We start from the raw sequence: 72,089 nt of genomic DNA, 5'->3' as shown, positions 1-72,089 counted from the left end.
TGGAGGGGTGTATCAGGGTCCGTGATGCTCCTGAGTCACACAGGAATTTGACTTCCCTTCCCTCCACCAGAAGTGTAACTTCCGGTTTCGTATCTGCTAAGTAGAGCTCTAGGCTCAATAATGCTAAGTCCAAAATTTCACTTTCTTCATCCTCCATATCTACTTGCACTTCCTCTATTTTTTCTATCACATTTACATTTGTTTTCTGCTTATTAACTTTTCCTGATGTTTTCTGACTTTTGCATGATGTATCTTCACTATCATATAGTCAGTCCTCATCTCCCTTATCTTCTGAAATTACCTTTTTGTTCTGCTTACAATCCCTTGCTAGATGTCCCTTTTTCCCCGCATTTGAAGCATTCACCTCTCTTTTTCCTCTCTTCAAAATCTTCTGATCGTTTGTCAGACTGTTTATTTCCCTGGGCATTCTTCTTGCCCTTTTTACCTGACTGTAACACAAATACTTCAGCTCCGTCTTCAGCAGTGAAGACTTGCGCCTTCTTTTTCTTTTTACTATTAAAATGTCTTTCAGCATGTCTAGCGTATTCAGGTAAGGCTTGTAGCCTACCTGTTCGATGGTCTATCATATGCTTCGTAATGAAGCTACTAATAGGTGCAATGCAACCTTTTAGAAATGCATTCTTTAATTGTTGTTCATATCGGGAATCATTCATTTGGTTTTCAGGAACCGTCATACCGTTATGATTATTAAAACATTCCAATAATCTAGCATAGTATCCATCTATTGTCTCATTTTCCTGTTGTATGCATTGATTAATGCAAGTCCAGTCTGCTCTAGGTTTCCATTTCTCAGAGATTCGGTCTGTCAGACCTTTCACTCTGTTGTCTAATTCTGCATCACTATGTGGGAGTGGTTTAAACTCTGCATTATGAGGATTCCAGGTGCCACAAATCATGTGCCAATCTGGACCTATAATTTGTCTCACTACCTTTTCCACTTCTTCCCCATTCAAGTGGTAACTCAACCTCATGCCTTGTAAATCTTCTAAAAATTTCGTAAAATTAACTTTCGGATGGGGGATTCCCTCAGTAGCTTTCCGGATATCCTCCAGTGTCCATGGTCTATATACTAAGAGTGTTGGGTCCTGCCCTTCCTGTCCTGCCTGAGGATTTGGAACCTCTATAAGTGGGAATATTTCTTCCTCACTCTCATCCTGTAGGTTTCTCTCTATTTGATATGATTCTGCATCCCTGTGTATTTTACGTGTCCGGGACCTAGTTTCAATAGGATCTCTAACAAACGGTTGTGGTCTTGCTGAGACTTCAGGATAACGTGGAGGCGGACCAGCCTGTCCACTCGCTTCATATCCTGAAAAGGGTAAAGGAGGGGGCAAGGGAGGAGGAGGAGCTGTTGCTATTACTAGATTATTATCTTCTTTGTCTAAAAATAATGTTTTCGAATTTTTAATCTTCTGTTCTCTACGATTTGCTTCCTCAATCCACCTGTGTGCCTGAGGAATACCTAATTGACGTTGCTTTTTTGCCTGACCTCCCGTATCGGATTTAAGTTGCTTAAGGAGTTTAACTAGTGAAGTTTTATCTAGTTTACCATCAAATTCATATTTGTTAACCCATTTCGCATAATACCTAACGTTATCGGAACTTTGTGATTGCATGTATTTTGCGACATCGGTTAGGGGCGGATCTCGCGATGTTTTAGTGCACTGATTTCCCATGGTAAAAGAAAATGTTACATAACCCTTCTTATCACGTGATATCAGAAGTTCAGTTCCTTTTCACAGTTTATCTAGAATAACTGCCTACCTTATTCTGTTACCCTGATCTATGACCAAATATACAGTACTTCCTTTTGTCCCTGATCTGCATAACAAATCTTGACAACAATATACTGTAACCTAGTCCCTGATCTAAAACAGAAAAAAAGGCAAAATCTTCCTACCTGAGCCTCCGGTATTGAGTCGTCCAGAATCTGCTCTTCGGCCACAGATCAGAAAGTGGCCAGCCTCTTTAAACGACAATTCAGTCAGAGGTCTTTTCACCCAAGAAGAACCTTTTCGGTAACTTCTCCTGTGCAGTATTCGACCACCGGTAGACTCTGATCTGCAGCTGTCCGAGGGATTTCTGGCTAAGAAGGACCAAACTGTTAAATAAAAACAAGAATTCAATACACTGGAGGTTCAGGTTCAAAAGTTTACTACTGTACACCAGGAGGCAAAAAACGTACAAGTACAGAATTTTGTCTAACATGAAACAGGAAGCACACAATTTTATATAGTCTTAACATTCAAGCTGTGCCCACCTTACTGACGTGGTATGTCACAGGGCATCTACATCACTTTAGCTTACAGTCATCTATTCATAAAAACTGCTGATGCTGTATATTTAAAAAAAGTTTTCCTCTGGTAACAATACGGCCTTGCTATCCACCTGGTCAGACATAATGTCTTTCTGTAAAGTTACTTCTTCAAGGTTTCACACCAGTTCGAATACAATAGCAGATTCAATTTTCTAATACACATCTTTGTTCACTGTAACACTTTCCCACCAGCTGCATTCTATCTTAGTAACACATATACAAGGCCAAATCATCCCAGCAGGAAAGAGCAGAAGATTTCATTATTTCACATATTTAATTTCCTGACCCAGCAGAAAATCACTTGTGAAAAGCATAAACATTAAAACTTGCTAAGCTAGCATCTGCCAGGGTCGGAGGTCAGTTTGCTACAAGCCACACTGCAGTTTCAAAACTACTTGCATTTACACTTGAATTTATCCTTTCTGTTATATGATTAATAGAATAAAATGCATTATATACTACTTTGTTTTTAAACTAGTATTTCACATATATTTAAATACACATTTTTCTAACATTAAACCACACTATCCATGGGCAAATCTTAATATACCATACACACATCATTGGTTATTGCTTAAGTAAAATATGTACACTTAATAATAATGTATCAGTAATGAGTAATTAATATTCAATTCTGACTTCTTTTTTAAATGAAAATGTTTGTTTGCCCTTAGCTCAGATTTGTTAAGCACTGCTAAGCCAATCTAAGCAATGCTTAAACATGACCTGTCTGAGCAATACTTAGCAGTGTTCAGCTTTGCTTAGCTGGTTTGAACATTGCTAAGAAGTCCCATTTTAAACAGTATTCAGTTCAGCTAAGCAGATTTGCTCACTGCTAAGCACTGCTCAGCATTTGCCACCTTAAGCACTGCTCAACTCTGCTTAGTGGGTTCATGCACTGCTCAGCTTTGCTCAGCATTTTTGAAAATGATCCAATGATGATAAAGTATAGGAATATGGCCTTATTTAAACCGCACAGGTGGGAATACTGGCAGAAAAGTCATGAGGTTAAAACTACCAACATAAAAACTGCAACAAAACCCAAATAAAAGGTCGTGCTGCTAAATGCTAGGAGTCTAAGCATTAAACTGCACTCATTGCATGCATTTTTAAACATGGAAAATGCTGACATCTCCGCAATCACAGAAACCTGGTTCAAAGCTTTGGAGAGCACTCATCCTATCATACATTCAGACCCCAAACTGTGAGTAGTAAAGCCAAATGAGGTGGAGTTTCAATATATATTAAAGACATACACACCTCCAGGCTGGTCAAACTGTATGACACACAGGAGGCACTCCAGGTGCAATTAACCATTGACAAAACCCCTATACAAATCATAGCTAGCTACTGGCCCCCAAATCTGACCCAAGATGTTCAAACTACCTATCTAGACCTCTTTGAATCAATCAAGATTCAACCCTTTACCCTCATCCTGGGTGACTTTAACTCCCCAAACATAGACTGGAGGAACTACTCATGCCAGAACACAAATGCCCAGAGATTCCTTGATTTTGTCAATGCGAATGCTTTGGTACAGCTAATCGATACCTCCACAAGAAATGATAATATCTTGGACTTGGTATTAAACAACATGAGTAACCACTGAAGCTTCCCTGCAGTATCATCTTCCCTTGTAAGATCAGACTATAAAGCGATCATGTTCAAAGTCACCATCTCCCTCAACCCTCCTCTAGCTAGAGCAAACAAAAAAACTTTTCCAAAGCTGATTACAGCCACCTGAGGGATGGTATAAATGGCTTCACAGCCCCATCCCCCTCTCTAGGAACTGGCACCAGTATCCAAAACTATACCAAATTACTATACGAACATTTATATTTATGCATGGAATCAGGAATACCGGACAGGACTAAATCATCTTCCTCAAGGAAGAGTAAACCTGTCTGGTGAACATCTGCAATAAATAAACTCTATAATAAAAGAATACAATTGCTGTCCAGGAACAAGAAGGAGCAGGTGCCCAATTGGAAGCAATCTCTCCTTAGCCTAAACAAGCAAATTAGAGCACTAGTGAAATCCTCTGAAGCATACTTTGAGTCCAGATTGGTCACATCTACTAGAGACAATCATAAGGCCTTCTTCACATATGTCTGTAATCTCAAAGGTAGCACCCAGGTCTGTTCAGAACTGATGGTCAAGGACACCACATATACAAATTCCATAGATATAGCAAACTTGCTGGCTGACAGATTCAGCAAAAATTTCACCCCTCTGTCTCCCCATCAGTAAATCAGAATATTCCCAGTACCTGCCCTCTTCCCCTTATATCTAGGGATCACGTCATTACTGCTCTCTCAAAGGCAAAATATACAGCTTCCATGGGACCCGATAACATCCCAGGCTACATCCTATATGAACTCAGGCAGGAAGTTGCAGCACCATAAGGCTATTCAACCAAAGCCTGAGTACCAGCTTTGTCCCAGCTGACTGGAGGACAGCCACTGTTATCCCTTTACACAAAGGTGGAGCATCCATTGATCTGGGAAATTATAGACCCATCAGCCTAACTAGCATGACCTGCAAGGGCATGGAACAGATTATTATTGACCTCATTAATAAGGGCATTGACAACCTCCAAACACTCAATCCCACGCAGTTTGGCTTTGTCAAGGGGAGATCATGACTGTTAAATTTTGTCGACTTTTGTGAGACAGTCACCAAAGCCATGGATGAGGAGACGACAGTGCACACCACCTACCTTGACCTGGCCAAAGCCTTTGACACTATTCCCCACTTGGACATAATAGATAAACTCACTCAAGTAAGCATCAATCCATATGTTACCTGATGGGTAGCTAACTGACTCACTGATAGAACCCACCTAATCAAAGTAGGGGAAGCCACTTCAGGAGACCCATATCAAGTGGCATACCCCTAGGGTTTGGTCTTGGGGCCTCTGTTTTTGGGATACACTTTTCTGAGGTACAGACGAAATCCAGTGGGCTATGACTGACCAAGTTTGCAGATGACTGCAAGCTGGGAGTTGTCATCAATTCCCCTAGTGACATGGACATCCTCCAAGAGGGTCTCACCCAAACAAATGCCTGGTGCCAGAAACATGGCCTCAAGCTGAATACAAAAAATGCATCATCATCCTCTTAGAGGAGAGTGATGTCCCCACAAATTATCACATTAATAACAATGTCCTAAGTACGTAGTCAGTTGTGAGGGATTTGGGCACCCAGATTGATAGCAACCTGACTTTTAACCACCATGTTACTTCCATTGTACAGAAAGCTTTCTTCATGACCCACCTCATAAGTAAGGGTATCTCATCCTGGGACAAGGAGGTCATAACATCCCTGTATTCTTCCCTTATAAGACCCATTATGAAGTACAATTCTCCATTTGTCATGTACCTTGCAAAGCATATGCAGCAGTTGGAGAGACAACAGAGGTTCCTCACCAGGAGAATCCAGGATCTCAAAAATCTACCATACACAGATAGGCTAAAATCCCTGTTCTTCCACTCTGTTTCATAAAGACTCCTCAGAGGTGACCTCTGTCTGGCATACAAGGTGATCTTGGACCCCGCCTTGATGGAACTCTGCATATCCGCAACTCAAGCTCCACTCGAGTAACCCTCACACGTAGTCTCAGCCTGGTCTGTGACATCAATAGGACTTGTTGATGGGACAGATTTGGGTCCCAGAGACTTCCCCATCTATGGAATAGACTCCCTCTCCACATCAAGAGAGTACCTCTTTACCCCTTTTTAAGCATGATCTGCATAACTGGATGGGAAATAGAAAATACATCCCTGGGGTTCCACCTGTGTACCTGCTGGATAGGAGCATTGGGTGTTGATTTGTGTATACATGGGCTAAACTCTTGGCTAGGCTTATAATGGCCTCAGGGAAAATAGCCTAGTAAGTTCCTATGATCCTATGAATCTGTTAGTGTTTGATCCCTGTAAGAAGTATGGCAGGTGTAGGAGAGTGAGCAAGCTTTCAGGCACAGCACTGGGGCATCCTTGAGTTCAGGATCATGGCTGGACTCATTGTGAAGAACCATGACAACAGACTGCTGCAGGGCCAATACCATATCTCAGAATACCAGTCTGAGGCCTGGGACGATCTGGCATGTGAGCTCACCAGTGCCACTGGCATCCCCCGAACTGGTGAGCAGGTCCATCATCATTATGATGACCTGAGACAGAGGAAGGGGGCACTCATGGCCCAAATGGATCCAAGATGCTCGGGTCCAGAATGCCCCAGAAGTTTGTAGGTATATCTACTGGTGACATATCAAATTATAGTATGAATATCTGATAGACAAGTATGCATAATGGTGTGTTTTCTCCCCACAGTTGCATAGGAGAGGGCTTGTAACATGGAGGGCCATGCAGGATGACTAGTACGAGACTGTAATAGGTGGAGACTGCAAATATATGATGTGCAAATGTGCATGGGTTGGGTATGCAAGCCAGCAGCCTGCTATGGTCTGTACAGATCACACATTATCACATCCACTAGGGGTTAAATGTGTACACCTGCATGCAAAGTATTAATACACAGTTCACTAACTATCTATCACACATGACACTGTGACACTCCACTTATATTACAAGGTCAGAATGTGTGACCAAGTGAGTTGTAGGCAAAAATCAGTCAAGCAGCAGACCGCAGTGCCCTAGTAGCTCAGTGTGATGAGAAATGCAAATATCTCTTGTTAAATTTTGCACACACAGACCATGGGTTGGATCCAGGGACTGGTATGAAGATGTGTTCATAGTGACACACAAGTAATCCTGCGTATTTGTAGAAACTGTCAGGTAGTGTTAACAGATATTTTCTCCACAGGTCTCACAGATAAAGAAATGATTGTATTAGCTGTATGAAGGGTATACTAATAAACTGTGTATAAATGTTCCAGTGCCGAGCCCCGCGCTTACAATTGACACCAGGATAGCTATATACACTATGCACTCTTCCTGATACATGTCCCTCAAGTGTCACACTGTCACGGCTACTGATCACTGTTGCTAATAACCTTGCACACAGATATAAATCCAGTATAAGTATGCCATTAACACACTCACACAACATCAGTGCAGAGTATACCTTGTTAGTCATATATGTAACATTGACATGTACGAGTCCCCTCTACTCATGTACCTACAGTTTATTTTATTTATTTATTTTACATTTGTTTACCAGAAAAGTCCGACTTGTCACAGGTCCATTTTCAGTGGAGGCCCGGGGAGAAAAGCACTAAACATTAAAACAGTTAAAGGAGATAAAACCGTCTCGTATAAGGAAACATAGTACAATACATGTTAAAAATACATTGAAAATACATTACAATTGAGCATAGGTAGGCCTAGGGAGAAAAGCTCCCAACACTACTACAGTTCCAAGGAGACAGAAATAGTAGCAAAGAAGAAAAACAGAGCCATGCATGTTAAGAATATATTTGAGTATAGATAGCAGAGATTAACAATGTCTAAATTTCTGGTAGTAAGCTAATACCCATGTAAATATTTTTACAAGTGGGCCTTAGGGAGCAACCTTTTGATCCTTAGCAGAATCCTAGCAGCAGTGCTGTGGTACAGCTTGCCCCATAGCATTCCAGGTCAACAGATTAACAGGTATGTTTGTGCTACAGTAGCTATAGGCCTCAGGTAGATGTAAAGTGTGGGCAGATCTGTAGAGTATTGAGCAGTACTGTTGTGAAAAATATAAACCTATACAGTTGGTAATGGACTGTTTTTCTCTCCCCCACCCTCTGTCTTCTTCAGTAATTATTATTCATATACTGCGGGTATGTTGTTCTCAAAACCTAATGTTGGGACATTTGTCCTATTATTTTTCATATATTTAAATTGTTCAATACTAACATATCTTGTTGAAATTCCATTGTTGGTGGCCGGGTCTATATTATGTTATGGAATACTAACAACATCGAATGTTATATGGTCGACACCATATGTTCGAAGTTGCAAGTATTTGAAAACAAAAACGGAAATCTCTGTAGAGAAGATTTCCATTTACTGCACTGTAGTGCGATCTTGGAGATGGTATATTTAAAGAGTGGGGGATGTGGGGGGTGCAGCCCCCCTCGTGGTGGGTGCACGGGGGGCTTGCCCCCTGCTTAAAATGTTCAGGTAAATTTTTCATGTTTTTTAATTTGTTTTATTTAATTTTTGAATACTTGCAAATTTGAACATATGGTGTTGACCATATCATGTTCGATGTAAGTATTCGATAACATAATATAGACCCTTGGTGACCTGTTGCCATAAATGTTACTGGCATGCTGTTACAATAATGACTGTTATTCCATTTATATATGTGTGCTGTTTGCCATGCAATTTCCCCAATTCTATTGTTCTGGGTTAATTGGAACACCTATGCATGCTGTTATAACTAATGTTGAAATGTTTTGTTCATGACTAGCCAATACACCTTGAAAAACCTTAACACCATAGCATGTTTGGATAGGCAGATCCCAGTGGATCTGCCTGTCCCGCCTCATCTGGCCACGGCACCGGGTAAAAAAAAGGAGAAAAAAAACATCACTGGCAGGGCTTGAACCCAGGACCTTGTGCACTAGAGTCACAGCAACACAACACTATACCCAATCAACTCTGGGAAATTACTGATGCATTGGTAAATATATTGTGCACTATGGGGATGTAACTTTAGTGAAAAAATACATCAGTGACAAATTTTGAATACAGACCCACCTGAACTGCAGTGAGAGCAGCATACCAGTAAGCCAACTGACCTGTGGAGTACAACAACTGCTTTTACAAACATATCATGATTGCCAGTCACAAACTACTCCTATATATACTGGCCCAAATCATAGTGTACTTGGGCCTCTGATGCAAATACAGAACCAATACACAGGCAAATAAATGCAGCTGGATGTATGGGAGGCCTACAATATCTGGTAGCACTGAAAACTGCACAGACTGTTGCTGAATATCCACAGTTGTGCCCCCTATTCATGGTAGGGTCCTCAAAAAACCTTCTTTGTGTGCACACATACTGGCAGCCTGGGGTTACAAAAGCATGACAGCTCAGTGTCACACGTCATGCCCATCAGAACACACATTTCCACACTAATCTTGTGCCACACACTGTATGCATGCACATATGAATGACTTAGTAGCTCCATCTGTTACAGTTCTAGCATCTGTCACATCTAGAAACCCCCAGCCCTGGCCCACAACCCGGTGTGTGGCATGACAACTAAATGCATATCAATACAACATAGGAATAATGGAGCCCTGCAATGACCAGCAAAACTAGTTACTCCTACTGCAGTCACTTGCCACCCATAGTAGCACATTAAAGCCCTGCAGGGTGGGACACATTTCACAAATATGAAAATGTGTACTAAATGTTGCCTAACACTCTCTGGATGGCACTATTACATAACATATGTACCACAGACACATGTCTCACTTGGACTATTGTGGGTACCCTCAACCAGGCCATGCTGTGACACAACATCTGACACCACACCCTTACTGACAGTAACAGCTTGCTCTCCCCCAATGTCTTCACAATCCCTAGTCTGACTCCTGGCCAGAATGCAGCAGCTGTGGCCTGCTACACATGCAGCAGTATGTCCATCTACCTGCTATAGACCTAACATTGCTCTCAAAAACCTACAGCGGGGCATTCACACAACAGCCAAACATAAAGGCTTGGGGGGATATTGAGTTTTTAAGGGACATGTCTCAGTCTGCCCCTACAAACATACACAGCTGACAGACCAGCATCAATTGTAGCAGCATGCACAGTCAGATAGAAAAGGATCTATGACATTCACATCTGCCTGTCTCCTTATTCACCCCAACACACATTTACACAATACACTGCTACAGAATCTGAAAGTCTGTTAACAATGGCCAGACATACATACTTCTCAACTGTACAGATTTCCACAGAATATCCAGATGTTTGCCTCATATTTTTGGCCTGTTCCACATAACGTGTGTTTTTCTGCCAAATCACTGAGATGATATGAGGAATGATGTCACTAAATAATGATACACATTTTAGTTGAAAACTTCAAATCCCTCAGAAAATGTATGTCAAAAGAAATCCTGTTACTGTAGCAGATTTCTAAGTTTATAAAATCAATATTTAAAATATGTCCCTAGTTATGGCCCTTTGTCCTCCCATTGTGTTGTGCATTGTCCGCATTTTTGTGCTAAGAGGTTGAAAGGTATGCAGACATAGCATGCAAAACTGTAGACATAACACATCAATCCAAACAGTGGACAGTATTTCCACCTACCCTCTGTGACGCTGTAGCTCCCACACCTTGATAATGTCCTCCTCACAGGCCAGAAAAGAGGCAAAGCCCATATGAAGTCCTTAATTATAGCACTGTGTTGCCATGCCATTGGCTAATGGAAAGACAACACTGCTGTTCTGGATGCAATTAGCAAGTGGGAGACACAGATTGCTGCACAGGCCATCACCTGTTCATGAGCATTACCTACAAAAGGCAAGCTGCTGCCTATGCTAAACGGGTCTGTCACTTTCTTCTTGAAGACAAACTGTGAGTCATTAAAGCACTACTTGTGGATTTCATCTGACAAAGGAGTACAGCACTATACCAGGTATAAAATACAATTAAGCATGTAATGGAATGCAGATGGGGGATGCAGTCATGGTAAATAGGATTTTAGACAGTAGGTCTTAACAACACTTCCTGTAATGACATGTTGCTTTTAGTCTGCTATCCAGCACCTACAGCCATCCCTGATGGCTCTGTCTGCAGTGACATAGATCACAGCTCTGGCTCCTGAGTCACCCCAGCAAGGGTCAGCTCACATATGACTACTACTGGATTGTCTGCTGTATAATACTGACTGTGACACTGCCAAGCCAGCTAACTGGGATGTTGTAAATAATCATGTTATTTGTGAATATTAATATGATAAATAATGCTTGTCTTACAAATGTAAGAGACCTATATATGTCATGTGGATATTAAACAACTGGTGCAGAAGCATGTGTTGAACTGTATGTTATGTACTGAGCTCATACTTCTCAACTGTCCAGAGTTTTGCAGACTGACCACATGTTTTCCTCATATATTTAGTCATGTACTCATACATTTGTGTTTTGTCTGGCAAATCCCTGGCAAGTCATTAAAGACTGAGGTCATAAAATAATAGCACACATTTGCATAGGTGCTGGAAGCTGTTAAAGACTGGGGGGGCAGAGGGTGACAGGGGCACTTAGTGAACTAAAAAGGGTATTTTTTTTATAATTATTTGCTACCACAACATAGGTTCACATGGAGGACATTTTAAGCTTAGCCAATTCCCTTTTGGTGCTTGAATTAACATTTTCTGATTGGTCTTAGCTATCCCCATGGCTGAAAAATTGTATATTAGCCCTAGTGAGAACAACTGTGATCATACCGTAGATAATTTGAGGGAGCCATGTAAGGGATGCAGCATTTAGAAACTGCCTCTATCCATTAGTGGCATGAGGGGAAATCCTGGAGTACATTTTCTATTACCCATCTTTAGATCCAAGTTGCATTTGAATATGGATGGATGAGCTTTGCTTTATTTTTATGGATGGTCTGTTCCGGAACAGTGGTAGCCTCTGTGATACATATCCATCTCTCCACAACATTCAGTTTAGATACATGGACTGAGTATTTCTGATGCCATTTGACTTGCTGATGTTCAGTAGGTCCATCGGTATTATGTAGGAGGATGCTTTGTATGCCACACATGTCACCTCTAAGCACTCTGTAGGATACTGAGTATAGTGATAAATCTTTGAGGTGGTCCATGCAAGACCTATTGTTTAGGACTTGTATCCTTTTAGTAAGGTATCTCTGAAGGTATTCCAATTGTTGCATGGGGCTGGACAGATACATGCTAAAGTGGGCATTATACAAAATGATTGACATAATGAGAGCTTTGTAAAGGGGGACAACAACATCGCTAGATCTAGTCACAATCAATTTGTTTATAAGCTGTGCAATATAGAAAGGTTTTCTTATGACTCTGGGCACATGTTGGTCAAAAGTTAGGTCACTGTACACACAAGTTCCCAAATGCCAAACAATTGGATCAGTTCTTAGAGGGCATTGTCATGATTTTGACACCAGTTATTATTTGGGACAAACCTTCCTGTATGATAGTTAAGTCATTTGGGGATTCAATAACTTCTCCTAGCCTGCAGTCATCTCAGACTTAGCTGACCAAAGCTCTTTGGCATTTCTTTTTACTTTTGAGATGCATATGCCAAACAGAAAAAGTCTCAGCACTGAACCCTGGGGGACTCCATTGGTGACTGGTCTCTTCCCCTGTTTTGATCTCCTGCATCCTGTGAGCCAAGTTAGCAATGCAGCTGGTGATGTAAGTGTTTGCTCCTACATTATTCATCTTTTGTACTACACCTGAGTAGGGGATTGTGTCAAAAGGCTTGGCCAGTCAAGGTAATGTGGTGTGAACTGTTTTACCTTCATCCATTGCTTTGGTAACAAGAGTAAAGCTTAAATTTGCCCATGATTTTGAGCCTTTCACATTTTCCTCTGGGCTGTTTTCATCCACATTTTTAGGGCCATGTATACATGTATGCATTCTTTGATTCACCTTCCTGATTGTATTCAATTATATTCCTTTTATAATACAGCACAATTGTTAGACTTAAGTTAGAGCGCATTTTAAATTTATTGTTTAAACATTTTTCCAGTAGGCAATTGAAACAAAAATGTATTAACCAATAATGATAAAACTGCCCTATTCAGAACATTTCCATCATAAAGGTCTACTTCCACACACAACTGCATTTTAAATTTATTGTTTGAACATTTTTCCAGTAGGCAATGAAACAAAAATGCATTAAACAATAATGACAAAACTGCCCTATTCAGAACATTTCCATCATAAAGGTCTACTTCCACACACAACTGCATTTTAAATTTATTGTTTGAACATTTTTCCAGTAGGCAATGAAGCAAAATGCATGCACCAATAATGACAAAACTGCCCTTTTCAGAACATTTCCATGATAACAGTCTACTTCTACACACAACATATAAATACAGAATCACAGTAGTGTAAGCCATAGACATGTTACACAGCTTCTTGAGCTTATTTTCAATTGGGGGGGGGCAAAAGGCCAAAGACGAGGGACACATTTTAAACATTGCTTGCATAATTTTGGAAAGTTGCTTGCATAAAATGTTGTGTTACCGCCATGCATTTCACTGCCAAGTCTTGAACCTAGAACCCTGTGCATTACAGTCAGAGCAACATACCACTAAGCTAAACCAGCAGTTTCTTGAAAGACAGGAAGACAAACTTAAATGGCTATCATATCATTTAATGAATTCAGTTCTCACTTCTCATCATAGCTCTCAACCTCTTAGCACAAAAATACAGAACAAAGCCAATAATGGGGGAATACAGCCCCAAAATAGGGACACATTTCAAATACTGATTTTATAACCTTAGAAAATTGCTAAAATAAAAGGTTTTGTTGTACCACTGAGGCATAACTTCACAAGTGATGGTAGCTAGGGACTTTAGGCTCTTTTTACCTGTACCCAAGGTACAGGGTTTGAGCCTCAGTACCTCTAGCCACCAGATGTATTTTACACACACACACACACACACACACAAACACCTACCTTACTCATGTCTCCCAGTAAAAACAGCCAGTCCAGACTCCATCCTCTGATTTCCACCCAGGCAGCTTCCACAGATAACTGTCCATTCCTCAGCAGCAGCTAAATAGGCCGTCCATTCCCACTTGCAAAATCAAAACCAGCCGGAAACCATGTGCTTCGTGAGCTCAACACTGACAGGCTGGTAGCCCTGATGAGCTGTCAGCTAAAGTGCAAATGAAAATAATTCAAACAACGGGACAGTTGGGGGTGATCTGTAAAAGTGGGGGGCTCCCCTTCCCCCTCGCTGTATGGTTCCGGCGCCCATGCACATTTGAATGTCAGATGTCATATCCTTCAGGAAATTCATGCAAATACAAAACTGGTATTCCATCAACTGTCTAAGTGTGTAACAGCAATATTTGTAAAGTGTCACTATTTTCTGGACTTTGCCCCCCCCCCTTATTTGTGCCTTTGCCCAGATGTCTTGCTGTAAGAGATTGAGAGATATGACTTTGCTTTAGGAGTGTAACCACAGTGTACTGTACTGGCAAAGAACAGAAATGCATATAAAGTATTACCTGTGCAAATGTATGTATTAATAATAGAAGCTGGAAGCCTCAAACATACAGACATAAGTTGCAAAACTTCAAGTAAATAACCTAAACTTGTTTTACGAATGTGTTATCTCAGTATCAGTGCAGTAAGCAGACATAAATGTCTACAGCTAGAGATTTTTGTATTGTCTTGAAACATAAATAATTACTTGGCTGAGAATGTGGAAGTGCTTAACTGTGTTATGACTTCTAGTTCTACACAAACATCAGACAGATATGTACTTCTGATGCAGAGATGTTAAAATATATGTTAATTGCTGTTAGCCTGGGAAGTGAAGGCAGGTGACACACACTGATGTAATCTGAGCTAACCCAGCAGTAATACTGATTATTACTTTCAGACCTGTCTCAGAGAAAGACCTTTGCATGTTATATGTGTCTGTGTATCTGACAACATCCACTCATCTGCATTTGCCTTGCTAATAGCAAGGAACTAGGGAAATGTAAAATTGTTTACATATATATTGGAATATAGTACATCTGTCTGTTTGTGTGGTCAGCAGTGCTCTGAGTATCAGGCGTCTCTGCATTTAATGTTGATGTGAAGCCCTTTATTTAAGGCTTGATCACTTCTATTTTATATCTTTTTCTAGTATTGCATTTGTTTTGTTTTAAGTTTTCTGTTCTGTTGGAGTTTTAAGAGTTCCCCCTCTCACTCATTCAGTCCTTGTTGTGTTCATAAATTTGGTGGCTTTTGAGTTGCCCACCCCCTACCATAAGTCTCATTTTGGACACTCCTCCCAGTTCCATCCTATCATCTTATTCTACTGAGTAGAGATAGATTATTTGGGAAGGCAACCCCCCCAGGTTTCCCAAACTTAAATTATCATGCTTCATCCCTTCCCACGTAATGTAAAAAAATAATTCTACTGTATTTATGTTTCTTCCTACTTCATTAGTTTATTTTGCTTTTGCTGCTTGTTCTTAAAAATACACAATTGTACTTATTCTGCTGCATTTATTACTGCTTGTTAGTAGCCTAATTAAATTGTAACTAATATTCTAAGCCTTTTGGTTTAAGCACTTGGGCTTCAGGCCAGTTATGTTACATTAAAAAGGTTTGTGGTTCATGCTCTTTTGGGAGGAGAGGGTAGATTCTGCCATTCTGAGCTGGGAATTGCTGGTTAAAGGCTTATTTTACCTGCTTGTTTGCACTGTTTCTTTCTGAAATTGGTGCACCTTGTTTGCTGTAGCATAGACTAGATTCAGACCTGCTGAATCTATATTTATTTGTATAACTTAAGCACTAATCCAGGCCATCTTTTTTTGGAGAGGGTTTCTCTGCACCCTAGTGGCAGGAGTGTGCAGTTAGAACATGTTTGATTGAAGACCACTGGAACAAACCTCAGTTTTGAGTTTTTTTATTGATTAATTGATTAATTTGTTTAAATCAGTTTGCTCTTGTTTGCTAATGTTATATTTAAGTGTGTATCTATTCTCCTGTGTTAAATTGACATAAACAGAGTTGAACTATCGTTAGCATAATCTGGTTACAGGTCTTGCTGTATTCAGATCTGTTTGTGTGATTCCTGTGTTTCCTGCTACACCATCTTGTGTTGGCCATGGCCTGCCTGTACTTAATGAGAGTAAGCTAACTGGTTGGAACTGGTCTGGCATAGGGTGTTGAGCTAAGAACTCAGGGACAAGGGTTGGTTGAACAGTTCTAGTGTCTCTATTTTACCTTTGTTTTTGTGGTATTTAAAACCAGCATATGTGTGGATTTGTGCTTGTTTGCCTGTTGCACACTGCTGCTGTGCTGTTTTAACCCTTTGTGAGGTATCTCAGTTGCATTTTTCCCTTATCAGCACTCCTGTGTGAGTGAGGCCCTCACCTGCAGCTACTGTATTGATTTTATCCATCCATACTCACACCTATAGGTACTCTCCTCAGATAGTAACCACTCTATCCCTGACATCTGTTCCACAGATTCTTATAACCATGGATGGACAATGTGAGACAGTATAGCAACTGCCTTATGTACACAGACAACCCTGTACTACTACCACCTAAGAACAGAATATGTAAGAGATGCAATCACATTAAGAAACTAGGATCCTTGCTGTCTCAGTCAAAAGACAGTACATGATTGACAGACCATGATGCTTTGCCACAGATGGCCTTCATCTGTCTCCCCTGGGCTTTAGGCTTCTGGCAAAGGCTCCTGCCTCCCCCATAGTGGCTTTTTTAACCAAAGTCGTGACCACAATATTACCAACATGAATAATTCATATAAATGAAATTAAAGGTCATGCTGCTAAATGCTAGGAGTTTTAGTATGAAACTACACTCATTGCAAGTATTCCTTGCCCTGGAGGATGCTGACATTTATGCACTCACTGGAACCTGGTTCAAAGCTGTGGAGAGCATCCCACCCTTACCTGGTTACTCATCCTACCATACTTTCAGACACCAAATGGAGGGCTACAAAGCCAAAGTAGGTGGAGCTTCAATATTTATTAAAGACATACACACCTCCAGGCTGGTCAAATGGTAGGACGCACAGAAGACACTGCAAGTGCAGTTAATTGTTGACAAAACACATATTCAAATCATAGCTAGCTACAGACCCCCAACCATGACTAGGATACCCACTCCACCTATTTGGACTTACTTCAATCCATCAAGATTCAACCCTCTACTTTGATCCTGGGTGACCTTAACTACCCAACCATAGAGTGCAAGACCTATTCTAGCCCAAACATGAATGGCCAGAGATTCCCTGACTTTGTCAATGGCAATGCATTGGATCAGCTGGTCGACACCTCTATGAGAGGTGAAAATATCCTGTACCTGGTCCTAACCAACATGAGTAGCCACTGTAGCACTCCTACAGTGTCATCCTCCTTAGAAAGATCCAACCATAAAGTAATCACTTTTGAAGTTACCATCTCCCCTGAACCCCCCCCCCCTTGTCAGAATCACATGAAAAAACATGTCTGAAGCTGACTACAATCTCCTCAGAGCAGATATAAGGAGCCACTGTTCCTTCAGTTGGAATTAGCACTAATGTCCAAGCCTAAACCAGGAAAATATATGAGCACCTACATAGCTGTATGGCCTCAGCAATACCTGACAGGACCAAATCATCTTCCTTAAGGAAGAGTAAACCTGTCTGGTAGACAGCAGCAATAAAGTCTATACTAGAAGGAGGAAATTGCTGTCCAGGGACAAAAATGAGTAGGTGCCAAGTTTGAAGCAATCTTATTTTGTCTGAAAAAGCAAATAAGGTCACTGTTGAAATCCTCTAAGGCTAATTTCAAGTCCAAAGTGACCACATCTAACAAGGACAATCACAAGGCCTTCTTCCCATATGTCTGCAATCTTAAAGGGAATACTCAAATCTGCTCTAAACTTGTGGTCAATAACACCACATACACAAAAGCCATAGATATAGCCAACCTGCTGGTAGACAGGTTCACTGAAAACTTCACACCCCTGTCCCCCAATTAGTACACCAGGACAACCCCACCACCTGACCCCTCTCCTCTTCACCATGGAGCAGGTTCTTAATGCCTTCTCAAAGGAAAAAAATAAAGTGTCGATGGGACCTGATAACATCCCTGCCAGTGTCATACATGAACTTAGGCATGAGCTCTCATCTCCTTTAGGCACCCTATTCAACCACAGCCTGAGCACCAACTTTATCCCAGATGCATGGAGGACAGCCACTGTCATCCCTTTACACAAAGGTGGAGCATCCACTGACCCAGGCAATTATAGGCCCATCAGCCTAACTAGCCTGATCTGCAAGGCCATGGAATGAGTTATCATGGACCTTATAAACAAGGACATTGGCAACCTCCAAACACTGAACCCCACACAGTTTGGTTTTGCCAAAGGGAGAGCACGCCTGTTAAACATGGTTGACTTCTTCAAAACAGTCACCAAAGCCATGGACGAGGGGAAGATGGTGCACAGTACCTACCTTAACCTAGCAAAATCCTTTGATACTATTCCACACATGGGCATAATACATAAACCCTCCCAGCTAGATATCAGCCCATATGTTACCAGAAGGATAGCTAACTGGCTCAGTGATAGAACCCACTCAATCAAAGTAGGGGAATCCACCTCTAGTAGTAGACCCATAATGAGTGATGGGCCCCAAGGATCAGTCTTGGGGCCTCTACTGTTTGGCATATACTTGTCTGAGGTGCACACCACTACCAGTGGTCTGTGGCTGACTAAGTTTGCAGATGACTGCAAGCTGGGTGCTGTTTTAAATTCCCCTAGTGATATGAACATTCTCCAAGAGGGCCATACCCAAACTAATGATTGGTGCCAGAAGCATGACCTTAAAATGAATGCCAAGAAATGCATCATTATCTCCTTTGGGGAAATTGTCATGCCCACTAATTATGACATTAATAACAATGTACTAAGAATGCAATCAGTTGTGAGAGACATGGGCACCCAGGTTGATAGCAACCCGACTTTTGACCACCACATTGCCTCCATTGTACAGAAGTTTGTCTACACGGCCCACTTCATAAATCAGGGTATTTCATCCAGGAAGAAGAAGGAGGTCATAACCCCCCTGTATTCCTTTCTTATCAGACACATTATTGAGTACAAGTCCCCCTTCAGCATGTACCTTGCCATGCACATGCAGCAGTTGGAGAGACCACAAAGGTTCTTGACCAGGAAAATCCAGGGTCTCAAACACCTATCCTATACAGATAGGCTAAAAGTCCTGTCTCTCTACTCAGTCTCATACAGACTGCTTAGAGGTGACCTGTGTCTGGCATGCAAGGCCATGAACGACCCAGCCTTGATGGAGTTGCTGAATATCCATAAGACAAACTAAACTCACACAACCCACACACAAGGCTTTAACCTAGTCTGTGACATGAATAGAACTTGTTTGTGTGATAGATTTGCATCCCAAAGACACAGCTGTCTGTGGAATAGAGTCCCACTCTATGTCATGCAGAGTACCTCTCTAGCCCTCTTTAAGTGGAACCTGGATGACTGGATGAGAAACAGAACATACACCCCTGGGATCCCACCTGTGTCCCTGCTGGATAGGGGAAACAGGTGCTGACTTTGAAGGAACATGGGCAAAAGCCTTAGCTAGGCCTATAAGGGCCTCTGGGCCAATAGCTTAGTATCATCCTATGAACCTATGAACCTATTATCGTAGATGTTTGCTGTAATTATTTCAGACTGCCATGCAATATTGTCTGAAATTATTCCCTGTGAGTTTGAACTCTGTAGTTACTGTATTGATTGAGTATAGGTTCATAGGTTCATAGGTAGGTACTAGGCTATCTGCCCGAGGGCATTTATAAGCCTAGCCAGAGTGTGTCGGCTTTCGCCACCCCATTGATTAATTAACTGATCCTCTGTCTTGTTTCTTTATTAATTATTATTAATGGTGGTGGTGCTGCGGTAGCGTTGTCACCTCACAGTTAGATGTTCCCGTTCGATTCTCAGTTAGAGCATCTTCTGTGTAGCGACATGCGTGAATGGGCGTTCCTTCGTTGAAGGTTGTGTGTTAGGCCCGGCAAGCCAGTAAGTAAAAATCTACTGCCAATCATTAGCGGACCGGAGTTCCGCTGTGGTGACCCCTAACCAGGAAAAGCCAAAAGACACATTAAATATAAGTAAACCTTGTAATTGTGTCTGGTCTGTATAGAACTAAGTAAGCTCTTAGAGTACTTGCATATGTATTTGGTGACACTTGTATAGCCCACTCCAGTAGGCTCGGTCTTGGTCTCACTTACCATTTGGCTAACAGGCACATCACACAGTAGGATTTGTTACCCTATGGTAAGGGCCTTAAAGTAGCTGATAAAGAGATGGATTGTGGCAGCCAAAACTGCCTTTAAGTGTGGACAAAAAGGCCATAACTAGTAAACCTGTGCCAGCCTTCCCAGGAGTGTGTGTGTGTGTGTGTGTGTGTGTGTGTGTGTGTGTGTGTGTGTGTGTGTGTGTGTGTGTGTGTGTGTGTGTGTGTGTGTGTATGTGTGTGTGTGTGTGTGATTCATAAATCAAATCTCAAAATGTGTGTGTCAACTTCTTGGGCAGGGACACAAAGCACTGGTCAGACAGAGACAGTGAGGAATGTTTTTGCTTGGGCGCTCTTCTGAGATGTTAACCATATAGCTATGCCAGTGGGGAGTCTTACTGGGGATCTGGAGAGCAAGGGAGAACCCAGCAGTTGATGGAAATGATGTGTGTGGACTCATAGCAACACAGTCGGTCAAAGTGGTCAGGCCATTTCTGGTAGTCCTGGTAGCATCCCAGGTTACTAGGCTATGGGACCTGAGCAGCCATATGACTAGGCCACATGTCAGCCCATGTGTATGCCAGGCAGCAGCTGATGACCCCATCAAACAGGGCACAGGTGGTATCCCAAGGGTGTATGTGCTGTTAACCATCCATCTGATCAGGTTATGCCTGCAAAGGTTTAAGTAGCTACCCTGCCTGATGTGGACAGGGTGCCCATTCCACTGCAGGGTGATTGTGTGTGACACATGTGAGCTGCCAACAAAGCCATCCAGCTCACTCACCAGGTTGAGGGTGTGTGTGTGTGTGTGTGTGTGTGTGTGTATGTTAACACAGTAGAGCATGACTTGCACTCATGCTGCAGTCCCAAGAATGTGGAGTCCATGATTGCCTTGCATGCCACAGTGAGGTCACTCCTGAGGAGTATGTATGACACCATGTAGAGGGTTGGCCTTATAAACTATAGGTGTATGGTAGATGTTAGATGGCCTGGCATTCTCTGGTGGGAAACCTCTGTGATGTCCCCAGCTGCTGCATGTGCTGTGAGATGTGAGTGATGAATGGAGGATTTTGCACATTATTTGTCCTCATTGGGGGGAACATGAAACATCAGGATTGGGGGGCAATGCATGCTCTAATGTCAGTATGTTGACAATACCACACACATACTGTACTGATAGAAGGCAGGGGTATGATGTGGGTGTTAATGGTCGACAGTGCTAGCAACAGTGGATGTGCAGGGTCTGTACATAATGGTGGCCAATGTACATGGTCCTGTGATGTGTTTCCCCTATTCATGTCTTTCAGGTGAGATGTACCACAGATGCAACCCATACTTCTGTCATCGAAACTGTGGCAATCATTAATGCCCTCAGACTCCATCACAGGGTACTGTTGGGAAGGATCCAGCAAAACCTGCAGGAATGCACTGCGCTGTGGATGAAACGGGTAATGACAGTCAACAATGTAGGACATTGAGACAGGACCTATGAACAGGTCTGACACCATGCCACAGACCTGGTACACAATGCATGGCAAAGGGCTGCAGCTGTGGCCAGGGACCGTGCTGCACAGTTGAAAGGCCTGCTACTCAAGCACCACTCACAACCACTGAGGAGTTCCTCGCAAACCTTGGTATAGCCACCGCCTCCCAGAAAACCATCACTACATATGTCTGGAGATGGATGGTACAGAGTCAGCAGCCAAAGAGCGTGGAGGTAACACCCCAGTGGGCATCATGTCAATACTGTAGATTCATCGTGGCAGCCTTTGCATACCTAGGCGCATATGTCAAGTCAAACTGCATTTGCGGGTGGGGTTTTGTTATGCACACAAGTGCACAGCTATTGTGAATGTCATCAATTTGGGTAGTATCACAGCTTGTAGTGTACATTTCATGACTGCACAAATTATCCTGTACCAATGGCCCATTTGTGTGTACTGACAATACCTTTCCCCCACAACTACATAGATCCCTCTGGTGTGGCTGGGGAACTGCAACCTGAAGCTGGTGAGTGTGGAACTGTCTTGTTGTGACTCACCAATACTGTAGGCATGTTGAGGGCATCCTTTTCTACGCACACAACAGTTATACTTAGCCATATTGCAACATGTGTATGTTCACGTGTTGTGTGGTTAATTGCGGTGCATGACATTAATCATCACTGGAGCCTACTCTCACGAACTGTAACATATTAGCATGCATTGTTGTATAGCTGTTGCTACAGTGCTATACATGGGTACATTAATATTGTGTACATGGGTGCACAGTGTGTGAGGTGAAGGGCCATCACATACTGCCACTCCTTACATATCTCACAAGTGTATAGTAGTAGCAACATTAACTGGACATAGCTGCACAGCATGTTGTTGAGTGCCTGTCCAGAGTGCATCTGTTGTGGTCTGAATGAGTGGCATGCATATCATCATTCAGAAAGTGTGGTCTGTATAATGTCTTTGTGCCACCTCACCTGTGTGTGTGTGTGTGTGTGTGTGTGTGTGTGTGTGTGTGTGTGTGTGTGTGTGTGTGTGTGTGTGTGTGTGTGTGTGTGTGTGTCTGTGTGTGTGTGTGTGTGAGTGTGTGTATCAGCAAACATTATAGTGCAGGTAGTAATTTACACATGTTGTCTTTCCCTCACAGGTGAACATGGAGGATGGTGTATCTCCCCCTCACAACCTGATGTCAGTGTCTTATTGAACTCTGATGATGATGGTGGTCATAGTGAAACACAGGAGGGGTTGTTAGGGACTGAATCTGTTCCATTGGTTGACATCCCACTTCCTCCAACAATGTCCCTGCACATGGTCAGTATGCCCACATATACCCAGTCTCCAGCAGCCACAGACATTGGACAGTTGGTGGGTGGTGGCACACAACAGGCTAGTGTGGCAACTATGGCATCTGTGAGTGTAGACACCATTCATAGCCAGAGAGCTGGTGAGGTCACACACAGGCAGATTGACAGGGGTGCTTGAAGGAGGACTGCTGCCCATCCAGCCCCTGTCAGAGGTATCACAGTAGGTGTCACCCAACACATAGTTTGCTCCATCATGGAGGCACAGGCACATTGTGAATGGTACACCAGATGGATGCTCAGGGTCATGGATGCAACACTACCTGCTATGCATGACGACCTCCACAGCATTGGTGATGCCATACGTCATTTTGCTGATGTCATATATAGATGGTGGGGTGAGACATTGTCAGTGCTCAACCATGCAATGTCTGTGCTTGAGACTGTGGTGGGAATAGCGCATCGAACATGTGGACGTAGGTCAGCAACAACATCAGCTGAGAGCCCACATGGCCATGCACATTCACACTCCCATAGTGGCAGTACCACCAGCACTACCAAAGGGAGGTTGCTGTCCACACCACACCATAGCAGGCCATGGGCACATGGTCCTGGCCATTCTCATGAGGGACACAGATCCAGCAGACAGCAGTCACCATCAGGAAGTAGTACCACATCTGGCCTTGGACCTGGTGATGCCACTGACACTCCTAGCAGAACCACTTCCCATGTCCGTGGCCAGAGATGGTGAACTGTACAACTTGCCATGTGCGGTCCATGGCTGTCCAACATACCCATGTGTAGGGCTAGCACATGGCTTGACTGTGTGCTAAACACACTCACACATCATTATCCCATGGAGGTCGCCACCAGACACACACAGCTGTTCTCCATCACCCAGCTGAACACCACCCTTCCAGACACGCACACATGATGTCAACTGTATGGCCCAGCCTAGGCCTTTGGCAACTCCAAACCACACCTCGTGCATGTGATGATACATATGCCACATCCCTGTTATCCATGCCATTGATGCAGGAACATGCTAATATGTGTCTGATGCACAGGGTGAATATATGTCAGTGTGTAGTGTAGTAGTGTTATGCCGTGTAATGTGGAAATTGTCATGGGTACACATCGAAGTGTATGTACCTTTCTGTCATGATGCATTATTGCTGTTTGTACTGCTGACTGACTGTTGTCTCACATACCTTATTCTGTTTCTGTTCTAGGTGTTTGTGTGTGTATAGCCTGGGGAGCTGCTGACATTACCGAAGCCAAGTATGGCAGAGTGGAAACACAGTGACCTTTTCATCGCCAAGGTGCGACTGTATATGTAAATGTTTACCTAGATGCATATGGGTGCAACAGTGTGTGAGAGACAATGGGGGTAGACAGTGTAACCCTTGCATGCATACCCCTTGACACAGCCAGCTAGTCTTTTTACATGTCACCTGGGTGTTCCGTAGGACCACAAGTTCATAGATACAGAGGAGGTTACTAGAGTGGCCCTGGGTCCCTCACAAGCCTAGCCATTACTTTATCCCCAACAGTATCATCAAGCAGCACCTGATGCCCCTGCCATTGCTGGACACAGGGTGACCCACAGGGACAGATGTTTTTTTCCCCATCCGCTCAAACTAGATGCAGTTGATGAGGGTATGCATGGTACTGTATTTGACATGTTTGGGGAGTGTAGTCCTGACACAGGGAAGCCTCTGGGAGCCAAACCTGACTCTCCATCATGTATTTCTACTATCTCATATGTGAGTCAGGCCTCTAATACCGGGAATGCACACAGAGTTATACTCTTGTATATGGGGCAGCTGTTGAAGGGCTGAGCACAACATTGCCATCTAGGCATGCCACAAACACCTGTGGACAACCTGACTGGTGACCAATGGGACAGTACTGATTACAGGCTGAATGGAACAGGTGTTGAGGGCCATGGCTGACCTTTGTGGGTGTTAACATAGACTTTACAGTTTCTGCAGATGTCTGCATAGGTGCATAGCAGACCAGTCATGCTGCTAATGTAATGTTGTACTGACTGAGGATTATTCAGAGGTAATGTCCACCTTTTGTCTGGATGGGGTCCCTTTACCTATGTGGTGAACCACATACACGCAATTCCTGCCCACTGCCACTACTTGTTGCCTAAATGCAGCATTGATGCCATTCTGAGTACCCAGATCTGTCATCACAGTCTGTGTGTTTATGGGGTCGGCCCTGATGTGGGAAATACTGGGGACATGTCCTTGCCATATGACATGCTGACACTGTTGTCTGCATTCAGCTTGAGGCCAGGACCTTGACACCATTCCATACCCACTGTATGGCTCAATGCAGTGTGTTTACAGCAGTTTGTAGCTCAATGACAGACTGCAAAATGCTTACAGTTGATACAGCCTTAGGCTGTACCTACATATGTGGGTGGTGGCAGTTAGCATTCATGCCTATATACATGTGGGTAATTAAGGGCAGCAGGTACTCTCAGGGCCTTCACATGTCTGCATATTGTACACACATAGGTGACACAGATTGTGGTTGCCACCTTATCAAATGTGGACTGTGGGACACATCTTGTAGTAATTTGACATTTGGCAGGACATACCATATCCATGGCGATTGCAACACACAGAACTTCCTTTGCTTTGCTACTATGACACCTTATTTGTGTGACATTACCTTAGCTTATACTATTGGTCATAACATTACAGTGCTTCTGATGTGCAATGACTGCTCTATGCTATTAGTAGTCAACTGTATGAAATGTTTGTTGTCCTACACTCTTGGGACCCCCTTATTGCTTCAATTGTTATCACAGGTCACACCTTGGCAAACATGGACTGCAATCAGTAGGGTGGTACAGATTGTGGCCATACCTGTGACCTCTACATGTGTCTGTAGATTGCCTACTTGTTTGACACAAATTTTACCTCCATTTGTCATAACATTGTGGTTTTCTGGCAAACTGTTGGAAAATACTGACACACTAACATTATAGATTAATGGCAGATATTGTCATATAACAACACATACCCTTTGGAAAGTGCATTCAATTGCACAACACGTTCTGGTATCTACTCTCCATGTATGTCACAGCAATATGTAAAGGTTGTGCTCAATGTTTGGTCTTTGCCCCACTTTTCCATACGGCTTTCACCAGATGTCTTTCTGTGAGGGGTTGAGAGGTATGTTGGTGTCCGTAAAACAGTTAGACTGCTGAAGGGGATGTACATACACACACACACACACACACACACACACACACACACACACACACACACACACACACACACACACACACACACACAGATGACCTGCCCTTGCTGGTAGTAGAACCTCTACCTGCCTAGTTTTACAAATGATACTGCTATATACATAACACAAGCACCACAGAGCTACTATAGGGTTGCAATGTCTGCCACTACTATTTAAGTGGGTAACAATTGCAGGGACTGTTAGGATTGCCAGTGGGGGGGGGGGCACCGGCCTTTAACATGATGGAGCCATCTGAAACTCACACACACTGCTGCATGGGGACATGCATTGAAACACACATGTACACAGAGTTGACACTTTTCTGATTAGAAGACCTACCTATCTAGCTTTGTAGAATACAGACTGACATGACTATTACATGTGGCACAGTGCCTTTGTGTTAGGAAATGTGTAACTGTGCCTGTAAGGTGGATAAAATCTGTAGGGGCCATAAGTATGTTGGCAATGAGGGAATTAATAGGGTGGAACAGGCAAACAAAATTGTATAACCATCGCATACACATAGACAAGACAGCCACCGGGGATAGGCATAAAAAAACAGATACAGTCACACAGTTGGCAATGGTCAGATTACAACCCCTTCCTAGCCAGGGTCTATATTAAATTCTTGAAAGCTGTCAATGTCGAATCTGGCATTGTCGACACGAAAATAGTGAATCTGCAGAACATCGAACAAGTAAACGGAAATCTCCGTAAGGGCACAGCCCCCCTGCCTACACCATTTCATTTTTTTTTGTTTTTATTTTTTTTTTCTGAACATTCGATGTTTTAACAGTTTGATCACTAAAGGTCGACCTTTAGTGATTCGAACAGTTAAATATTCGATGTTCTGATATAGACCCCCTATCTACTTGCATGTACTATAGTGCTACATACATTTTGCATGCACCACAGAGATTATATGCCAGGGACATAAGTCACAACCTCCTACACCAATTAATCCTGAGAATGGCTTCAAGGATGGTGGAATAAACCACCCAAAACAGTGACTGTTCCCACATATTGCTCTTAAAAACCTGGACAAGTGAAAGGATAACAGACTTTGCATCACCATGACATTTCAGACGGATATGACGTCTGAAGCTGACGTGTGTAAATATGGCAACTGTCACATATTTGCCAATGATTTGTCATAAAACCCCATTGTTAGGAGACATGGACCACTATATGTTGCAACATTTGGACATTCTGCATACATCTGTACAGATGAGTGGTATGGCCTGTAGAGTTTAACATGGTGCATTTAAGGTAGATGACAGCAACAGGCCCTTTAAAATAATGCCATGGGGAGGGGGTCAACACACCTTAAAATGGTATAAACAACACACACAGGGGATATGCTTCACACATGAACACGCAAGTATAGTTGGCTGTATTGAAATTCAAACCCCTACCTACCTACTTGCGTGTACTATAACGCTGCCTACTTATCACATGTGCCACAGAGCTTATATGTCCAGAAAGTGTCCAACAGTGGATCTAAGGTTGATGACATGATCATGACCTGTAAAGTAATGGAATGGAGGGACACCAGGGTGGAAGATGTCTCAAAATGGTATAACCAACACACACACACACACACACACACACACACACACACACACACACACACACACACACACACACACACACACACACACACACACATACAGGGGATATGGGTCGCACACACATAAACAATCACGCACAGTTGCCAGTGCTGAAATTAGAACTTCTGTCTATTTAGTTATTTATACCACAGTGCTACGTCAGTATCACATGTGCCACAGAGCCTATAGGGCTGAAGAGTGTCCAAAGGTACTTCTAAGGTGAGTGACATCAGCAGGCCTTGTAAAATAATGCAATGGGGGGCACCAGGGTGGAACAGGCCTCAAAATGGCATAATCAACACACACACACACACACACACACACACACACACACACACACGGTTGACAGGGCTGAGATTAGAACCCCTACCTATGTAGTTATTTGTAGTATAGGGTTACATCATTATTACATGCACCACGGAGATTAGAGGTTCATAGGTGTGCACTAGGCTAATGGTGCTGGAGCCTTTACAAGCGTAGCCCATAGAAGTACCCTGGCATTGTGCCATCTGACATTAGTTTCCAGTCCCTCTATCAAGTAGAGCCACTGGAGTGATCCCCAGGGTGAACATTCTATTACCCATCCATTCATCAGGATTTTCCTTGAAGAGGGTCAGTGAGGTGCTCTGCTTGACATGTATGGGAAGTCTATTCCAGAGCATGGGCAGTATCTGGGTGAGGAACCTGTCCCTCCAGCATGTTATATTGATTGTGGTAAAGAGGTTGAGGTCACTGGAGCTTGTCATGTGGAGGGATTGGGATTTCTTTAAATGTAGCATTTCTAACAGAGCTGGGTCAGGCATGGCTTTAAAAGTCAAGCAGAGATCGTCTCTACGTAGGTGATATTAGACAGAGAATAGCTGGAGTATTTTGAGTCTGTCCATGTGGGACATGTGTTTAATGCCTAGGATCCTCTTCATGAAGTACTTCTGTGGCCTCTCTAGCTGTTGCAGGTGTCTATTGAGGTACATGCCAAAAAAGCATTATACTCGATGATTGGTCTAATGAGGGAAGAGTAGAGAGAGATAGACGATGACCTCTTTTTTCCTGGATGCAAAATCCTTGGTAATGAGATGTGCCACATAGGACTTTTTGACCACAGTGGCAATGCAGTGGTCGAAGGAGAGGTTGCTGTCAATCTGTGTCCCCAGATCTCTTATAATGCCTTCAGTGTTCAGTGGGCTCCCATCGATGTGGTAATTAGTGAGAACTGAGTTTTTATCAAAGGGGATGACAACACATTTTTTGGCATTAAGCTTAAGGCCATGGTTTCAACACCAGTCATTGGTCTCAGTGAGGCCTTTCTGTAGGATGTCTGCATCACTTGGGGAGTTAATAATGGCTTCCAGCTTGCAGTCATCTGCGAACATTGTCAGCCAGAGTCCCTTTTTGTTGGCCTGGACTTCTGAGAAGTACATGCCAAACAGGAGAGGACCCAGGACCAATCCCTGTGGGACTCCACTCCTGACTGGTCGGCAGTCTGACTTGGAGTCTACTACTTTCACACTGAGTGTTCTATCTGTGAGCCAATTTGCAACTAACCTAGTGATATAGGGGTTTATGCCTTGTTTGGTGAGTTTATCAATAATTCTTGAGTGAGGAATAGTATCAAAGGCCTTGGCCAGATTGGGGTAGGCTGTATGCACTGCCTTACCTTCATCCACTGCCCTGGTGACTGACTCCAAGAAGTCAACCAGGTTGAGCAGGCATGATCTCCCTTTCACAAAGCCAAATTGTGTGGGGTCTAGAGTTTGGAGATTTCCTATATATTTGTTAATCAGGTCCATGATTATGCATTCCATAGCTTTACATATCAGACTCGTCAAGCTAATGGGGCAAAAATTCCCAGGGTCTGTAGTCACTCACCCTTTATGGAGAGGAATGACTTCAGCAGTGTGCCATTCTGTAGGGACAAAGCCTGAGGTGAGGCTGTGACTGAACAGGGCACACAGATGTGGTGCCAGTTCACTTTGTAGTTCGTATAGATCACAGCCAGGGATATTATCAGGTCCCATGGAAGCTGTATTCTTGGCCTTGGACAATGCAGCTTTAACCTGTGCTGCAGTAATGCTGGGTGCCTGGCACTCTACTGGTATTGTGATCGGTCTTTTGGGGGGAGAGAGGGGTAGAGTTTGCACTGAATCTGTCAGCCAGTATGTTGGCAATATCTGTTGGCTCAGTATAGGAAGTACCATTGTGCAGTATCTCAGAGCAAATCTGGGTATTGCCATGGAGGTTACTGATATATCTATAGAAGGCTTTGTGATTGTTTTTAGTGTATGCTGCAATTCTGCCTTCATAGCTGGCCTTAGAGGATTTCATGAGGGATCTCAACTTTTTGTTGAGGCTAACAAGGGAGTTTTTCCAGTCTTTGGACTTCATTTTTTTTCTGCAACAGTTTCTTCCTTCTGTTGTAGAGTTTACTAATGGCAGGGGACCAGCAGATAAGCTTCCTTTTTATTGGAAGAGAGCATCTTGGTTCTGTTGGGTATGGCTAATTCCATGCATTTATATATGTGTTTGTACAGTGCATTGGTGTATGATTTGGCAGTCATGCAGCTATTTTCCATTGGCATGGATGTGGTGAAGTTAGCCACCTCTGTTTTTAGGAGTCCAAAGTCAGCTATGGAGAAGTTTTTTAAGGTGGTTACCTTTGCAGGGGTTGTGGATGAGATGTGGATTTCCATGGTGATTAGTTTATGGTCGGATCTGACCAGGGAGGGATTGACTTTTGGTGTAGAGCAATGGTCACCCATGTTACTAATAACCAAGTCAAGGATGTTGCTTCCTCTAGTGGGGATCAGAATGAGCTTGTCCAGGGCATTGGAATTGTTGAATTCCAGGATGTGTTGGGCCAGTGTATTAGTGCTTGAATAGTTTTCCCAGTTGATGGAGGGGTAGTTGAAGTATCCTAGTAACAGAGTGTTAGGTTGGACGTTGATAGATTCCAGGGTGCTTAGGAATGTGGAGTGAGAGTCCAGGGACATGGTTGGGGATCTACAGCAGGCTATGACCTGGATCGCTGTCTTACCCAATGTTAGTTGTATCTGAAGTATCTCAGATGCGTTATGCTGGGCTTCTAGTCTGGAGGTGTGCATATCCTTTATGAATATAGAGATACCACTGCCTTTGGAGCTTTGGTCCATGGTTCGGGGCCGAAAGGTGTGGAATGAGTTATAGCCTGGTAGCACAGGGGTGCTTCCTGCCCCTTTAAACCAGGTCTCCATTACAGCACCATTGTCGATGTTCTCCATTTTGAGGAGTGCTTCGAGCAAGTGCATCTTGAGATTTAGACTTCTAGCATTGAGCAACATGACCCCCAGATTGCATTTATTTATAGCTCTTATGCTGGTAATTTGGTCTTTGGAACACTGCCTAAAAAGGCACTGTAGGGGTGGCAAGAGCCTTAGCCAGTTCCCTGAAACCCAGGGGTGACAGATGCAGGCCATCTCTGGCAAATCATTGTGGTCTGTCAATCATGTCATCCCAAGCAGACAGATACTGGATCCCCTTAAAGTAACACCAGAAACTTAGCCAAGTGTTGAAGTCAATCATTTTTTGTTTGTATTGCGGTATCATCCTGAGTGATGGTAGGATACTGCTCAGGGCTAGTATCATACCTGCCCGGGCCACATAATCCGAGAGTTCCACCATGTCTCTTTTCATGTAGTCTAAGGAGGTGCATCTCAGGTCATTCACACCCACATGGACAATGCCAGAGTCATACTTGTACTTGTTGTGGAGTGACCTGAGTGTATGCGCTATGTGTCAGATTCTGGCACCTGACAGACAGCTGACTGTTACCTTCTCCTTATTCAACCTAGTGAGTGGGACATCTGTGTGCCTCACTATTGAGTTACCTATGATTAGTGTATTGGACAAGGTGTTTAGCCTTAGGAGCTCAGGTTGAGGGGCACACTGTGGAGGTGAGCTATGTGTCCTGTTGTTTGCTCTATGTTGTGGTGGTCAAGTGTGTTCCTGTCTTGGAGGTCTCTGCTGCTTGGATAAATTTCTATTGAGATCCTTCATGAAGGCGGGTGTGTGGTTTGTGTTTTTATGTGAGAGCTGTGATAGTGGGTGTTCTGGATGGTTCCATGTTCCATGTGGTGTGGTGTGGTGCAGATGTTGACCTTCTCCCCTTGACCAGCTAGCCTGGTCTTGTTTGGAGAATGCATAGCTTCCAATTTGTGATGTAAGTGCATCTCTCACAAGTCTGAGTGTTGGGAGGTAAGGGTTGTTTGTGTACATGAGGCATTTGCTACACTGCCTCAGAATGCCCAAGTGCATCAGGTTAATAGGAGAAAGCACAGGGAACTGCCCTTTAATCATGCCAGGAGGGGTGATCATAACTGCTAAGCACTGGAGCTATTTCTGTGAAAAACAACTAGTGCTGATGGTACTTAGGTGTGCTACAATAATTGCTACAAAAACCTGTTGAAGTGCAAAGTGATTAGGCTATTTGAAATGCAAGAGCAAAAGAACTAGTAAGATCTAAGGGAAAAACTGAAGAGCAGACTTTATGGCACCAGTAATAGTTTACCTCAGCTCAGCACCACTGTACTGAGCTTAAACAAACCCATGCAAACGTGGGCTCTTAAACCAGAAAGGGATGGAAAAACTACCCAAAAAGCCAATAAACTACAATTTCTGGGACATAAACCACTCGTCTTGTGGTAGACAGGCTACCTAGTGCTTACCACTCCCCACTGATAAGCTAGAAGGCTTCCCTCCAACACAAAAAGGCGTGGGTGGGCTCAGAAGCTTACAAACAGTCTTGGATACAGCAAATCTGTATCTGGACTAGACTAGTTACAGGAAAGGCAGGAAACAAGCTTATAACTTTTTTACAGAAAAGCAGCTTAAACAGCAGTAAAAACAATTAAAATGCAGTGCAAGCTAGCACACTTGAGTGTGTTGCAATATATATATATACACATATATATATATTATATATATATATATATATATTTTTTTTTTAGTAAAGTGGAAAGGGAGAAAGGAGGAATGGAAGATAATTCAATGGTAAGAAACTAAGTGGGTTGGCCTTCTCAAATCATCTCTCTGTATTAGGTAGAATGAACTAATGACTCTAGACTGGGAGGAGTTTTCCAGATCAAATTTACAGTAGGGATGGGCAACTGCAAAACCACCAAGTATAAGAACAAGACACCAATGGGGGGAGGGTGGGAAACTATCCTACATCTACTAGCTATACTATTTTAGGCAGAAAGCACTACAGAAATGTTTATCACAGCAGAAAAACAGAAGTGAGACACTAAATGAAAGTTTTAAACAGATAAAAGAGCAATGAGACTCTAGAGAATGTTTTAACAGCAAACAAATCAGTTATATGATATACTCCTTGGCAGGAAATCACAACAAACAAACAGATGCTTAACAAATAGAGAACATTTCCAGTTAATACCTTTCACACAGTGAAAATTGCTAAAAAAACTTTACAAGTGTGACAGTAATAAAAGTGATTTAACAAGCCCTGTAAGGCAATCAATTTCAGTACTATCATGCAGATTACTTTATAGCAATAAATACAGTAAAAACAGCAGGCAGCAGACAATAAAAAGTGTTATAAATGGTTGGAATAAGCAATGACTAGTAAAAATAAGCAAAAAAACAGATACTTATTGTTATATATCACTGATCAGAATTGTGGTTAGTGCCCCTTCTCCCTTCAGCTCAGTGTGAATAAACCTAGGGCTGAAGAGTGTCCAAAGATACTTCTAAGGTGAAAGACATCAGCAGGCCTTGTAAAGTAATGCAGTGGGGGGGGGGCACCAAGGCAGAACAGGCCACAAAATGGTATTACCAATACACAGGAGATATGGGTCTCTCTCTCTCTCACACACACACACACACACACACACACACACACACACACACACACACACACACACACACACACACACACACACACACACACACAAACTCACTACCAGTGCTGAGATTAGAACCCCTACCTATCTAGGTATTTGCAGTATAGTGCTATGCTGTTATCACACAAGCCATGGAGCTTATGTGTCTAAAGGTACTTCTAAGGTGAATGACATCAGCAGGCCTTGTAAAGTAGGGCAATGGGAAATGTACTGGGTGGGAAAGGCTCAAAATACTTGAACCTACATACAGAGTTGCCAGTGCTGAGATTAGATCCCCTACCTATCTAGATATATGTACTATAGTGATATGCATTTATTGCCTGCACTACAGAGCTAAAGAGTATCCAAAAGTAATTCTAAGGAGGATGACATCAGCAAGACTTGTAAAGTAGGTCAGTTTTTGAAGTTTACTGTGTGGAAAAGGCCTCAAAGTACTTTAACCTACAAGCACTTGTCAATGCTGAGATTAGAACCCCTACTTATCTACATATATGCATTAAAGTACTACAGATTTATTGCATGTGCCACGGAGCTTACAGGGTTGAAGAGTGTCCAAAGATACTTCTAGGGTGGATGACATCAGCAAGGCTTGTAAAGTAGAGCAGTTTTGAAGTCTACTGGGTGGAAAATGCCTCAGAATACTTTAACTTTCAAATACACACACACACACACACACACACACACACACACACACACACACACACACACACACACACACACAAGGGAAGTGAGATTACAACCCCTACCTGACTACTATTACACAATGGAAGTCACCTACATACTGGCACATGCCAGTGATTGCTATCGGTGTGCAACTGTCTGCATGAGGACATCACTCTAAGCCTTTCAGGGTGTGTATCCCTCTCTCTCTATGCCTCTCTCTCTCTCTCTCTCTCTCTCTGTATCTCTCTCTATCAATCTATGTCTGTCTCTCCCTCCCCTGTCTCTACCTGTCTATAATTGATATATTTGTAGATGTTACCTATACATATATATATATATATATATATATATATATATATATATATATATATATAGCTATCACACTCAATAGATGCAGATATATCACATATGTGCCACCTCCAGGTAGCTGCAGGTAATCCTGTCTGATGGGGGTGGGGAGACACACTTAAGGTGTACCTAGCTGTCTGTATGCAAAGATATATCTGGACAACAGAGTTGTGTAGTCAGATGTGAGTTTCCTTCATGGGCTATAATTCTCTAAGTGTAGGAGCATGCCCAGTAGGACCTTCAATAGTAAGAGATGGACTTCATTCCGAAGGTAGCTGTAGTCTGGTCCAAGATTTTGATGCTAAAGCTGAATGGCTGATGAAGTTGTGTAAACAGTCCAGCACCTCAGTGATATATACTGTGTAAGGACTCTCCTGGATGTGTACTATCCTTATTAACTGAGTCATATCCTGGTGTGGGTACGGACTGCATTGGACTTAGCAGAGTTTTCCATAATATGTGTGGTATATTCTACATAGTACTGTGATTTCCTGGTATGTGAGTGGCAGATCAGTATAGAGTTATGTGAGGATGCACTGACAGACATTTATTTACTGACCCCATACATTGCAGGGAACTATGCTACAGCAGAAATTGTTCTAGTGTGCACATTCTATGTTTGTCTGGCTAGTGGTTCCCCTCCCCCTTATATGTGCCTCTTTGTCCTTCTGTAGTGCAGTCATGGCCTTTGTCCAAAGTTGCTGCTGTTATGTATTTGTAATTATGGTGTGAGTGGGGTAAAAGGTGTAACATCACACACAGGGTTACAGACCTCACATCTCTGACTGTACCTGTTTAACGGGTTGTGCATTATTGTACCCCATAGATCTGCTGTGGCCCTCAGACGGCTTGTGTTGCACTGTTATTGTCAGGCTACAAGTTGGCCATAACTGTCAGACTCTTACAGACGGACATCTGGACAGGCCCATATATAACAGTCAGACACGGGCCAAGACAACGGGGCAGGCTCTTAATATTGCTCTTCCAAACTTACACAATTGGGGGAATGGTTTTGTATTAGCTTGCAATTAATTTTTGGGATGACATCTGCATCTCTACTGTCTGTCATTGCTGTTTTCACATCAACCTTTATTGGTTTGCCAATAGTTTATCAGGAAAATGCAATGTTATGACAAGCAGAACAGATATTGTAGGCATACGTGTGGACATTCTGTTGACACCCTGTCATTCCACGGGTATGGATGGTGCCCACATGTTGTCAGTACTGACACAGTGATGTGGCAGCCTTTATATCCTGGCAGTCGACTTGTCACAACCTGCTGTTGTAGCAGGCACTGTGTAGGTTACTCAGACCTGTGTACTGTCCATATGTGTGGTCCCCTATCCTTCCATTGTCCAGCTTTCCTGCAGTAACAAATATTGTGTTCTGGCCAGTGTGTATAATTCCTACCACTGACGTAGCTGACATACAAAAGTGTTGCCATGGCCCATCTCAAACCATGGACCCTGAAACTATAGTACTGTACTTAGACCACTAAGCCATAATAGCCACCAATAAGTGATGTTTACTTGCTGACACTGTTAACCACAAACATACATAGTACATTGACCCCTGCATATTGCAGAAATGCAACAAGTTATCAAGTTGATTCTGACAGCCCTGGCAATGTGTGGCCTGCTGCTATCACCTTACAGACATAGATGTTAGTGCAGTTCTATGTGAGCACAGGTGTGTTGATGGGAGGGGGGCATACCTCTCAAGTGTACACATCTTCTAGGACCGTGCAGATGTTTAGCTCATAATTTTGGCCCATTTTCATAATATTGTGATTTTGTGGTAAATAATGGTGAATACGTTAAAGACTGAAATTAGAAAATAATGACAGACATGAGTTTCAGACTTCTTGACCTTTAGAGACTTCTTGCTACTGCAACAGCTGTTATTCTATCAAGTTTCTATGTTTGTAAGTGCAATATTTATGACTTGTCCCTGTTGTATGTGTGACCCCGTCCCTCCATTGATCAGCTTTCCTGCAGTAACAAATATTGCCTTCTGGACAGTGTGTACAACTCCTACCATAGGTGTAGCTGACATGGAAAATAGCTGGCATGGCCAGTTTGGAACCACATACCCTGTCAACCACAGTACTGTACTTTGACCACTAAACCACAACAGCCAACAGTAAGTGTTGTCTGCTTCTTGACAGTATTAACCTTGCACAGACATAGCACATTGACCCCTGCATGTTGTGGGCATGAAACAAGTTTGCAAGTTGATTGGGACAGCCATGGGAATGTGTGGTCTGTTGCTAATACCCTACAAACATAAATGTTACTGTATTTCTATGGGAACATGTGTGTGGTGGGGGGAGGGGGACATACCTCTCAATTGTACAAATTACCACAGACTGTCCAGATGTTTGCTTCATATTTCGGGTCCATTTATCACAGTATTGTGGTTGACTTGGAAAATACTGGCATATCATTACAGATCTGAGTTAGGAAGTAATGACAGACATTTGAGTTTCAGACTTCTTACCCTTAAGAGATGTAATGCACCAGCAAGACCTGTTGCTATATCACTGTCTAAGTTTGCCAGAGCAATATTTCATAAGTGTCCCTATTTGTGTGTCTTTGCTACACATTTCTTTATGGCTTTGTACAGATGACTTGCTGGAGAGACTAAGAGGTGTGTATGTGACTCCAACATTGACATCCATGCATGTCACCTATGACCCCACAGTGTCTTAGCCCCCCACATATACTGCAGTGAGCTTTGGCACCTTGTAGATTACTTCATATTCTGGGGTAGCCAGTATTTGACGGACATTTCCTGTTGTCCCACATAGCTTTCAGTTGTCTGATGCTATCCCAGTAGCCCACCCCTTTCCCTTGCATATATGCAGCAATACCACGGATATGCTACACAGTCTACTACTCCATTAATTTGTTGTTAAAAAGAGTGACTTACCCTGCGCCTGCAGCAGTTGGGAGGACAGCGCTTCAGGGCTGACTCTTTCAAATGCATGCAGTATGCAGCCTATACATGGTAAGGTACAGATAGTGTGATATGTGTGGCATCCCTTTTACTGTGTGTGTGAGTCAGAGTGAGGTGTCAGTCCCTGGGCCCCAAGGGTGTCAGTGTATGTGCTATGCATTGCCTCTTTGCCAAGGCCAGGGCATACTGGGCACACCTACGTCTTCCTACAGGAGCAGGCTGAGGGCGTTCATCTTCAGAATCCCACTGTGCCTGTGGTGACCTTGGCAATGGTGAAGGTCTGTGCCCCCCTTCACTGTGATGTTCCTGCTGCAGCTGTTTCTGCAGGATTATATTGTGTAGCATGGCAGATACTATGAACATGTGTGAAAATGTGGCTGGAGAGTACTGCAGGGATCCACCAGATATGTCAAGGCAGCGGAAACATGACTTGAGCATCTTAAACACATGCTCTACGATGTTCCTAGTTTGTGTGTGTGCCTCATTATGGTGTTATTCAGTGTGTGTGTGTGTGTGTGTGTGTGTGTGTGTGTGTGTGTGTGTGTGTGTGTGTGTGTGTGTGTGTGTGTGTGTGTGTGTGTGTGTGTGTGTGTGTGTGTGTGTGTGTGTGTGTGTGTGTGTGATTTTCTGATGGGTGCATCATCCACGGTTCCGGTGAGTAACCAGAATCCCCCACTGAATGGCCGTATGGGATGTCCCCCCTGACAAATGCCTGGTACAGCTGTGAGTCATGCCAGATGTGGGAGTTGTGATAACTGCCAGGGCTGCCAGCACACACATTGATGATAATGCCCTGGGCATTGCACATGACCTAGCAGTTGGAGTGATAGCCCTTGTGGTCGATGTAAACGTGGTGCTTTGATGTGGACATGAATGCAGTCTATGGCACCCAGTACCTCTGGGTAGTGTGCTACATGGTGGAGGAGACATAAATTGCTGGTCCTCTCCTCAGGGGTGTTGGGGAAATAAATGTGCTCACTGGTATGTATTAGCATGACAGACAGGAACTGGTGGAGTACCCTGGATGTGGATGCCCGTGAGATTCCCATGATGTCCCCAGTAGGTCTTTGGAAAGTGCCTGTAGCTAGTATTCTTATGGCTACACATACCGTTGTTTCCACTGGGATGGGTTTCCCTCTGTTGGCTCTGGGTCTGAGGTGAGACCAGTAGAGCTCAGTGAGTTGCTTTAGTATGCCCTTGTCCACCCTGTAGTGTTCTACTATCTCTAGCTCATGTAACCCCTGAAAAGTTACCCTGGGTCTGAACACTCTTCTCCTCAGTCTGGGCCAGTTGTCAGCATCATCCTCATCAACACCCTCAGTCTGTAGCACATAGATATGTAGCAAAGCAGAAGCAGCCCCTATCATTTTGTCAGTTAAAATTCCCGAGTGTATACTCCAATGGTGCTGAGTATGTGGGGAAATCAAATTAAAGGGTGTCTGCATACGTTATACTGGTGTGCTGCAGATGCAGCCTGTGTGATTGGCTAACTATGATATATTCCACCTGCCAGCTACAATATTGAGGAGTTTGAATGGCCTTAATAGTCATATATATAGTTGACTGCCTTTTGTCTGCTATTTCTTTTTATTTTTTTTTTCCAAATACCTCCAGTTTTAACCCGTAGAGCTAGTGTAAACACTGCTGAGCAGAAAAGGCCCTCCCCTGTACATGAGCATGCTCAGCATTTCTCTCACCAGCTAAGCAGAGCTAAGCAGCCTCAGATACACACTCCTGCTATGCTGTGCTTAGCTAAGTGCAAACAGAAGCCACGGAGCTCCAATGTGCTTACACAAAGCATGACACACCTCTTTTCATGTCAGCTGCCACTTCTGCCTACACCATCACATTGTAGCCCCTACACAGTTAGGCACCTGCAGACATGGTGGCCCATTTTGTTATTCAGTAAACTTAGCTCATTTGCATAAACCTAATTCCATATATCCTAGTTACAGCACTACATGAGAGCTTGTGTCCATAGCAACCACTATAACCTGTCATTGTATGAGTCTGCATGTTGGCCAGTGTAATGGCCACATTCATTTTACCTTTATTACACCCTTTTACTAATTTTATTTAATTATTTGCAAGATCACATGTTTTGGGTGCCGCTGTGCTCCACTTAAACATGGCATATGTGCAAAAAAATCCCTTTTGATTTCACACATTTTGCATCAGATAAACATGCCAGTGGCCATAGTTTTGGCCTTTGACACGTCTAATGCACCTAATACATGCTTTACTTTTAGTTGTCACAGCCCCGTTTTTTTTTTTTTTTTTTTTACAGTTATGTACACGGTTACTGTCAGCATACATTTGTAATGCAGACACAGCTGCTGCACAGATTCCTGTCTGCTTTCTGGATTGGTAAATCACCTCATTTGCATGGTTTTCTCCAGCAAATGAGGTGATTTACATTCTGCAACTGCATCAATGGCAGCATAGTTCTGGGAGGCTCAGGTACAAGTCCAGCCTTGCTTCCTGGATCACTCCACCTCCAAACTCTGTGTTCGGGCCACGGCACTTTGCTTACACTGAGATTAACTCCATGTAAGCATTATTGAATTACCCCCGCTATCTATATCTATATAATCAGTTGTTGTAGTATGTGGCCTTGGACTAATATCAGTCTGATAGACTAAGGGAAGGAAAAACCTCACTAAGCATTACAGAAATGTACTTTAAGGAGCATAACTGTTCAACATCACCCAGAATGATACCACAGTACAAGCAGAAAATGATCGATTTCAACAATCGGCTAAGTTTCTGGTGTCGTTCTAAGGAGATCCAGTATCTGTCTGCCTGGGATGACATGACTGACAGACCTTGTTGCTTTGCCAGAGATGGCCTGCATCTGTCACCCCTGGGCTTCTGGAAGGCTCCTGCCACCCCCTATAGTGCCTTTTTTAGGCAGTGTTCCAAAGACCAAATTACCACTGTAACAGCTATAAACAAATGCAATCTGAGGGTCATGCTGGTCAATGCCAGAAGTCTAAATCTCAAAATGCACTCACTCAAAGCATTCCTTAAAATGGAGAACATCAACATTTGTGCTGTAGCAGAGACCTGGTTCAAGGCAGCAGAAAGCACCCTGCACTACCAGGCTATAACTCATTCCACACCTTTCGACCCCAGAAATTGGACAGAAGCTCCAAAGCCGGTGGTGTTTCCATATTCATAAAGGATGCGCACACCTCCAGACTGGTAGCCCAACATAACGCATCAGAGATACTTCAGGTGCAGCTAACATTGGGTAAGACAGCATTTCAGGTTGTAGTCTGCTATAGGTCCCCAACCATGTCCCAAGACTCACACTCCACGTTCCTAAGCACCCTGGAGAATATCAGGGTCCAACCTAAAACTCTCATACTGGGTGACTTCAACTACCCTTGCATTAACTGGGAAAACTACTCATGTACCAATTCACTTGCCCAACGTTTCCTGGAATTCATTAATTCCAATGCCCTGGGCCAGCTCGTTCTTACCCCACTAGAGGTAGCAACATCCTTGACCTGGTCATGAATAACATGGGCAACCGTTGCTCTATATCAATAGTCAACTCCTCCCTGGTTAGATCTGACCACAAACTAATCACCTTGGAAATCCACATCCATCCCACCCCCCACCCCCACCCCGCAGAGGTAACTACCATGTAAAACTTCTCCAAAGCTAATCTTGGGCTCCTAAAAACAGAGGTGGCTAGCTTCACGGCACCCATGCATTTGGAGAACAGCTGCATGATTGCCAAATAATACACTAATGCCCTGTACGAACACGTACACAAATGCATGGATCTCACCATACCCAATAGAACCAAGACATTTTCCTCCAAAAAAGGAAGCCAATCTGGTGGTCCCCTGCCATAAACAAACTCTACAACAGAAGGAGGAAACTAATGCAGAATAAGGTGAAGTTCCAAGACTAGAAAAACTCCCTTATCAACCTCAACAAAAAGTTGAGATCCCTCATCAAATCCTCTAAAGCTAGCTATGAAAACAGAATTGCAGAAGATAGTAAAGACAACCACAAGGCCTTCTATAGTTATGTAAAGAATCTCCAAGGCAATACCCAGATTTGCTCAGAGCTATAGCACAATGGCACCTCCTATACCGAGCCAACAGATATTGCCAATATACTGGCCGAGATTGCCAGGCACCCAGTATTACTGCTGCACAAGTTAAAACAGCACTACCTAAGGCCATGAATACAGCTTCTATGGGACCTGACAATATCCCTGGCTGTGTTCTACATGAACTACAGGGTGAACTGGCACCTCACCTATGTGCCCTGTTCAATCACAGCCTCACCTCGGGCTTTATCCCTACTGAGTGGTGCATTGCTACAGTCATCCCTCTCCACAAAGGAGGAGTGACTACAGACCCTGGGAACTATCGCCCCATTAGCCTGATAAGTCTGATATGCAAAGCTATGGAGCACATCATTATGGACCTAATAAACAAGGATATAGGGAATCTCCAAACTCTGGATCTCACACAGTTTGGTTTTGTGAAGGGTAGATCATGCCTGCTCAACCTAGTCAACTTCTTTGAGTCAGTCACCAGAGCTGTGGATGAAGGCAAGGTGGTTCATACAGCCTACCTTGATCTGGCCAAGACCTTTGATAACATTCCTCACTCAGGAATCATAGAAAAACTCACTAAGTTAGGCAACAACCCCTATATCAGTAGATGGGTTGCAAACTGTCTCACAGATAGAACCCACAGTGTGAAAGTTGCTGACTCCAAGTCAGACTGCTGACCAGTCACAAGTGGAGTCCCACAGGATTCGGTCCTGGGTCCTCTCCTGTTTGGTAGCTACTTCTCTGAAGTCCAGGCCAACACGAAGGGACTCTGGCTGACAAAGTTCACAGACGATTGCAAGCTGGGTGCCATAATTAATTCCCCAAGTGATGTTGATATCCTACAAAAAGGCCTCACTGAGACTAACGACTGGTGTCCAAACCATGGCCTTAAGCTCAATGCCAAAAAGTATGTTGTCATCCCCTTTGGGAAAAACTTGGTTCCCATGAATTACCACATCAATGGTAGTCTACTGAACACAGAAGGCTTTATAAGAGATCTAGGAACACAGGTTGACAGCAACCTCTATTTTGACCACCACATTGCGACTGTGGTCAGAAAGTCTTTCTATGTGGCACATATCATTACTAAGGGTTTTGCATCCAGGAAAAAAGAGGTCATTGTCTTCCTCTACTCTTCCCTCATTAGGCCAGTCATCGAGTACAATGCCCCATTTGGCATGTACCTCACTAGACATCTGCAACAACTGGAGAGGCCGCAAAAGTACCTCACAGAGAGGATCCTAGGCCTTAAACACTTGTCCTATATGTACAGACTCAAAAAACTCCAACTATTCTCTGTCTCATATTGCCTACTTAGAGGCGATCTCTGCTTGACTTACAAAGCCATGTCTAACCCAGCTCTGTTAGAAATGCTACAGCTAAAGAAATCCCAATCTGTCCACACTACACGCTCCAGAGACCTTAACCTCATTACCACAATCAACAGAACAAGCTGGAGGGACAGGTTCATAACCCAGAGGCTGCCCATGCTATGGAATAGACTTCCCATACATGTCAAGTGGAGCATCTCACTGATCCTCTTCAAGAGAAATCTTGATGAGTGGATGGGAAATAGAAAATTCACCCAGGGGATCACTCCAGTGACTCTACTCGACAGAGGCACTGGGAACTAAGGTCAGGTGGCACGATGCTGGGGTAATCCTATGGGCTAGGCTTGTAAAGGCTCCAGGGCCATTAGCCTAGTACACACCTATGAACCTATGAAACTATGAACATTTTGGGTAGAGCCGCTCATGTGTCTCAGCAATACAACATTTAATTTATTAATGCTAGATTTGTCAGTAACAAATAATAATTATTTCTGACTTGGAAGGAATTGTCGTCTGGCATTTATAATAGCAGTTTGGCTAAATGACAACTTTCATCAAGCTTTGGAAGCTATTTCTCTACGTGTCCTATGATATTATTCAGTGACCATATTTAAGCATATGTGAGGGTGAAGTTTGGGGCTTTACAATTCTTTTGCATCTGTCACAGGCCACTATTGGTTATCCACCTCAGTGGAGTATGTCAGGGTACAAGAAAAAAGTTTGAGTACCTCCACATCTAACATCCACATAGCTGTGCATGAATATGTGTTCAAGAGTTCACTATCTTCCTTTGTCTTCTTAGCATTGGGCAGCTTAAAATGGTTAGTTTCAAGATACTTTAGCATCTTGGTTGATGAGACGTCCATGTGTTTTCTAAAAGAATTCTTCATTATTATGAAGTGATTTCTTTTTACTCATTTCATTACTTCTGTGGCCCATCCTTTTGGAAATTTTCTGGACTAGATTTTTCCAATTAGGTGTATCAACCTATGAACTGGAAGTGGAACCAGCTACTTGGGCTGACCATTGATGTGTGTTGCTTCCTCATTTATGAACTAATTAAATGTAATAATAATTATAATTCAGATATCACTAGAGTTTATTGACTTTACTGCACAAATACCTTGTGGAATCTAGTGGAAATAACTTTGGCGTTAACTTGTTTTCTGGGTCTCATTTCCCTGTGGTATGTAAGTCCAGTATACATAGTAGCTCAGGAGCTGTGGTTTCTCTCTAGGCACTGCTCTCTTCAGAAGAAAGGATGAAGACTTGAATGCCACTGGTACCACATTTGCCTACTGGAAGATAAGCTTACTCATGATAAGCATTACATCTCAAACCAAATGGTGAGCTCGCCAAAGAAGGTCACGTTTTCTGTCTTTGTTGTGGCAGGTTATGACTGTCAGATTGTCCAGCTGTGCTTTTCTGCAAAGTTAAGAATATGAGCAGCCTTGCCAGTCTTGCCACTCGGAGGCCTTACTAGCTAAGGAATATGAATCAATCATTCACTTTCTGCAACCTAACTTCCTTTGTTAGGTTAAGTTAAGTAGTCAGCATTTGTTGTGCCTACTTGATGTTCTTGTTGGGTGTTAGAATGAATTTAACTTGCCCAGCTATTGTAAATTATTTTACTTGGTTTCAAGTATGTGCCATATAATACTTGACCCTTGGTTGGAAAGACTGGACCAGATTCATTTTAGAGTTAACAGATTTTCTCTTGAGTATTGTGGATTTCTATCTATTTTAAAGGTGTTTTGGTAAGTAAATATGCATTCCTTTTTTAGTAAGGATCTTGATAAGTTTTTATTTTTATTTTTTTTTTTAATTTTGGCCTGCTCCTTTTGCTAACCATCAAGCAAGCCCCTCCCAGTGGCCTTATGAGTTTATTTATTCCCCATGGTGAGATCATATGGCATACTCATTCCACATTGCAAGCATTGTGAAGAACCAGGCAAATTAGGAGCGAAATATGTCATCTTTGCAGTAGTGATCAGACTTCGTGTGCATGTTTTACCATCCCCAGGAATGCTGATAGCATCTAAGGGGTATTATGCAATGCACTTAAGTATACTTATCTTCCTTGCATAAGAATTCTGGACAAAGTCAAAAATAATAATGGGACAAAGGAACAAAATCAAGGGCAATTTTTAAATATTACTCTAATTCACTTAAAAAGTTAATAAAACAGAAGGTTTTGCATCATCGTGCATTTTCTGAACAACTGGAAGTATAAAATTCGAATGTCTGGTATTACTGATGGACTGTAATCCTTAGTTATTTACCAGGAAAATCAAAACCTTTTTGAAGAAAAGGACAAAAATATGATGAAGAACCAGGAACATTCTACAAAATCAGGAACAGTTGAGACAAGGCATTTGACACAATACTCCACTCGGGCATTATTGACAAACTCAGAAGGTTAGGTATAAACCCTTATATCACCCAGTAGATAGACAGCTGGTCACTGACAGGACCCAGGAAGTTAGAATTGGGGGAGGGTCCATCTCTACAAAGAATCCAATCATGAGCAGAGTCACTTAGAGATTTGTCCTGGGACCACTGCTTTTTGCTATCTACTTCTCTGAAGTCAAGCCCAACATCATGGGCCTCTGGCTGATCAAATTTGCACATGACTGCAAATTAGAAGCCATCATAGGATTCCCCACTGACACTAATGTTCTCCAAGAAGAGCTGACATAGACAAATAACTGGTGTCAGAGCCATGGACTAAAACTAAATGCCAATAAATGCATAACAGCACCCTTTGGGAAATCAGCTATCCCTGGTAACTATCATGTTGATAACACACTCCTAAGAGTCAACTTAGCAGTCAGGGACTTGAGGACAGAGATAGACAGTAATCTAACTTTTGACCATTATGTGCCTACAGTATTGAGAAAACCATTCTATGTTCAGCAACTTATAAACATAGGTATGGCATCTAGGCCCAAGGTGGTCATAGTTCCACTGTACTCAGCACTCATCAGACCTGTTATTGACTACAAATGTGCCATTTGAAATGTACCTAACAAGGCACATTCAACAATTGAAACATCCACAGAGGTTACTCACTAAAAGGAAAAAGAATATAAATAACATATCCTATGCACTCCTTCTCAGAGCCTTATCCCTGCATTCTGTCTGCTACAGGCTGTTGAGGGGAATTCTATGTCTGGAATATTTGGCATAATAGTTAAGGTCTTTACCTCATATATACAAGGTATGTTCGGACACCACTCTGATGGTTCTCCTGCATACCCACAAAACAAACAGCAAGAGAATTATCTATACTAAAGACGTAAACCTTACATGTCATTTAAATAGGACCTGCAGGAGGGAGAGGTATGTATCCCACAGACTATCACCTGCTCTGGAACAGGCTCTCCATCAATGTAAAGCAGAGATCCTCCCTAACCAAATTCAAGTGCAACTTGGACAACTGGATGGAGAACTGGAAATTCACCCATGGTCTGGCACCTATGTCTCTAATGGACACAGGCAGCCTGTAAATGGTTCATCTCTCATGTCCCTGCTTACACAAGCAGTGGTATCACAACTTCCCAGAGATTGGGAATGCATGACTAGGCTTAAAAAGGCCCCAGTGATTATCAGCCTAGAACATACCTGTGAAGTATGAACTCAAAGTGTATTGCTCATACCTCTATGTGGTACACAATCAAAGCCCTCCCACTTTTATAGACAATACCTCCACAATATTTTATATAAGTAGTTCAAGTGGGAAGTTCCAACCGTTGCCTCAAGGAAAGCAGGAATTACCATTTCATTCTTCACCTTCCTGCATGCCAGTTGCAACAAGCACTCAAGCCTCTAATATAACTCAGTTTGCTTGTGTCGTACTCAGTGCTTTATCCCTGTATGCTAACAGAACTGACTAGGGTATAATTTCTGTTCATCAGACCTGGTGCCTATATTACCTAGGTGGTGTAATAGCATATGGTAATGTACTATATTGAACACCTTGGTATAGTCAGGGAAGATGGATACTGAAAGTGTCCTTTTATCTCATTGTCAGAAGAATTTAATCAGAGTTCATAGTACCAACAGTGTGCTATGACCAGCCCAAATATTGTGCTGTTTGTTAGTGAGAAGGTTGAAGTTGCTTATGTATTATGTGATCTGAGTACAGATGATTTTATTAGTATTTTACCAAGGGTAGCAAGATAGAGGTTAGGCTGTAATTGGTGAATGTATTGGGGTTAATCTCTTTGGGGAGTATGTCTATTACAGCCAATTTCTATACTGCTGACATAGTATTTTAGGTGAGGCAAAGACTGTATATTTGTTCTACAGTGGTAGATGAACCAGGATGGATGCCATCTGCCCCAGGTGAGTGTTAAATTTAATTTGTTCCAGAACTGTCTATATGTCTTTGTTTTTAATTTGTTTGAAGTAAAATTGTGGAATGTAAGGTGAGGTTGGAGACACTGGGGTGGCATGTGGTGCTGGTGTGAATTGTAAACAGGTTGCTGAATTCTGAGAGAAAATCTGTGGAAGAGAACATAATTTGAAGTATTATGGCTGGATTGGTGTGTTGTTTCTCCCTGTTAGATGATTAACCTCTATCTCAGAACTATTTGGCTAAGTGTATTAGGGTGTTCTCTGTTGATCTCATGAGATTGGTTTTGTGTATCCTAACATCTTGCTTGGAAAGATTTCTGAGTTTGGTAAATATTACCCTTGTATCAATATCAGGGTTGACTCTCCATGCATGCCATGTCTCAAGAATGAGTTTTAAAAATGATTTTACTTCCTTTGCTATCCAGTCATTTTTTTTTTTGGGGGGGGGGGTTGTATAGTCTAGATATAAGTGGAAAGCATGTGTCTTGTATATTTCTGAGGGTATTAGTAAACAATTCAGCACCAAGGGTGACTTCTTTTGTATTGAGAATATTAGTTCAGTATAGAAATTTAGCAGTGATTTCAGCTTTTTTGATGTTAGTGGCATATTAGGTCATAAAGGAGAGTAGCCGTGGTGGAGGTTTTGGTAGGGGGAGTGTATATAAAAGTTAATGGAGCAGTGGTCACTCAGAGATGGGATATGGATGGCAATATCAGAAATTGGTGAGGGGTTGTTAATGATTATGAGGCTTAATAAGCAGTCATTATTGGTTTTGTGACTGGAGAGGGGGTTGTTGTACTAACTGCTTTAGGTTGTGCTCAGTGAGGAGGTCTGTGACATTGTCATGAAGTCATTATGCTTCTATATTAGAAACATGCCCCAACCAGGCACCTTTTACAAAAAGAAGGCAGTGATATGGTTTTACACACCCTAGTTTTGTCATATAATGACTGTTGTAATTACCTATATCTGGGGCATGAAACTATTGCTCAGTTACTACCTAGTTTATTTAGTCATCATTTTAGTATAATTGATTTGTGTAACCTTCACTGGCTTCCTCTTCAGTCATGCTTATAATCTATTACATTCTTGTGCTTACTTATCTTGGTCTACAAGGCATGAGTCCCCCATCTCCGACATGATTTAGCCTTATTATCCTGCTTGACTTCTCCACTCTGCCTCACAGGGGTTGGTGGTGGTACTTTTGGGGTGTATCTTCTGCAAGTCATTCCCTTGCCTTTTAGATGCCGTACCTTTAAAATTACTAGATCCTATCACTGAGTGGATTTTTAAGAAGTTGCTAAAGATTATTTTATACCAGCTAGCCATCAGTCAGACTTTATTTAACCTAACTTCTTTCTTTATTTTTAAAATAACTAAGTTATTGTTTAAATGACTTTGCCCTCCCTATCACAAGACACATGTATGTATTTTTATTTTTCTATTTATTGTTTGTCAGTTTTTACTTTTATATATTGCTTAGCTTTAAAGCAATTAAATAATCCTAAATGTATCATTTCAAACCCATATTTAGCACAGTTATGCCTTATCTGTTTCCACCATTTTTTTAAACCAATGTTTCCTTCTAGGCAGCTCAGAGCTACAGGATGGTCATGTATCTATCCCAGGTAGACACACATGACTGCAAATTCATCCCATCCACTGGGTGGCACCTTTTAAGTTTCTGTAAATGTTGGCATTCTTTCCCGAGTGGCACTGCAGCTGACGATTATGCTGCTGCTGCTGCTAACCCTATTTGCCTCAACTTAGGACATATAGTTGATGTGGATACTAACCTGGTTTTGGATGATGATGCCAATGCCTTGGTGCCAACCACTGAGGGTGTGGGCACTTTGCACATGACTGGAAAAATTAAATGCATGTGAGCACACTCCACATAAAATAATGCCAAATAGAATGCCAGAAATATTGTATACACATATATCTGTGGACTACAGTGCTTCAGAAGAAGAAACACCTGTACTGGCTGCAGTCCATTATAGTGCCCCAATAAAGAAATATTTAGGATGAGCTACCATTATGCCATCAGACAACAAGGTCTTTTTTAAGCCTAACCATGGATCACAAATCCCTGACCAGTTCTGGTACCCCTAATAAGTGTAAGCAGGGAGATGAAACATTTACAAGCAGAGGCTTGAGAGATGAGTCATTTACTGTCTGCCTGTGTCCATTAGATACATAGCTGCCAAACCAGGGATGAATTTCCTGTTCCCCATCCAATTGTCCAAGTTACACTTAAATCGGGTTAGGAAGGAACTCTGCTTTACACAGGTTGGGAGACTGTTCCAGAGACGGGGTAGTCTCTGGTTTACATACCTGTCTCTCCAGCAGGTCCTATTTATATCACAGGCAAGGTTTAAGTCTTTAGAATGGGTAACTCTGCTGCTGTTTGTCTTGCAGATATGCAGGAGATCCATCAGAATGTGGTCTAACAATGCCCTATATACCATTCATAGATCTCCCCTCAACAGCCTGTAGGAGACAGAATACAGGAATATGGCCTTGAGGCAGTCTTCATAGGGCATGTTACTTATGCCCTGTATTCTTTTAGTGAGGAACCTCTGCGGATGTTCCAATTATGGATATGCCTGGTTAAATATATACCAAAGGAGGCATTGGACTTAACGATAGGTCTGATGAATGCTGAATACAGTGGAATAATGACTTCCTTGGACCTAGATGCCATACATTTGTTTATAAGTTGTACAACATAGAATGATTTCCTATCTACTGTAGACATGTGATTGTCAAAAGCTAGATTACTGTCTATGTGTATCTCTAAGTCCCTGACTATTGTGTCAACTCTAAGGGGTGTGTTGTCAATAGGATAGTTACCAGGGGTGGATGATTCATGAAGAATATTATTATGCATTTCTTGGCATGTAGTTTTAATCCATGGCTCTGACACCAGTTTTATGTCTGTGTCAGCCCTTCCTGTAGAACATTTGTATCAGTGTAGGATACAATGACAGGTCCTAATTTGCAATCATCTGCAAATTTAGTCAGCCAGAGGCCATTGACATTGGCTTTGACTTCAAAGAAGTAAATGCCAAAAAGGAGCTGTCCTGGGACCGATCCCTGAGAGACTGCACTTGTGAGTGACCTCTTGGTAGTAGTGACCCCGCCCCCAATTCTAACTTCCTGGGTCTTATCTGTGAGCCAGTTGGCTATCCACTGGGTGACATAATGGTTTGCACCTAATCTCCTGAGTTTGTCAACAGTGCCGAAGTGGGGAAAACAGTGTGAACCATTTTTCCCCCATCCATTGCTTTGGTGACCTACTCAAAGAAGTCCACCAGGTTGAGTAGGCATGACCTGCCCTTGACAAAACCAAATTATGTTGGGTTCAGTGTCTGGAGGTTTACTATATCATTACTGATCATTCCGTGATAATTCTTTCCATGGCCTTGTGTATCAGATTAGTGAGACTTATGGGTCTGTAGTTTCTAGGATCTGTAGATGGCCCACTTTTGTGTAGAGGGATGACTGTTGCTGTTCTCCATTCATGAGGCACAAAGCCTGTTTGGAGGCTACAGTTAAATAGCAGTACCAGAGGGCCTGATATGTCATGTTTCATGCTACTTAGAAGGCATCATGTGATTACTGTCTAGCCCATTGATGCAATGTTCTTGGTTTTAAAGAGAGAGCATTAAGGACCTGTTCCCTAATGATAGCAGAGGGAGTTATATTTGATGGTATTTTTTAAAGAAAGGTTGAGGGAGAGAGAGGGGTGAAGTTGGAGCTGAATTTGTTGGCCAGTAGGTTTGCTATATCTTCTTGCTTCTCCCTTTTTAATTTCTCCAAATCTTTTGGGTTTCTAATACCATGATGGGAATAGACCCCATTCCTAAGTCAAAGTATTCTCAACACCCACAATGTGCTCAATAATGACTCCTGCTGCAATTTTCATGGAGTTGCATGTATTGTGAACATAGCTAAATAAGATTACAGATTCTTTTCTATAAGACTCGTTGCTCCTACTACTATTGGAATTGTATGGGTATCTTTCTTCCACATTGCTCTCATTTCTGACTACAAATCCTGATACTTTATAAGTTTGTTTCTCTCTGTACACAACATACTGCAGTCACTGGGTGTAGTGATTTCAATGATCAATGCTACTTTTGTCTTCTTTTCATGGACCACGATATCCGGTTTTCTCGCATCTATCTTTTGAACTGTTGGTAATGGGTGATGCCATGTGATGTGGACTTCATAATTTTCTATGATGCTCTGTGGCTCATGTCTCCAGTGTTTTTTGGTTATTTCAATATTATGTTGTTTGCAAAATCCCCAGTGCAACAGTCTTGCCACATTATTAAGCCTTTCAGTATACAGTCCTTCTGCAATTAGTATGTCAAAACCAGCAACAAGGTGCACAACTGCTTCCAATTCTGTTTTACAAAACCTACATTTGTCTGTTCCTCCCACATATTCAATGGACTTTGTAAACCAACGTGTATGTAGTCCACTATCTTGGGCCGCCAATATTAACCTTTCATCTTTTGGTTTGAATTTGCCTCTCCTTAACCATTCCTGCATTCGATCCTGATCAACATGAGGTTGTTCCAGGAGTTTTCTGTACTTGCAACTATATTTATGTATTTTTCACATTTCTTGCCTTTTCATCTGATCCTTCACCTTATATTTTTCTTTTGTTTTTTGGCACATTCAGTTGCTGCCTGATTTTTATCTACTTCTGGTTTGATTTCCATTCCCGCTTGATGCCGATATGCTTCTGCTAGACTAAGAAGGGAAGTCATCTTAGATTTATTCTTCTCATGTTTCAAAACTTTCACTATATTTGGGTCTTGTGAGGTCAGCAGATACTGTATGTATGCAGTCCCATGATTGCTGATCTATACATGTAATCAGTTTCAAGGAGGCCCATACCTCCTTCAGAAGGGGAATATGTAATACTGGTATGCACTGATTTTTATAAATCATTCGATGTCTAATCTATCCAACACCTTTTGGGGTCAGTCAGTCACTCCAAAACTGTAAGTTAGGACAGGAAGAGCAAATTGGTTTATAGCTTGAACTTTGTTCCTAGATGTCAACACTGTTTTCAAGATTAATTTAAGTCGTCTAAAATATTCCTTACTGAGTTTTATTCACATTTGTTCATGTTTTATTGTTGATCCTTCATCAATTCTCAAATATTTATACACTCCCTCTTGCTCAAGTTCTTTTATATCACATTCCTGCCCCAAACTGATGTTTTCTCAGTGCTGCACCTTTCCTGCTTTAAAGGCTGCTTTTGCATATTAATCAAGATCAAATGACATTCTTATATCATCTGAAAAAGGTTTTACTAATTGCAGTTGTGCTTTCAGTTCCTCATCTGATGAGCTATTCAGTTTTAAATCATCAGCAAAGAGAAGATGAGAAGTCTTTACACTTTGTTGCTGTTTAGGAGCCAAATTATAGCCATGACTTAATCTGTTAAGCAGACAACTTAATGGGTTAAGGGCAAAGCAAAAGAGCAACAGTGACAGAGTCACCCTGGAATGTCCCCCTTTGGATTTTTATCCCTGGAATAATAATTTCTCCTTTATCATGGCTTAACTGCAAAGTGGTTTGCCACTGTTTCATGGTCGCTGTGATGTAGTTTATCAGTGTTGGGTGTACTTATACATTTATAAGCATTCTTTAATCCATGAATGTGGGATACTGTCATATGATCTTTTGTAGTCTATCCATGCCATACTTAGATTCTTCCCCTTTTTACAGATCTCCACTATGACTTTATTTAACAACAAATAATCCTTTGTTCCATATGGCTTTCTTTTATTATCCTTTTGTTCTATTGCCATAATTGAGTTTTCTTCTAAATGACTATAAACTCTGTCGGCGTCAAGTCCTCTGTATAGTTTATACATTGTCAGAAGGCAAGTTATTGGTCTATAGTCTTTAGGGTAGCTTGCATGTTCACTCTTGAGTAGGAGCACTGCTGTTCCTGTTAGCCAGGTTGGTGTCAGTTTGGGGTGCGCATATAAATAGTTCTTACTCATTGCTAAATCTTTGTGCAAAGATGTTAATACTTTTATCCAGATGTTACGTACTGCATCTGGGCCTGTGTTTTTTCCAAATAGAGGCTTTTCTTAACTTTGTTTCAATCTCTCTGGCTTTTACTTCATCCCATTCCATATCCTGTTCTTTTGAACTTCTTATTCTTTCTTTTACTTCTTCTATTCATTTAACATCTTTGTTATTTTCACAGGATCTTCATAAATATTTCTCTAAAATAATCTATTTTTTTCTTTTTTAGTAGTCTTTCAGTTTCTTTTACCTTTACATTATAGGAATATTTCCATGTGTTGAGAATTCTGCACTGTCATTTTTTCCAGTCCTGGTACCAGTGCGCCTACCAGGATTGGGCACTTTTTTATAATGGGACTTGTGCACCCAGCTTTCTTCTTTATATTTTAACCTGCTTCTGTCTATGACATATGCTATATAAAATACAGTCTTTATATCAGTGTCATCTTGGTAAGATTTTTTGAATAACTGGGTCCACCTTATGAAAGTACTCACCAAGACTTGAGGGTGAATTCAGTTCCAGCAATACTTCTCTCCTTTTGCTGATTTTCTCATTTCTCCATTTGGACCTCTTTGTACTGGTTCCCATGCTGCTCATTGCTAGGCACATACCAGCCTGGAACAGATATTCTAAGATCTCCATGATGTCTCTCTTCATATAGTCTAGGGATGTATGTCTCAGATCATGTACACCCACATGGACTATGCTGGCTCAATATAGGTGGCTTCATTTCCAATGAGCTCTAAACACAATTGTGTACTGGCTTTGAATTGCAGACATAGCTAAAGAATACCTTGTGAATGTCCTTGGCCTGGGAGGCCAAATTTACCTTAAAATTGGCTTTGGTGGACTTTGTCCTCTGAGTTTTTTGTTTATTTTGATGAGAGTGCTTTTATCCTGCTGGGTGCTGCACCTCTTAATTTTTGCCATGATTTTCTTCCTTCTGTTATACAGCCTATTGATTTTGTAATTCCACCAGGGTGGCTTGTTTTTGAAGGAAGTTCTGTACTTCTTCCTGGTGGGTACAACTGCCTCTGTTTAGGTATTGACATGCTTGTTTAGGGTTTCTGTGAACAGTTCTGCATGGGGAGCAGTGTTCTCATGGTTTATGGGGGCTTGAAATTTTGCCAGGTTATCATTTAATAGCAGGAAATTAGCCTTAGAGTATTTCCTGAATATCCCAGGGTTAGCTGCGAGTCCAGGTTTTATTTTTACTTCAAAGGAGACCATTTTATGGTCTGACATTACCAGGGAAGACATTACACCAGGAGACATACAGCACTCTCCCATATTAGTTAGGACCAGATCCAGTATGGTTGCACCCCTGGTTGGTGGATTGATAATCTAGTTCAGGGTGTTTGTGATTACAAAATACAGGAATCTCTATTCCTGTACATTTGGTGTCTTATAAGATTCCCTGTTAATAGTGAGGTAATTAAAGTCCCCCATGAATATGGTATTGGGTTGGATGGTGAATGTTTAAATATATGCTATAGGTTTCCTGGGTCATACAGCAGGACCTATAGTTTACAAGGAAGTGGTATTGGATTTTGCCTATGGTGATTTCAACATGGAAAAGCTCGAGTGCATTTTCCTGTTTGAAAGGGCTTGAGGTATATTTATTTTTTATGCAAATCAAGACACCTCCACCTTTTGTCCTTGTCTATATAGTACTTGGTATACATTTGTGGAAGGGATTATAAACTTGCACTGTCGGTGTGCCCTCTGTAGCTTTAGACCAAGCCTCAGTGACTGCACAGACATCAGCATTCTACTTTCTGTTTGGCATTGATTAGAAAAGGCACTATGGGGTAAGACAATGTTTTAGCTAATATTCTAAAACTTAGAAGGGAGAGTGGCAGACCATCCCTTTTGAAGCAGCATGGTCTGTTGACCATCTCCTTCAGTGCTGATGAATACTGCCCCCCCCTTAAAATGACACCAGAAACTAAACCAAATGAGATACTTCAGGTACAACTAACATTGGATAAGACTGCGATCCAGGTCATAGCCTGTTATAGGTCTCCAGCCATGTCCATAGACTGTCACTCCATGTTCCTAAGCACCCTGGAATCTATCAAGGTCCAACTCAACACTCTCATACTAGGAGACTTCAACAACCCATCCATCAACTGGGAAAACTACTCAAGCACCTATGCACTGGCCCAAAACATCCTGGAATTCATCAATTTCAATGCCCTGGATCAGTTCATTCTTACCCCCACTAGAGGAAGCAACATCCTTGACCTGGTTATTACTAACATGGGCAACCATTGCTCTACACCAATAGTCAATTCCTCCCTGGTTAGATCCAACCACAAACTAATCACCATGGAAATCCACATCGCATCCACACTCCTTGCAAAGGTATCCACTATGAAAAACAGAGGTGGCTAACTTCATGGCACCCATGCCAATGGAAAATAGATGCATGACTGCCAAATCATACACCAATGCACTGTACGAACATGTACATAAATGTATTTAACTAGCCATATCCAACAGAACCAAGACGCTCTCCTCCAAAAAAAGGAAGCCAGTCTAGTGGTCCCCTGCCATTAATAAACTCTACAACAGAAGGAAGAAACTGTTGCAGAAAAAGGTGAAGTCTCAAGACTGGAAAAATTCCCTGATTAGTCTCAACAAAAAGTTGAGATCCCTCATCAAAACCTCTAAAGCCAGCTATGAAGGCAGAATTGTGGCAGACACTAAAAATAACCACAAAGCCTTCTTTAGTTATATCAAGAATCTCCATGGCAATACCCAGATTTGCTCTGAGTTGCTGCACAATGGTACCTCCTATACTGAGCCAACAGACATTGCCAACATAATGGCCGACAGATTCAGTGCCAACTTTACCCCCCCCCCCCAAAGGACCAATCTCAATATCAGAAAAATGCCAGGCACTGTGCATTACTGTAGCACAGGTTAAAGCTGCATTGTCTAAGACCAAGAACACAGCTTTGATGGGACCCGACAATATTTCTGGCTGTGTTCTACATGAATTACAAAGTGAACTGGCACCACATCTGTGTGCTTTGTTCACTCACAGCCTCACCTCAGGCTTTGTCCCTACTGAATGGCGCACTGCTACAGTCATCTCTCTCCATAAAGGAGTGACTACAGACCCTGGAAATTATCACCTCATTAGCCTGATGAGTCTGACATGTAAGGCTATGGAGCACATCATCATGGACCTAATTAACAAGGATATAGGGAATCTCCAAACTCTAGATACCACACAATTTGGTTTTGTGAAAGGTAGATCATGCCTGCTCAACCTGGTTGACTTCTTTGAGTCAGTCACCAGAGTGGTGGATGAAGGTATGGCAGTTCATACAGCCTACCTTGATCTGGCCAAGGCCTTTGATACCATTCCTCACTCAGGAATTATTGATAAACTCACCAAACTAGGCATCGACCCCTATATTGTTAGGTGGGTTGTAAATTGGCTCACAGGTAGATCACACAGTGTGAAAGTAGCAGATTCCAAGTCAGTGTGAAAGTAGCAGATTCCAAGTCAGACTGCCAACTAGTCATGAGTGGAGTCCCACAGGGATTGGTCCTGTAACCTCTCCTGTTTAGCATCTAATTCTCAGAAGTCCAGGGCAAAATGGAGAGACTCTGGCTGACCAAATTCGCAGACGACTGCAAGCTGGGAGCCATTATTAACTCTCCAAGTGATGCAGACATCCTACAGAAAGGCCTCACTGAGATTAATGACTGGTGTAAAAACCATGGCCTTAAGCTTAATGCCCTTCGGGAAAAACTCACTTCCCACTAATTATCACATCGATGGGAGCCCACTGAACACTAAAGGCATTATAAGAGATCTGGGGACAAAAGTTGACAGCACCCATTCCTTCGACCACCACATTGCCACTATGGTCAGAAAGTCCTTCTATGTGGCACATTTCATTACCAAGGGTTTTGCATCCAGGAAGAAAGAGGTCATCATTTCTCTCTACTCTTCCCTCATTAGACCAATCATAGAGTATTTGGCATGTACTTCACTAGACACCTGCAACAGCTGGAGAGCCACAAAAGTACCTCACAAAGAGGATCCTAGGCCTTAAACACATGTCCTATATGGATAGACTCAAAAAAAAACCTCCAGCTATTCTCTGTCGCATATTGTCTACTAAGAGGCAATCTCTACTTGACTTGCAAAGCCATGTCCGACCCAGCTTTGTTAGAAATGATACATCTAAAGAAATCCCAATCCCTCCACACCACACACTCCAGAGACCTCAACCTCATTACCACAATCAACAGAACATGCTGGAGGGACAGGTTCATAACCCAAAGACTGCCGATACTCTGGAATAGACTTCCCATACATGTCAAGCAGAGCACCTCACTAGCCCTCTTCAAGAGAAATCTTGATGAGTGGATGAGAAATAGAAAGTTCACCCTGGGGATCACTCCAGTGGCTCTACTTGATAGAGGTGCTGTGAACTAATGACAGGTGGCACAATGCCAGGGCACTTCTATGGGCTAGGCTTGTAAAGGCCCCAGGGCCATTAGCCTAGTGCACACCTATGAACCTATGAATTATTAAAGGCAGTCATCTTTTGTTCACATTGTGGCATTATCCATAGAAAAGATAAAAAGCTGCTGAATGCTAGCCTCATACCATCCTGGAACACCTATTACAGCAGCTCCATGATGCTTCTCTTCATATAGTCTAGTGAGGTATATCTCAGGTCATGTACACCTACGTGGACTACAGTGAGTCATACTGGTACTTGTGGTCCAATAACATGAATGCATGCATAATGTGGTGGATCCTAGTTCCCTGATAAGCAACTGACTGTGATTTTCTCCTTATTCAGCCTGGTGAGAGGGACATCAGTGTGTCTCACAATGGAGTCTCCAATTACTAGAATGTTGGATTCTGTGGTGGCTTGTCTTTTGACCTTAGAAGTAGAGGCTCTGTGAGATGTGGTTGTAAGTATTGATGTGGGTGTTGTTTTCAAAGAGTGTATTCAGGGCTGCTGAGGGAATTTGTTATGTGTACTTCATCTAGGAGGTCTTGGGGGTTTAGGAAAGTTACATTTAAGTGACTCAGCATATGTGGGTCTATGTGTCTGCTTTGAATTTTGGGTGATGGGTGCAATGTGTGTATTACTGACCACCTTATTGATATTAGGGGTGCTTTTATGTGAGAACTTTGCCTCTAGTGACATTGTGCAAATACATCTCTCACATACCATAAGAGCTGTGGTCTCTTTCCTATTTTAAATATACAATTAAAAGCAGAACACAAGTGAAACATTGTAAAGAACACACAACACAATATGCAAAATAGAAAAAAGCAATAAAGTAATAATAAATACAAAAAGCAAAAGCAAACTAACCTTTCCCCCAGAGCATGCTATTGCAAAGTCTGGGTGAGCTTTTGCAGTAAAGCTGTGAAATATTTTATTTTACTCTTTAAATAGAACATTTAATTCCTAGCTCCACCCTCACTTCATGGATAATTAACCTTTATTAACTTGTTCTAATGTCTGTGTGACTCACAACAGATACAGCTGTAATCTCTTTCCTAGTTTAAATATGCAGTTAAAAGCAGAATATAAGTAAAACACAGTGTAAAGAAAACAAATCACAATATAAAACCTAGAAGAAGACAACAAAGTTATGCAAAATATAAGAAAGCAAAACCAAATTAACCTTTCCCTCACAGCAAGTTGTGGCAGAATCTGGTGAGCTTTCCAGTAAAGCCTTGAAATGTTTTATTTTACTCCTTAAATAGATAATTTAGTTCCTAGCTCCTCCCTCAGTTCACAGATAATTAACCTTAATTAACCTGTACTAATTTCTGTGTGACTCACACTCCCAAATATGCAATTAAAAGCAGAGGGTAAGAAAAACACAGTGTAAAGAAAGCAAATCACAATATAAAAAATAGAAGAAGGCAACAGAGTAATACAAAATACAAGAAAGCAAAGGCAAACTAACCTTTACATTACAGCAAGCTGTGGCAGATTCTGGGTAAGCTTTTCCAGTACAGCGAAAATCAAACCCTGTACCTTATGTCTGTGAGGTAAATACCTTAACTATTATTCCAACCCCCAATACCTAGTCTACCTCCTGTTGAGAAATAATCTTAAATTACCACTCAAGTCTGCCTAGACAACATATCCCCAGAAATGCAATGGTAATGTAGGTAAATAAACCGATGGCATGGCCTCTGTGCCCAGTATACTGAATATGTGTCACCTAACATATCCCCAGAAATGAAGTTGGTCATGTAGGTAAATAAGCCAATAGCATATCCTCCATGCCCAGTATATTGAATGTGTGCCACCTAACATATCCAAAGAAATACAGGTGGTCATGCAGGTAAATAAGGCAATGATATGGCTTCCATGCTCAGTATACTGAATGTGTGCCACCTAAGATATCCTCAGAAATATAGCTGGTCATATAGGTAAATAAGCCAATAGCATGGCCTCCATGCCCAGTATACTGAATGTTTACCACCTAACATATCCCCAGAAATGCAGTTGGTTATATAGGTAAATAAGCTGATGGCATGGTCTCCATAACAAGTATATTGAATGTGTGCCACCTAACATATCCCCAGAAATGCAGTTGGTCATATAGGTAAATAAGATGATGCTATGGCCTCCATGCCCAGCATACTGAATGTGTGCCAGCTAACATATCCCCAGACATGCAGTTAGTCAAGTATGTAAATAAGCTGATGGCACAGCCTCCAATTCTAGTATACTGAATGTGTGTCACCTAGTATTTGATTCCCATGGCTCACTCCAAGCATGAAGCTGTTGGGCAGAGTAATCATTTGTGGGCATATTTCATGATGTTTCACAAGTACAGCTCAGCCTCTGCTGGATTCTTCATTAGAATGACATCACCAAAGTCCAACTCTACCACATGTCACAAGGAAGGGTGTGGCTGAGTGAGCTCATCAGCAGATGTGATACTTACACCTGCAGCAAATGGATAAAGCCAAGATATGGCTAAATCTGTCTACAGAAACCCTGTCAACCCATGATGTGGCCTGCCAATGGCTACATTTGATTATCTTGCACAGGCACATCATGCCATCAAGAATGGACATCATGGGATATGATAGCTAGATGAATGTCAGCTGCACTGGCCTTACTAGTTCATCTACAGTCTAAGAACTTCCAGAAAGTGAGGAGATTTCACTTTATGCTAAAACAGAACACCTCATAGAACACACCACGGGACACCTCTGGATAAACTACATGACACAATGCATGGCACACACTGTAGCATACCCCATAGAACAACCTATGAAACAACCCATGGATGCGATGCATGCTGGATCTGAGATGTAAACTTAACGTGTGAGTGTGTGTGTGTGTGTGTGTGTGTGTGTGTGTGTGTGTGTGTGTGTGTGTGTGTGTGTGTGTGTGTGTGTGTGTGTACCTTGCCCTTTCCTGAGTAAATGTTCCCTTACATTGTATGATGTGTTCTTCCTGAGTAAATGTTCCCTTACATTGTATGATGTGTTCTTCTCACCTGTACAAAGACTGATAGCTGGCCCATGTGACACACTTCTGTTTGTGTCACTGTGTGGTTATGCCTAATGAACAGTGTGAACAGAATATGCACTGCACTGTATAAAGTGTTGTGGTTCCCATGTGTCATCTCTGATGCTATATGGATCACTTTGTTCTCTGTGACTCTGTCATTTGTGTGTGATCTCATGACATACTTTTATAACAGATGTTACTTTGCTGCACTGACATGACCTGGGGTATTTGTTTATAAGGGGAGCTTGTCCATTTCATACTATCTTTCTGGTCTTCATCTTTACTGTCATCCTTTGACACAGATGATCCTGATAGCTGAGGTGAACCTGCTTGTCTGTTCACAGCTTGGTTATTTTGATTTCAAGCAATAGTGGCCATAGCCGGCCTTAGGTATAGGCCAACTAGGTGGCCACCTAGGGTGCTGGTCTTGCATGGGCACTTTTGCAGTATTTATTTGATGTAGGTAGCCAGGATGGGGGCACCATGTGGTGTGGGGGCACCAGTTGATCTAAGGCCGCTCCTGTGCATTGCACAACAATAAAGATCTCACTCACATTGTTGGGAAACTACTGCAGTACCTCTCATGAGATTTTAAGGCATAAGAATCAGGCATTCAGCAATGCAAGGACACACATTACATTCCCATAGGCCTGGCTGTGGCAATGCTATATGATATCTGGCTACATATTGGGGATGCCACACTTATATCATCAACGCATGCCACCAGGACATAATGGTTGTGTGTCTTTAAAGTCTCTGTTAAGAGAGCTATACAAATGAGTTTGATCACTTTAGTTAATTGGTTTCATCACATTTCTATTAGAACAGGTGACTTTTTAAGACTATTCATATACTGATTTACTCTCATTACTTTATCTTACCTGAAGAAGTATTGATTTGGTGAAAGTTTTTAACTTGCATTGTGTTTATATTAAACATTTTTATTTTTCCAAACTGTCCGTTTCCAGGGTTTTGTTTTATTTTTATGTGGAATTGATATTTCAAAATTCACTGGATTTACTGCTTCACCGACTGTTGTTTGTGTTACTTATATTATCAGAATATGTGTGTTTTTATTACCTGTGAAGGCTCTGATGTGGCACCAGGCATTTTCAATAAAATTGTTACTTTTACCCAATGTTTTTTACATTATATTTTCCATTGTTGTAGTCATACTGCATCTCAGGGTGGCCACAGTGGTGCAGTGGTTAGCATTGTCACCTCACAACAAGAGGTTCTCCGGTTCGATCCTCGGCTGGGGTGCCTTCTGTGCGGAGTCTGCATGTCCTCCCTGTGGTTGCGTGGGTTTCTCTGGGTGCTCTGGTTTCCTCCCACATCCCAAAGACATGCTGCAGGTGGATTGGATACTCTAAATTGGCCCTAGGTGTGAGTGCATGTGTGTGCCTTCTATGGAAGGTTGGGCTGGCAACTCGACGCAGTAAAACTCCACTGTCAATCATGAGCAGGCAGGTGATCTGCTGTGGCGACCCCTAACTGGGAAAAAGCCGAAAAAAGAAGAAGTCATACTGCATCTCAAATGGGACCACAAAATACCTTAATTGCTATGTATGCCATTAACAGCAACCAGGATTGGTGGGGAAGAAACTGATGCTGTGAAAGACACACATGATGGTGACTTTCTCCTGTGTGATCCTGAAAAATATATATATGCTAACCCACGTTCTATAGTAGTACATTCTGGAACTTTTTGAAGATCGTCAAGGCACAGAACTTGGAGAAGCTAAGTGTGCCCTTTTGGTTGCTAGAAGGACTCTGAAGCTTGGGTACATACTTAAGTTTCATGTAAACAGGACAGCCATCCAGTCCCTGGGATGATATATGCTGACTATACATACTACAGATGCTGACCTGCTATCAACCTGTGATTTACTGGTCAGTCACATCATGGTAAGTCAGGCATGGTTGTCATTTTGGACTCTGCCGTGGTACAATTCTATGCAACACAAGCCCTATTATTACTTAAAGTATCGGTATTTAGTTCAAATGACACAGTCCTACTGATACAATTAACATCTCTGCCCGCATGCTGTACCAGTTTATATTTGCTCTTTTATGAAGAGAAATGCTGTTCTCTGCTGTTTTTGTATCACCATACCTGTTTAGATACTGATTTGTATGCATTACCTTTTGTTTTACATGTGGTGCATATTGCATTAACCCACCTGTGCAGGTCTGGCCTTTCAATTGGTAAAATACTGTAAGTGCTCACAAATTACATACATGTGCCTCATGCACATGTCCCATGTGTGCAGTGAGTGAAAAAGCAGAAACTAGGTAAATATCTATTCTATATGACAAAGGAACAAATAATACAAAGTTGTGTTACCTCCCAGATAGACCATAATAGATCCAGCTCACTTCCCTGTATGGTATGACAGACATTACATACATACATGCATACAAATATTTTAGGCATGGGCAATAATGCCTTTCTAGTTTGACTCAGCAAATGCCTTTCGAGTTTGACTCAGCATATGTGGGTCTATGTGTCTGCTTTGAATTTTGGGTGATGGGTGCAATGTGTGTACTACTGACCACCTTATTGATATTAGGGGTGCTTTTATGTGAGAACCTTGCCTCTAGTGACATTGTGCAAATACATCTCTCACATACCATAAGAGCTGTGGTCTCTTTCCTATTTTAAATATACAATTAAAAGCAGAACACAAGTGAAACATTGTAAAGAACACACAACACAATATGCAAAATAGAAAAAAGCAATAAAGTAATAATAAATACAAAAAGCAAAAGCAAACTAACCTTTCCCCCAGAGCATGCTATTGCAAAGTCTGGGTGAGCTTTTGCAGTAAAGCTGTGAAATATTTTATTTTACTCTTTAAATAGAACATTTAATTCCTAGCTCCACCCTCACTTCATGGATAATTAACCTTTATTAACTTGTTCTAATGTCTGTGTGACTCACAACAGATACAGCTGTAATCTCTTTCCTAGTTTAAATATGCAGTTAAAAGCAGAATATAAGTAAAACACAGTGTAAAGAAAACAAATCACAATATAAAACCTAGAAGAAGACAACAAAGTTATGCAAAATATAAGAAAGCAAAACCAAATTAACCTTTCCCTCACAGCAAGTTGTGGCAGAATCTGGGCGAGCTTTCCAGTAAAGCCTTGAAATGTTTTATTTTACTCCTTAAATAGATAATTTAGTTCCTAGCTCCTCCCTCAGTTCACAGATAATTAACCTTAATTAACCTGTACTAATTTCTGTGTGACTCACACTCCCAAATATGCAATTAAAAGCAGAGGGTAAGAAAAACACAGTGTAAAGAAAGCAAATCACAATAAAAAAAATAGAAGAAGGCAACAGAGTAATACAAAATACAAGAAAGCAAAGGCAAACTAACCTTTACATTACAGCAAGCTGTGGCAGATTCTGGGTAAGCTTTTCCAGTACAGCGAAAATCAAACCCTGTACCTTATGTCTGTGAGGTAAATACCTTAACTATTATTCCAACCCCCAATACCTAGTCTACCTCCTGTTGAGCAATAATCTTAAATTACCACTCACGTCTGCCTAGACAACATATCCCCAGAAATGCAATGGTAATGTAGGTAAATAAACCGATGGCATGGCCTCTGTGCCCAGTATACTGAATATGTGTCACCTAACATATCCCCAGAAATGAAGTTGGTTATGTAGGTAAATAAGCCAATAGCATATCCTCCATGCCCAGTATATTGAATGTGTGCCACCTAACATATCCAAAGAAATACAGGTGGTCATGCAGGTAAATAAGGCAATGATATGGCTTCCATGCTCAGTATACTGAATGTGTGCCACCTAAGATATCCTCAGAAATATAGCTGGTCATATAGGTAAATAAGCCAATGGCATGGCCTCCATGCCCAGTATACTGAATGTTTACCACCTAACATATACCCAGAAATGCAGTTGGTTATATAGGTAAATAAGCTGATGGCATGGTCTCCATAAAAAGTATATTGAATGTGTGCCACCTAACATATCCCCAGAAATGCAGTTGGTCATATAGGTAAATAAGATGATGCTATGGCCTCCATGCCCAGCATACTGAATGTGTGCCACCTAACATATCCCCAGACATGCAGTTAGTCAAGTATGTAAATAAGCTGATGGCACAGCCTCCAATCCCAGTATACTGAATGTGTGCCACCTAGGATTTGATTCCCATGGCTCACTCCAAGCATGAAGCTGTTGGGCAGAGTCATCATTTGTGGGCATATTTCATAATGTTTCACAAGTTCAGCTCAGCCTCTGCTGGATTCTTCATTAGAATGACATCACCAAAGTCCAACTCTACCACATGTCACAAGGAAGGGTGTGGCTGAGTGAGCTCATCAGCAGATGTGATACTTACACCTGCAGCAAATGGATGAAGCCAAGATATGGCTAAAATCTGTCTACAGAAACCCTGTCAACCCATGATGTGGCCTGCCAATGGCTACATTTGATTATCTTGCACAGGCACATCATGCCATCAAGAATGGACATCATGGGATATGATAGCTAGATGAATGTCAGCTGCACTGGCCTTACTAGTTCATCTACAGTCTAAGAACTTCCAGAAAGTGAGGAGATTTCACTTTATGCTAAAACAGAACACCTCATAGAACACACCACGGGACACCTCTGGATAAACTACATGACACAATGCATGGCACACACTGTAGCATACCCCATAGAACAACCTATGAAACAACCCATGGATGCGATGCATGCTGGATCTGAGATGTATACTTAACGTGTGAGTGTGTGTGTGTGTGTGTGTGTGTGTGTGTGTGTGTGTGTGTGTGTGTGTGTGTGTGTACCTTGCCCTTTCCTGAGTAAATGTTCCCTTACATTGTATGATGTGTTCTTCCTGAGTGAATGTTTCCTTACATTGTATGATGTGTTCTTCTCACCTGTACAAAGACTGATAGCTGGCCCATGTGACACACTTCTGTTTGTGTCACTGTGTGGTTATGCCTAATGAACAGTGTGAACAGAATATGCACTGCACTGTATAAAGTGTTGTGGTTCCCATGTGTCATCTCTGATGCTATATGGATCACTTTGTTCTCTGTGACTCTGTCATTTGTGTGTGATCTCATGACATACTTTTATAACAGATGTTACTTTGCTGCACTGACATGACCTGGGGTATTTGTTTATAAGGGGAGCTTGTCCATTTCATACTATCTTTCTGGTCTTCATCTTTACTGTCATCCTTTGACACAGATGATCCTGATAGCTGAGGTGAACCTGCTTGTCTGTTCACAGCTTGGTTATTTTGATTTCAAACAATAGTGGCCATAGCCGGCCTTAGGTATAGGCCAACTAGGTGGCCACCTAGGGTGCTGGTCTTGCATGGGCACTTTTGCAGTATTTATTTGATGTAGGTAGCCAGGATGGGGGCACCATGTGGTGTGGGGGGGCACCAGTTGATCTAAGGCCGCTCCTGTGCATTGCACAACAATAAAGATCTCACTCACATTGTTGGGAAACTACTGCAGTACCTCTCATGAGATTTTAAGGCATAAGAATCAGGCATTCAGCAATGCAAGGACACACATTACATTCCCATAGGCCTGGCTGTGGCAGTGCTATATGATATCTGGCTACATATTGGGGATGCCACACTTATATCATCAACGCATGCCACCAGGACATAATGGTTGTGTGTCTTTAAAGTCTCTGTTAAGAGAGCTATACAAATGAGTTTGATCACTTTAGTTAATTGGTTTCATCACATTTCTATTAGAACAGGTGACTTTTTAAGACTATTTATATACTGATTTACTCTCATTACTTTATCTTACCTGAAGAAGTATTGATTTGGTGAAAGTTTTTAACTTGCATTGTGTTTATATTAAACATTTTTATTTTTCCAAACTGTCCGTTTCCAGGGTTTTGTTTTATTTTTATGTGGAATTGATATTTCAAAATTCACTGGATTTACTGCTTCACCGACTGATGTTTGTGTTACTTATATTATCAGAATATGTGTGTTTTTATTACCTGTGAAGGCTCTGATGTGGCACCAGGGATTTTCAATAAAATTGTTACTTTTACCCAATGTTTTTTACATTATATTTTCCATTGTTGTAGTCATACTGCATCTCAGGGTGGCCACAGTGGTGCAGTGGTTAGCATTGTCACATCACAGCAAGAGGTTCTCCGGTTCGATCCTCGGCTGGGGTGCCTTCTGTGCGGAGTCTGCATGTCCTCCCTGTGTTTGTGTGGGTTTCCTCTGGGTGCTCTGGTTTCCTCCCACATCCCAAAGACATGCTGCAGGTGGATTGGATACTCTAAATTGGCCCTAGGTATGAGTGCATGTGTGTGCCTTCTATGGAAGGTTGGGCTGGCAACTCGACGCAGTAAAACTCCACTGTCAATCATGAGCAGGCAGGTGATCTGCTGTGGCGACCCCTAACCGGGAAAAAGCCGAAAAAAGAAGAAGTCATACTGCATCTCAAATGGGACCACAAAATACCTTAATTGCTATGTATGCCATTAACAGCAACCAGGATTGGTGGGGAAAAAACTGATGCTGTGAAAGACACACATGATGGTGACTTTCTCCTGTGTGATCCTGAAAAATATATATATGCTAACCCACGTTCTATAGTAGTACATTCTGGAACTTTTTGAAGGTCGTCAAGGCACAGAACTTGGAGAAGCTAAGTGTGCCCTTTTGGTTGCTAGAAGGACTCTGAAGCTTGGGTACATACTTAAGTTTCATGTAAACAGGAGCGCCATCCAGTCCCTGGGATGATATATGCTGACTATACATACTACAGATGCTGACCTGCTATCAACCTGTGATTTACTGGTCAGTCACATCATGGTAAGTCAGGCATGGTTGTCATTTTGGACTCTGCCGTGGTACAATTCTATGCAACACAAGCCCTATTATTACTTAAAGTATCGGTATTTAGTTCAAATGACACAGTCCTACTGGTACAATTAACATCTCTGCCCGCATGCTGTACCAGTTTATATTTGCTCTTTTATGAAGAGAAATGCTGTTCTCTGCTGTTTTTGTATCACCATACCTGTTTAGATACTGATTTGTATGCATTACCTTTTGTTTTACATGTGGTGCATATTGCATTAACCCACCTGTGCAGGTCTGGCCTTTCAATTGGTAAAATACTGTAAGTGCCCACAAATTACATACATGTGCCTCATGCACATGTCCCATGTGTGCAGTGAGTGAAAAAGCAGAAACTAGGTAAATATCTATTCTATATGACAAAGGAACAAATAATACAAAGTTGTGTTACCTCCCAGATAGACCATAATAGATCCAGCTCACTTCCCTGTATGGTATGACAGACATTACATACATACATGCATACAAATATTTTAGGCATGGGCAATAATGCCTTTCTAGTTTGCCAATATACCAAAACAGTTATTCCCATAATAAGTGCCAGGTTTTTCTTAAAATATCTAAACTAGTTTAAATGTAATTCAGAAGTCTATACCATGCATCAGCTACTCTCTCTGAGAGCCATTTAGTACACTTCTTATTCCTATACAATCTTCCAGATAGGTTGTCTGATAATTCTCTACTAGTATTTGATAACCTCAAACATTCCCAGTGGTAGTTGTCTCTAAATGCCGTATATATCTGAATAAAGTATCTGCATAAATATCTATATGAGACATTTTACAATTCAAATATTTTAGTCTTTCATAATAACTTAAATGTTCACATCCATGGATACCCTTGATATATTTCTGCTATATTCTTTCCAGTTTACTCATGCTTGTTTTCTTATAAAGCTTCCATATCATCGATACTCAAGTTTGGGTGTAAGGTAAATAACAAACAATGATTTCAAAAGTCCTGATTTCGTAGACTTTTTTATACAACCTATTGTGCTACAAATATCATGAACCAGTTGGTTGATGTGATTATTAAAAACTTAAAGCTGGGTCTACCCATAAACCCAGGACCTTAAATAAATCCACAGTTTCCATCACTATGTGCTGTACTAAATATTCAGCTTTCAGTTAATGTCTCCCAAATCTCATATGTTTAGTTGTTGATCTATTTATCAGCAAATTATTCTCCTGTACCCAAATGGTCAATTTATTCAAGTTTTATTTATGTCCTGTCTGTACCACGTAATCAGTTTACTATTTTCAAGTCATCTGCATAGAGACTGTAGAACAGCTCAGATGAAAAAGACAGAGCTGAAAGATATATTCTAAATCAGTATAGGTCCGAGACAGAGCCTTGTGGGACACCATGACTATAACTTCAAATTTCACCTGTGAAATTAATGTATGGTACTTGCCGCATTCTATTTGTAAGCTATGCAGCTACCCATTTTATCAAGAGTACTTCAATACTTAGTTGTTCTAATTTATTGATCAGAGTTTTACGTATGACCTATCAAATGTTGAAATTAAATCTGTATAGTTTACATCACAATACAATGTTTCATTCATAGCTGTTATTAAGTTGTTATAGAATATCATGTTACAGGAGGTAAGAGATCTATTTTCAATATATGCATGCTGATATTTATTTTCAAGTCTCAACCTTTCCAATTCTGACAATAATTTATTCAATATAACCTCCTCATATTTTCCACAACAAGAAAGTAAAAGATGGGTCTGTATGACTCAGCTGTCCTTTTCTCTTAAATATAGGTTTAGCAAGTGCATGTCTCCAGTCCTGAGGAATCTCTGCATATTTATATGACCTAGTGAAAAACAGATACAACGGTATTGTAAGCTCATGCCAAAGTGTTCTCAGGTCATTATTATTAATTCTGCATCCTCTCTGTGCCTTGTTTGGGTCCATTTGGTATAGTTCTTTTTCAGTCTAATCTAATTTGATTTCAGTTTTTGAGGTTACCTGGATGTTACTAGAGCAATTCATCACCCCTTTTGTGGAGCCAAGCTGCTCTACATAAGATTTTGTAATTATATATATATATATATATATATATATATATATATATATATATATATATACACAATCTGTTGTGTCTAAGAATAAATTTTAAAATCCACACACAGTTATCAGTTTGTATGTCTTTATTCCCACCACATCTTATGTATTTGTAAAATGGTTTCCTTTTATGCTTAGTATCTTTACATACATTTTCATATATTTTATCTTGTCTCACACTATGTTTAATTTGTCTGTTCAGCTTATTTATTTGTTTTTGAAGTCATAGTTCAGCCTATTTTCCATTTCTTATATATATTTTTATCTCTCATCTTAAACAAGTATCTTGTTTTCATGGAAATATGTCCTCCTGAAGTTGTGTGCCTAGATCCTGATGATAAACATTTTTTTTTAATTTTTACTTTTTTGCACTCAAACAATTTCTCTTTGAAAACTTGTTCATTCCTTCTGCAGCTTTCCCACTGAATGCATCACTCCAATTAGTTTTACATAGAAAATGGTTTGCTTCTATATAATCTGTAATTAACATTCTGTGCATTGGTATAGATTTCAGTTTGGCAGAATTATCTACCAACAAATTAACCTTTATAACCCCATGATCACTGCACATCAATGGTGTTAAAACTTAACATGAAGTAACAGTCATTTCTTTAGGAACACAAACAATGTCTAGTATGTTTCACTCCCTGGTAGTTTTTTTTTTACAGTTTGAAACAGTTGTTGTTCCTGAACATACAATGTAAATAACTTATTTACTAATGTTATTGAATCAATATTATTCCAGTCTGTTTCTGGTAAATTTAAGTCTCCAGCCACTGTTATTCTTCCTCCTGTGTTTCATGCAAGAAATGTTTGAATTCCCTTGGGCCATCAGCACAGGACTTTGGTGGTCTATACACTCAAACAATTGTTATATGTTCCAGGGTTGTCTTTATTGTCAGTTATACAATCTACAGTATTGGTGTAATCATTTGACATGTAATAGTCACAGGTCACATAGCAATCTTCCTCCACCTGATATTTTTGTATAAGAATATCTGTTATAGTAAAAACATTTGTACCCTGAGAGAACTGGTTTACAGCTTGGTTCTTTAACCATATTTCACAAACAATAACAGCACCAATCTTGTGGAAATGCAGCAGCCAGAGGAAACCACAACCCAAGCTGCGGAAGCCCTTACAAATGCCTTCTATGAACACCTCCAGGACTGCATGGATCAGGCAATCCCAAATAAAACCAAGACTCTTTCCACAAAGGGCAAACGTCCAGTCTGGTGGACCCCAGCCATTAACAAACTTTACAATAAGAGGAGAAAGCTATTACATGATAGAACAAAATCCATAAAAGGGAAGTCACCCCTGATCATTATTAGTAAAAAAATACGAGCACTCATAAAATCAACTAAGGCCAATTTTGAGAGAAAAATTGCCATGGATTCAAAGGACAATCATAAGGCCTTTTTCAGCTATGTTAGGAACCTGGGTGGAAACTCCCAGATATGCTCAGAATTAGTCCAAAATGATACAAAAATCACTGAACCCACAGACATTGTCAACATACTGGCAGACAGGTTCAGTGCAAACTTCACCCCTCTCCCCTAAAGGAGAGATAACTATCCCAGCCGAGTGTAGCCTCCCGGACATCTCAAATGCGCAGGTGAAAGCTGCTCTCTCTAAAGCTAAAAACACAGCATCAATGGGACCGGATGGTGTCCCCGGCTGTGTGCTACACGAGCTAAATGAGGAATTAAACCCGCACATAAGTCAGCTGTTTAATCTCAGCCTTACCACAGGATACGTGCCCAAGGAGTGGCGACGGCAACTGTGGTCCCACTCCACAAAGGCGGTGCCTCTACGGACCCTGGTAATTACCGCCCATAAGCTTAACAAGTCTAGTCTGCAAAGCTATGGAGAGGATCATAATGGAGCTCATAAACAAAGATATAGGGGA

This window comes from Protopterus annectens, chromosome 1.part2 (assembly GCF_019279795.1).
Source record: "Protopterus annectens isolate FY-2018-M chromosome 1.part2, PAN1.0, whole genome shotgun sequence".
Classification (NCBI taxonomy): Eukaryota; Metazoa; Chordata; order Ceratodontiformes; family Protopteridae; genus Protopterus; species Protopterus annectens.
Note: the sequence above shows the minus strand (reverse complement) of the source record.